The 72,089-nt window shown below is 41.2% G+C and overlaps 2 protein-coding genes and 1 long non-coding RNA gene across 3 annotated transcripts; all 3 read right to left on the bottom strand.

Moving 5' to 3' along the window:
- Positions 1-37,357: 37,357 nt before the first annotated feature.
- LOC145655670 (uncharacterized) lies at positions 37,358-38,341 on the bottom strand. The gene is made up of 3 exons (XR_014121672.1): positions 38,283-38,341; positions 37,632-37,735; positions 37,358-37,526 (listed from the first exon to the last, which is right to left on the bottom strand). It is a non-coding gene; the product is annotated as an uncharacterized LOC145655670 (long non-coding RNA).
- An 89-nt stretch (positions 38,342-38,430) lies between these two features.
- LOC145655662 (protein NDRG1-like) lies at positions 38,431-40,419 on the bottom strand. Its single transcript, XM_081709157.1, has 6 exons — positions 40,194-40,419; positions 39,962-40,082; positions 39,462-39,524; positions 39,288-39,348; positions 38,848-38,934; positions 38,431-38,439 (listed from the first exon to the last, which is right to left on the bottom strand). Exons 1-6 carry the CDS (start codon positions 40,255-40,257, stop codon positions 38,431-38,433), a joined length of 405 nt encoding a protein of 134 aa, XP_081565283.1. The 5' UTR covers positions 40,258-40,419.
- A 24,103-nt stretch (positions 40,420-64,522) lies between these two features.
- On the bottom strand, positions 64,523-71,596 carry LOC145655661 (homeodomain-interacting protein kinase 2-like). The gene is made up of 10 exons (XM_081709156.1): positions 71,479-71,596; positions 68,227-68,699; positions 67,523-67,896; positions 66,741-66,864; positions 66,194-66,313; positions 65,988-66,074; positions 65,506-65,687; positions 65,132-65,362; positions 64,749-64,875; positions 64,523-64,621 (listed from the first exon to the last, which is right to left on the bottom strand). Exons 1-10 carry the CDS (start codon positions 71,594-71,596, stop codon positions 64,523-64,525), a joined length of 1,935 nt encoding a protein of 644 aa, XP_081565282.1.
- Between the last annotated feature and the right edge of the window lie 493 nt (positions 71,597-72,089).

Genomic DNA, 72,089 nt, shown 5'->3' with positions numbered 1-72,089 from the left:
TTCCCATGTGTCAGTATGCCGGTAGTCGTTGCCAATTTTATTTTGGTGTTTACATCTTGCAGTGTATTTCGAAACATACGGCTGTCAGATGAACGTCAACGACACTGAAATTGCGTGGTCCATTCTTCAGAAGGGTGGATATGTTCGGACCCACGAACTATCAGAGGTAAGTGTCAATGCCTTGACCTTTGACCCTTGATAAACACAGCGCTTCCTTTATTTGAAAGCTTTCATTCTCATCTTTCCTAATTTTTTTTTTTTTTATACAGGCAGATGTGGTGCTTCTTGTCACATGCTCCATAAGGTAGGAAAAGCCTATTTCTGTTTGTATTTTACACAGTGAATCTATACGTTGCCAATCTTGTGCAACTTGACAGCAGTCCTTGACTTCAGTGACATTTTTTGCTTGGATGTAATGCTATTTTCTGTTGGAAAAAATAAAAATCATTGTGACAGGGAAAAGGCAGAGCAGACCATCTGCAACAGACTCAAACATCCAGCAGTTCTGAAAAAGAAGCATCTAAAGAGCAGCACTCCATTAAAGATAGGAGTCCTGGGTAACTTCTCACTTCACCATAGTTCTTCATTCACGTTCAAATGTATCTCTCAGTCTGAAATGTTCGTGTATGCGCATGTATGTTTGTGTGTGGGTTCACGCGCCCGTATACGCATATGTGTGCTTGCTCTCTTGTAGGTTGCATGGCAGAGAGACTGAAGACTGAGTTGCTGGAGAAGGAGAGGGTGGTGGATGTTGTAGCAGGGCCAGATGCCTACAGAGATCTTCTCCGACTCCTTGCACTGGCCCATGGGGGTCAGAGGACCAGCAATGTCCTGCTCTCCCTGGAAGAGGCATATGCTGATGTCATGCCCATTCACCATTCAGGACACAGTGCCTTTGTGTGAGTGCCATAATAATATCTGGCTGATTTATAAGGGAGGAGTTCCTACTAAACACTAACTTTTAAATTAACTTTGCACTGTGTGATTTTGTAAAGATGGTACAGTTCAATTTTTAAGTTAACATGTATAGACAGTTTTTGGTGTTTTCATATTCAACTCTAATACACTGAATTTAATCTGAACAGCAACTGTTAGATTAAAATACAGAAATGTCAGCTATAATTTAAGGGCATTTGCTACCATATTGCATGAAACATGGGACTTGCATCCACAATAAAGCCAAAAACAGCAAATTCTCATAGTTCAGTTGTTTATTATTATCATTTTACTGAACACTTGTCAATCTGCATTTTTTGGTTAAATATTTATACATGACTGACCCTCCTACACTTATGAAGGGATATAAAACTTCAAACACCGTGGTGGCTCATCTTCAGCTCCTTCATGCTTTTAGATGTAGCACTTCAAACAATGGTTTGATATCAGGGGTGTCGATACTTTTAAAGTCCTTTCACGCTGTTGACAGTACAGACCTTGTGTACTGCAAGCCTTGTTGGTGGCACCTTGTTTTACAGTGGGATTATCCAGTATATTTTGTCCCTCTTTGACTGCTGTAGGTCTATCACGCGGGGCTGTGACAACATGTGCAGCTACTGCATTGTGCCGTTTACCTGGGGGAGGGAAAGGAGCAGACCTGTGTCCTCCATACTTGAAGAAGTGCGCATGCTGTCTGACAAGGTCTCTTCCCTTCAGCGACTATGTGTGCAGTCTGGCTTTACTAGTTTCTGTGTGTGAAACTTGGCCAGATGTGAACACTAAGTATATGAAATGATCATGGCCATAGGGGGTGAAGGAAGTGACCCTGCTGGGTCAAAACGTGAACAGCTACAGAGACGTGTCTGGGGACGGGGCCAGCAACTCGGAGCTTGGTTCGCACCTCAGCCGTGGTTTCAGCACCGTGTTCCCGTGATGAGCAAGGAGGCCTACGATTCGCTGACCTGCTACACCACGTCTCCCTCGTAAACCCTGACAAGGATTCGCTTCACCTGGCCACATCCTAAAGACTTTCCTGATGAGGTAGAAACCCCAGAGTCATGGATGTGAGCATGTGGTTTTTGGTTGGGATACCCATGACTAGTGTGGGGAAGGTACTTTTAAAATGTATTTCATTGCAGGTGACAAAATACAGAACACAGAATACATGCTGTTAAATGTAATTTAAATGTAATTAAAGTGAGTTATATTTGAAATAGTCTTGGACAATGTTGACGTATTCCAAAGTTTTTAAAGTATGTTCCTCGTTTGAGTAATGTAATGGAATATGTTACCAATTACATTTAGGGGCATGTACATGTACACTGCCTACAGTGGCAGATTAAACCCTGTGGAGGCCCCTAGGCAGTCATAATCTTGGGGCCTCCCTTGCAAATGATCTCCTAATATGTTTTTTTTTTTTTAATTCCTTGTTGCATGGCCCCTAAAAGGTGTGGGGCCTACAGGTCACTGCCTGCTCTGGTAATCTATTGGTAATCCGGCCCTGACTGTTTATGGCTTGTGTGGTGTAGTGGATGTTCAAAGAGTTTAAGTATTTAGTTGAACAGTTTCTTATAGTCTGAATTCATGTGCAGATATTGCTCATAGGCCATTTTAAGCAGCAGATTGGATAATAATTTAGGATTCGCAAATTTGGATGTGAGCAGTAGAAAAGATCATTAATAGATTATCAGATTGAAAAAGCCTTATGCTTATCAGATATGTGAAATAAGGTTTGACTGCCATAGTCAATTTGTGCTGTTTTCGTTTGACCTGTGCTGGGGTGGGTGAGTATGTTTCCTGAAGGTGTTATAGCTAATCCAAGAGCGGAGGAACATCTGTAAGCAGATCCGCTTGCCAGCTCAGAGCGGCAGCAGCAGAGTCTTACAGACCATGAGGCGTGGGTGAGAAACGCTCCTAGAACGACAGCACTCACCACAAGCACAGTAGAGATTAGCCTGCTTATCTCAAATCTCTTGATGTCTCATGTGTTAAAACTTAGTTCTCACTTTAAGTCATCATGCTCGGGGATGTTTTCATAGGTATACTAGGGAAGCCTACCTTGAGCTTGTGGAAAACATTTGAAAGATAATACCAGGTGTCCTATCATTACCAAACATTCAATATGTAATTATAAAATTATTGTAGCTATAATAGGTCTTGTGTGAATATATATCTATGTATAATTTCTTTTTACAGGGGTCAGTCTGAGCAGTGACTTCATCACAGGCTTCTGTGGGGAAACCGAGGAGGACCACCAGCAGTCGGTCTCTTTGATCAGGGAAGTGGGCTATAATGTAGCCTTCCTGTTTGCCTACAGCATGAGGAAGGTGAGATCCTATTTTGTCATTGTGTTTAACACTATCAAAAAACAGACATTCTCCCTGGTTCATGTGATGGTTCTATCAAGAAATTCACCATTGTCTATTATCATTTGGAGAATTGAAAGGGTCTTGTGGCTGCCAGTTGGGCTTTACCTTCTGACATGAACATGTGTGTACCACACCCACAGAAAACTCAGGCATATCACCGTCTCGGGGACGATATCCCAGCTGAGGTGAAGAAGCTGTCGCCTGGAGGAGCGTATTACCTGCCATCAATAACTGTTTGAAGATTGGGGTCTTAGTTAATTTTGATTATTGTTAGTGTCCTTCTTTTGAGGACATGCCTGGCGAATGCACAGAAAACTACCACAAGGTGTTTGCCACTTGTGTGTTAATATGCGCTACCAGTCATGCTGAGATTGGATCTACCGATATACACACTGATAACAGAATTTTATGACCATCTACATAACAGTGGGAATAACCACCCTTGGTTTGGATAACACTAGTGAGACGTTGTGGCATGGTATCTGGAGGCAATGTAAGAGCAGGAGAGAATTTCTGTCTGCTACAGTGCTTAGTCAAGCCTTTTATATTGTACAAATGTTATCTGCTGTTTTTGCTTGACTGAGTCTGTTTTCTGCAGGAAAGTAAGAAGTCATCTCAAGATCTTTGTGGTCGGAATGATGGGAATGTGAAGGTTATTTTTCCAAGAAAGGATTTGCTTTCTTATCCCACGGATACCAACCCTGTCACTGTTAAAGCTGGAGACTATGTACTGGTGAAGGTGAGCTCTTACTTCAGTTTGCTACTCCTACATGTATATCTGTCTGTGTTGAGACTAAAACAGGAGCATGTTTTTACACACACACACACAGATATATATGAGCTGTATGTGTGGAATATTTATTCTGGTAAGCCTGGTCTGTGATATGTAATATACATGGCTGTGAAATATACTGTACAGTTATGGCTACATTTCCATGATTATTGGTGACTACTCTCTCCTTTAGAGATTACCTCAGCCAGCTCTCAGAGTCTGCAAGGCCACGCCTTCAGCCACGCCTCCCTGAGTGATGGACACCCCAGACGCCTATTGATGCACAGGCAGCTGCATATTAGCCTGTAGGTTCCACCTTCTTAGTATCAGGACTGGGTGGGAGTGTGTGTCACAGACCTATAGGTCTTCCCAGCTCCAGCTCTTGGAAGCCAGTATGCTCAGTGAGGAGTGTTCACTGCCTCAGTCACCCTGTCTCCTCATTATCAAGCTCCTTATGATGTGATTCAGGCATGGTGAGGCAGAAAACCCCTGAAAATATGCAGGGAAGTTTCCTCAGAACTTGAGCTCAGTGTTCCTGAAGTGCAGTTTGAAATGAAATAAGGCTTTTCATTTTTTCATTCATTAATTTATTCAGAATCATGTCTGACTCATGTATGACTCTGTGTTAAAGGAAAGTTTTAACACAGATTTTGTCTGGGTACACACTTTGCAAACTTCAAACTGCATGATTAGCAGACAGTATTGTAGCTATTCAAGTTTATGATCAATAATGTAAGGTAAGTGTGTGTTAACTCTGGGTGGGTCAGGGTGTATTCTCCCCTAAACATACTTCTGACATAATGATTTGTTTAAACACTACAATTCTCTATATCCTAATAATTACTGCCACATTTTAATAACCTGCAATACACTGTAAATACAGCATTTGTAAGCTTTAAATTTACAAACTTGAACAATCATACTATATCAAATACATGATACTCATACCTGTGACATAGTGTTTTGAACAGACATTTGCTGCCACACCTGCTATTTTAGCAGGCTAAATAATCTGCCTTCTGAAATGCTAATATGCTTAATTTCATGCAAGTGCTAGTGTTCCTATTTGCTTGCTGATGTGCATGGAAGCGCCATATTATTATCATTATTATTATTACTATTATTATTATTATTATTATTATTATTGAGTCACACTGCTATCAAGTTAGCTGGTTGCTCTTAGCTAGTAGTGTGAACAGGACAGGGGACTTGGGGAAGACCCAAAGGGTGAGGTTTGTGTGTGTACATTCACAAGTATTGGTGCACAGCCACTGACATACATAAACACTGCTATCTGGATCTGGAATTTTTAACATTAATGTACAGACTATTCTTTCTCCTTAAAAAAATCATTATGGTAATAATTATGGCAGTGTATGTTCCCCTGCAAACAAATGCTAGGCTGCAGGCTGCATGATGCTGCAATCAACCAGCTGATGGCAAATCCAGACAGTGTTGTTATTGTGGCAAGAGACTTATTGTAAATGCATTGCCATTAATTGAGAGTCATTTTAAAAGATATTTACTCTCCCACTGCGCATACTCCCGTTTTCATAAATTGGCAAATATACATGTTGCTGCTTGTCACACAAACTTTTGTTGTACACAAGTAATAATGAGAAAAGGACTCATCATATGTTTTATGATATAGCTAAAGCTATGCATTTATCGAGAGGATTTAACACATTACAGAACACATCTAGTTAATCCTTTCCATGATTGACCCAAGGGCAGATAGCAATTATTTAAGTATTACTATGTTTTAATTTAATAATAAAAATGACCATATGAACCTTTTTGCTTTATATTTGTTTATATTCAGCTGCCTTTATAATGACAATTATTTATGACAATGACAATTTACAATACATTATCAGTGAGTGGTATAATTAAAGTAAAATCATTGTTAAATAAGTCTCATTCTTGTCTCAGATTCAAACACTACAAAATCTTGGTCTTTGCTTGAATGATTTTTTAATGGTCCTGACTACAACACTATCCTTTGATAAGCTTGGAAGTTGTACACTACTGTGAGAGGAAGTTACATTCAGCTAGGAAAGAACCAACAATCAAATAATATACACAGATTAAGATGGTCATTAAAGATCCCAAACTAAGATTAATGCACTAATTAATAAACTACAACTTGTTTGCAGGAGTTCATCAGTGTTTTATCATTGGCATAGGTAAAGGGGTTTTCAGGCACAAGTTAAAAAAGGCACAAGTTGTCAAAGCATAAGAATAATGACCATAATGATCATAAGAAAGCCTTTCTGAGCCAAAGATCTGAATTAACAGGGAATAACAGGAGCACTTGCAAAACTGTGCCTAAGTGTATCCAGAAAGCACTGTTGGGCTTTTGTAGGAAAAAAAGGTTACACAAAGGTTACACTGATAAAACAGTTTAATCTGAACGAAGAATCAAGACCCAGGAGCTGTAAAAGAATAAGTTAATCTCTGCATTGCTCTCTATATAGGGGGAGTTTTACAACATTGGAGTGCACAAGAAACCCGCTTTTGCCCCGACACCATTTTCACTGCCACCTGATGAAAGCAACATGCTGTATATGGGCATCTCTGCCTTCACTGCCAACTCAGCAGGCTTTGTGTAGAAAAATGCAGGAGCACTCACACTCAGAATCACAGATGACATGGTGAGTTTAAACCACTCCTTGCCATCACTGAGGGAAAGGTGTGCATGTGGTTACCTTACAAGACCAGGCTATTTAGTTAGAAGACTGATAAAGAAGACTGATAACTTTATACTGTTCTCCCAGTGCACATTAATAATCCCTTAATAGTGTAATAAATGAATGGACAAATAAATGATCAACAGTCCCTGAAAATGAAACAAACGTTTATCCTTCCAGATTCCCAGAGCCTCTCCATATCGTCTGAACACCAAGACATTTGAAGCCTTAATTCCGCAGGTATAAGAGATCACTTTCTGTATTCATCACACAAGCATGCAGAAACTGCTGATTTTATATTCTCACATAGGTTTCCTAACACAGTAGACTTTGAATCTTAAAGGAATAATAAGGTTTAAAGAGTAACAAATAATATGATCTCATTAGCAACACAACCATATTTAGATGAAGAATTTCCGAAAAGAACAACATTTCACATGATGATGCTTGGATGAAATGTGTTGAAAACACTGAGTTCTTTTGCTTTTGGTGCTAAAGGCACTTGCAAGTACACCTTACACAGATTGATGGTGGTAGTATAGTTGGCATTCAGTTAAATCAATTAAACTTTGGACAGGGGTAGATTTGTCCTTCATACTGTTATTCAGCACAGGTAATAGCCATTTTGGGACTTTGTATCACTTTTGGGAGGCTGCCGTGTTCTCCTTAAAGTACCCAGGTTGAAGAGTGCTGGGCCCAGGAGTATTATCACCTGCTCCTGCATTTCTGCCGATGAAATAGTGAGACGGATCCACATCCTGCCTGCTTATTGGGGACGTACTGTTCTAGCAGCTCTTCCTCATCTGTCCATGCTCATACCATGGGTTGCTGTACTGTTTCCATGCTTATGTGGTACTCTTTCCGCAGGATGCTATGGAACTTTTGGTGCTCCCTGCTCCTCTCTGGCATTTGTAGCTTGACCTTCCTGGTGATTTTTTTGCAGTCCACGTCACTTTGCCAGGAGCTTCCTTTTGCTGATTAGCAGAAGCAGGAATACCTCCTGTCCTGCCAGGCTTTTGCAGTCATATTAGGCACATTGACTGCTCCGCTCTTACCTGCTTTCTATATCTTATGTTTGGGCTACTTGTGGAAGTGACATGAAAGCAGTGTTATGTTTATGTGAGTCTGGAGTTTGATATCTTGTGAAATTTCCACCAGGCTGTTAGTATCATGGCCACCCACAAATTGTTGATCATGAATGTTCTTTAATTGATTTGACTGATAAATGGTAAGTCTGACTTTTAGATCATATAGAACACCACAGACAACTGTTTGGCACATCACTGTTAAACCTCCTGATTGCAACCCGGGGCATCGTGAACTGTACAACATGACCCTCAGACAATGATCTCTGAGTGAAAGCGATAAACATAATCATCTTCATATCATCACTTTCTCTACAAGTTCAGTGGAAGAGATGTCAGTGAAAGGGAGTTTTAATACCCTTTCCATTTTTAACTTTAATAAAAACACAGACAGAAAAATTCCAGAAAGTGAGACAGAGAAAGGAAACTAGACTTTAAAATGGTGCTGCCCTCTTGACTTACAACTGTAGATTATTGAAATTATTACAAATGTCTGACGCCAAAAGGGATTGTGTCAGTGTTTCACTACTCAGTATTGCATTTGGTAGACAGTATAAACAAGCAGACTATGGTTAAAAAAATCACAGAAATAAAGCAAACACCAATATAATCTTGAACCACCTAGTGCCAGGAAACATTAGATTACTGGAACAAAATCAGACAACTAGCAGAACAACTTTTTAACCAATGATGCAGATGCACTTTTAGTGGATTTATTTATCTGTATTTCAATCCACTAAAGTTTTTCATTTGATCTAACATTACATTTAAGACCGACGTCCTGTTACGTCTCACAGAAGATTCCACTGATCAAGCTGCTACTTACCCATCCTGGTCCTGGAGTACCTTTGCTCTGTACCCTTTAGTGATGTCTTTGCTACCAACAAGCCTATTTTAATCCATCAGATAGTAACCAAACGCTCCTTTGCTGCAGAGCACAGAAATCATTCAAATTTGCAGTCAACAGATACATCTGGGCCAGATTTTGGATCAGTGGACTAGGCTGGAACTGCACATATACTGTATATGCAAAATTCAAAATACGGGGAGTGGTTGGTCTCTTTTGCAATCAAATCTGAATACTATGGAATTCGTTTCACATTTGTTTAATTTGACAGATTTTAAATGGATAATGGACATCACTAGACAAAAAAGAATAAACAACTATATGAAAAGGAACAAAACCAAAAACAAAGGAAGACTTTAACACACTTGCCCAAACAAGCACTAAATCTGACAAAAATAGATCAACCAATGACATAGCTGTGAAGGAACATATTAGCCATTGTTTTCTTGTCATCAACAGTAATTTTAACTGATTGTTAACATACTGTTCAAGTCTTCAACTGATTTGCTCCCAACATACGAATGGGTACAAATATGGTTCATTACCCAGCTGCACAAATTGCTTCTGACATACTGGGCAGCTACAGGGTTCTTCTCCCGTGTGGATTCTGACATACTGGGCAGCTATGGGCTTCTTCAGTTGTGTGGATTGTCCTCTGCTCCTCCATGCGGCCTGTTTCACCAAAGCCCTTCCTGCAGTATTTGCAGCACTATGGCAAGCGGACACCCTTGTGTGAGCGTTTAGGTGCTTCTCAAGAGTCTGGGCAAGTTTGAAACACCTGCCCCAAACATCACTGACATTATTTCTTGTAGGTGATTAGCCACGTGTTTCTCTAGCCACAAGTACTTTTTGATTTATTTGTTTTTTTAAATAGGTAATTTTATATATAATGGCAACAAATGACATTTTAAGTTTTATGACAAAACGTGCAAACAAGCTGGCCTGAGAGGTGTGTAGCGGGATATGACTCAGTGCGTCTCTGGTGCTGCTTTTGATGAGTACAGTGTCATGAGTGTGTCTGTCCAGCGGTGCAAAGAGGGGATACAGCAAGGCATGGCATGGTGTTTATTCATTCGTTTGCATAGAAAATGACGCCTTTTCACATTGTGGAACTACAAATATGGCGGTCTTTTTTGTGCGGCGTAGTAATGACATATGTTGTGGAATTTTGAACAAACAGCAAGTCAGACGTGATTAAGAGAGTAATTTAATAAGAAAAAGAATAAAATAAATGTTTGGCTCTCCTCAGGTAGGGAGCCCCGAGTATACAAAACCGTGGCTAGTTATACTACTCCTGTGCTGTCTTTAACCAATCATCTTTTCTTAAGCAGCTCTTCTTTCCTTTGTTGCTGTGGCTATAAGCCAATCAGCTCTCAGCTTGTTTTTTTCCACAAACCAACCCAAACTGACTCCAGTGTGGGTTGTGTGTCAAGTTGACCTTGATGTTAACAGTTCCTGATACATGTTCAACTTAATCAGCAACAGGCGGATACAAATGTGCAAACAGCATTATTAATTTAAGAACAAAAGGATCAGTGTGATTTTATATGAATCACATAATACATAGTTTCGTATCATTTTCCATCACACGTAAAAACAGAGTCTCACCGTATTGTCGGGCAGGGGGATCTGGACTCATTTATTACTTAATATCTTCCCCCATCTAGCGGTCATTAGAGGTTAGTCTTGAATTGATTTCTGTCGTGCAATATTTTAGATATAAATGTTTACATTTTCTATTACAGAACACGGCAAAGTATAGTCAACCAGTTCTAACCTTTTGAGAAAAACTTTAACTTCAAAGTAGGTGAATCTATTTACTTAGATTGAACCAATCGGATCACAGTTTATTTACATAACATCAATGCTTTGAGTGCTTTAGATATAAGGACATCATGGCGATCTTTCTGCTCACACCTCAGTCAGTCTATAATTCTGTACTATGTGTTTCTATAGCTTCCAACTTTCACGAGTTTCTTGAATCTGTGGAGAAAAGTGCAGACTCAGGTACTTTCTTATTTGTGAACTTTTATACATTTTATGTAATTTATTTATCATCTATAATGTTTTATTACTTTTCATTTATAGATATAAGGACACAAAAACAGTTCATATACTCAATGAATTGTTACAAGATAATCTTTTCTAGAGAATGTTTACCATTTGTTAAAAGACTGATTTATTTCTAAAAGTTTATGCAGTGTGTTAATTTGTCACATGGAGGCAGAAGGGGTGAATCTGATATACCCCTCTTCCATCATCAACTATTCATCGAGTCCTCCAGTAGAGCTTGTACAACCAAAGAAACGCATACAGCGGTCACCGGCGGTTCTAAGTTACATCTAAAGAGGTCTAGGCCTATACACACTGTTCCACCTGAGGTAATAAAATGTTTTGGGGTAAAGGTATTTTCATGAGGCGATCTGTGATCTAATTATAATAGGCTTTGAAGCTCTCTGCAACAGGTGCAGAGTGGTGCAAGACTGTGTTTGAAAGCATAAAGAGGAATAATGTTTCTGGGGTATCTTAAGGCCTTTTTGGGTCTGTAAGTGCAGAGCAGAGGCTCTGATGCAGGTGGTTTCAAGGCCTCTGTGGAAGTCTACGGCAGATGACTCTGGACTGTTCCCGTGAGAAATAGCTTCCTAAGTATTGGGAAAGATCCCGGCTTTTAAAAGACGTGAAAGCCTCTTCGAGAGTTCTGTGGCTAAGCAAGGTTCATTATCTTACCATAAGAGCAGGGTGATACTGACCTGCAACATCATCTTGCAGGTGTTTGATGGTATGAGTTGAGATCATCTTTGTTAAAAACAAAAAAAACAACAACAAAAAAAAAAAACAGGAAAATCTTCCAATAGGATATACTGGGGTCAAGCTTCAATTTGTACAATGATAGATCTCAATTTGCATATATTGAATAATGTATGGTTGAACACAGTGGTGGAGATTTCAAACACCAGTATGTAGAGAAGGTGTGGCAATCACATAATCAGTTGTGAAAACTGGATAAAAATGTGTGTTCCTTGTGTGATTATTAGACATATTCTGGACTATGCCTTGTTTGTATGTAACGCTGAGCTCAAAATAAATAATGGACCTACTACTCTCTTCAATTAATTCTGCATCTTTATTTTCTGTTTAAAGAGGACTTAATAAAATTACTGGAAGGTGGGGAATATCTAGTAACACAGTGCCGAGTCCGCTAAACGTAGATCCCAGCCTTTTATATGGCCTCTTCCCTTTAATTCTACTGACTATAATTAATGTAAACCTTGTCGATTCTGGTGTTTGCTGTATAGAGGTAGCGAAAACTTTGCTAAAACAATGAAAAATTTGCATCCTGTGAAAAGTTTATTGAACAATATAACATTGTTCCTTACCCAGAGCCATAACACATCATTGATGGATATCACACTGATGTGAGGGCGGTATGAGCCAACTCAACTGTATTTCCTGATTGTTTTATTCTGCAGGAGGATGTGGTCCAAATATTAAAAAAATCACAGGTTTGTTTAAGAGGACATAGTCGAACGATTTGGGCTTACTGTTATTTTAATACTAGTGGTAACTATTAGTAAATACAACAATCTGACCATCCTCATACTGCATTGAGGGGTGATGGGGAGATGGTACCAGATGATGTTTAGGTATGTGGTTATGTTCATTTATTTTTGTTCCTTTATATTCACGTATTTTGCAAGTGCGTATGTTATTGAGTTTAAAACCATCCATATATTATGCAATTATAGAAAATACAGAAACTGCATGAGACTTCTCTTGACTTGCTAGAAGTTCAGACTGTAGCAAGCTTAGCATTAGTAAATGGAATAGGTGTCATTTTAAGGATTCATTTAAAGTATTCATGAGGTATTTCTCCTAACATCGATGTATCGACAGTGGCAATACAATAGATAGCATAACAAGAATTACAGGTGTATAATAGTGTAGTTACCCACAATGGTTAAAGTGTTTGAAAAGAGTTGTATAAAAAAATAGTTGGTTGGTTCGTGGCATAAAGTCATGAAACGGTGAAATGAGGTCATAAAAAGAGTGTTTACAGGGGAAAGTGCTTTAACATTGAATTAGACAAACTAATAACATAAAACATAAGGTAGTTTAGAGATTCTGTGTCCTTTCATAATGATTTCTGCATATGGCAGGCTGCTGCAAAGGATCCTGGGTAGGCTTCAGCAGACCTCAGTGTAAGATATATTAATAATATTAATCATAATAATACTAGTCAGAGGTTACTTGACTTGTAATCAGAATGTTGCTAGTTCAAGCCCTACCACTGCCAAGTTACCACTGCTGGGTCCCTGAACAGCAATGAATCCTCAATTGTATTATTAATACAATCCAATACACATGCCTAATGCTCAGCTGTCAACTGCAAAAACATTCTGAGCATTTGAACAGTAAGAGGAATAAAAAGAAAGGAGTGACGGACTGTACACGTCTCAATCATTTAGCCTTTTTACATGTTGTTTTAGTTTACTGCAATCAAGGCCTGAAACTGGAGTCTACAGACCAGGCAAAAATATTTAAAATATTTAATGCGTTTTTATTTTTTCAGTTTCAGTGTTTCAATGAGACTCAGGAGACTCCAGCATATGCAGAAGCTCCGAGTTGTCGATCTCCAGGCGCAAACCCGTCCCTGCAAGTTTGGGGTGCATGTTCTGGATCACGGGAAACAGACCATCCATCACCCAACATCTGCTTCTGCTCCTGCGGAGGTTCCAAATCCAGCACGGAGGCAGTGAGAGGTTCCTGGCCCAGAGATTGGTCTGCAGCCGGCCTGATGGTACTCGGCATGTATTGGAAATGCTGTGGTTGTATGCTGTGCGTAGCCCAGCGGGTGCTGGGGTGGAGCTGTGCCAGTTGCCTGCTCGGGTAGCAGGCAGGCCAGTTCTGATCTTGTGGAATGGCTTCCATGTTGTAGCCGGAGGGCGGGGCAGGCTGGTAGGGGTTGAGCACGAGGTTGGGCAAGGCACTCACGCTGGCCGTGCGCTTCATGTACTTGTTGGAGAGATGGGCCTGCCGCTCCTCCTTGCGCTGCGCCAGAGCCACGTACAGCGGCTTGGTGCCTACAACGCGCCCATTCATCTCCGTCATGGCCGTGGCGGCCTCCTCCGGCGAGGAGAAACACACGAAGCCAAACCCTTTGGAGCGGCCGCCCTCCATCATCGCCTTGGCACTTGTGATGGTCCCAAACGGAGAGAACTCCTTACGTAGACGCGCGTCGTCCAGACCGTCGTCTAGGTTCTTAACGTACAGGTTGTCTCCCTGGTAGCGAGTCATACCGTCCTGCTTCATCTGCTCAAACTTTCGTTTCAGCCCTGTCTGCCTCTCGCCTTTCTTCTGGGCATAACCCACATACACCTTCTTCCCATTCAGCTCCTTCCCATTTATCTCATCCACAGCCCTCTGGGCATCCTCGTGCCTCTCGAAGTTCACAAAGCCAAAGCCCTTGGACTTGCCGCTCTCGTCGGTCATGACGCAAGTGCTCAGCGTTTGGCCGAACTTGCTGAAATCATCATGTCTCCACCCCAAGGGAATGTTAGGTCTCTTCTAGAATATCCTTCATCATCTCTGGAAGGTCAGGCAAGACCTCACTGATGGCGGTGTGTAACCATGTTTGCCCCAAGTCAGTCATTTCTGGAATCATGGATGATTGCTTACTGTACAAATAAAAGGAAAAACTGTCATTACACTGATCTCAAGTATGTGTATATATAAAAAAAACCTTTTCATTTTGTGATACGTTTCTTACATAGTATGTGTGAATTTTTAGTATGGTTTCCATCACAGATCATATTTACCTCGACAATACACTGTGTTTCAGTGGAAGGACTTGGTGCCCATTAACAATGTACAATGGTAAAAATCTACCAAGTTGTTAATGTTAAGACATTCCAGCCTTGAACTGTATTTTGTCACAAAGTACAGATGGTATTCAAAATGAACGTCAGCATTATGTATATCCATTACAAAATACACAGATGTATCATTTTGAATTAAAATAATGAGAAGTTCTCCAAACTTCATGTGCTCATCATTTTTTGACACAAGAAAATGTCCTTTTTTATATGATGCACCCTTACACTGCACCTCTGTGGAAACACTAGTATTGTGTTCTGAAAAGCCAAACTCTCTAACTGCATGTTTAATTGCATCACTGTAAAGGTTGGGGTAGAAGGTACAACTGTCTTTGACTTGCAGAAGCTGACAACGTCCAGGTCCAGCTGAAAGACATGCCTGAAACATCTTCTGTCTTTTGGATAAATTTAGGCAGATATTTTTTAAAGTTTTTCAAATGCCTGGCACACCTTTTGAAGTAGCTGCGTTTACTTTCAAAACGCATTGTCCACAACCTAATCAAGGGGCCAAATTTAAAAATTAGTGCTGGATAGTGTCGCAAGAAATTATGTTTTGGTCTTAGTGGACTCTCACTGTCACGGAACGCTCGCCTCCCCCGAGTCACGTGGTTTGGCCCGCCACGTGCAGTGGGAGGGTGGTTTTGTTTGTAACTACACCTGCACACACCTGCACCTTGTTCGTCCTGCCTCTCGTCCTGCGGCACCCGGGCCACCGCACGCTACACTCAGGAAATAAATGCAGATTCCAGATATTCTTGGATTATAATGTCAAGATAGGCCACCTGTGACAAAGAAATCGTCTGTGTGCAAATCATATCAACAATATCTTTAAGCTGGAGAGTTAATTTACACACATCATCATCTGGATTTTGCACTTTGTCACCAATTAATAAAGGCAACAACATTAGGAAATTCCAATTCTGGATAGCTTGACCTGAAAGCTTGGACACCCCAGAGTTAACAGAACATAGCTTTGTAAAAGCATCAGATCCTTTGCACTTGAACTGCTTGATGTGCCAGTTCAATAATGAATATGTAAGGCATTTTTTTTTCTTAATGAAATGCTTCAAGTACAGTGCAACGTCATAGAACAACACACACTCAAATATGTCAAGGCCTAAACAAGGTGGGAGACCAGGCTGACAAACATGAAAAGATATCAGAGTATTGAAAACAGTTTACCTTTATGCCTTTGATATCTCGACTGTCCACAGCTTCAATGTCTAGATCACCAACAGCATAATTAGAACTTTCAGGGGTGCCCTGGGGACCACGTACATTTGGATCATCACTCTGAAACTCACTTCGTATGATTTCACAGTACCTGCAAAATTAAAGTAAGTTTTCAGTAAACCCACCAATGCTGTGTAAACCCAAATTATAACCAGCAATACAACAAAGAGCCCCGTGGATCGTTTCACCACCTACAATAATTCCATTTACATCCAAATCTTTTAAATCCACTAACATCTCTGAGAAAACCTTAGCACTTCCAATTTTCCAATTAAGTCATTTAATTTTCCAATTAAGTCATTTTCTCCACACAGTAAGACAAGGGACGTGATCGATATCGGACCGTACACGAACAGGTAAATTTGCCAAAAAAAGACAGACTGCGACAACGTTGTCTTTTTTCTTAGCAGAGCTGAAGGGATTTACAATTTCAAAAGCATTCTGGTACAGAATTAGCATCAGGCATCATGGATTTTCAATGAAGAACTGGTTGGACTTCACAAGACTGAAGACACAAGACACTGAATTCGTCCATAATTCTGATTCTAATAAACTACTTCATGTTTGTAACACAGGTATGTATTTGAACATCTTTTTGAATACTTGAGCTCTTGAATATGTTGTCCTTAGTGGTCCCGGATGACAGACAGAACAGATCTGAATCCTTAACACAATCACAGATTTTAGCAATAGCATTATCTGTTAGACACATGTCAAAACATGTTTTTTAAAAGTGAATGTAGTTTACCCAAAGTATATTCCTGTCTCTACTTATGCACATTTTACATCTCTTCAACAACAGTCTGTATTGTTGAAGCTGGAAGAAGGTGATGCCCTTCTAACTGTAGGTAGAATAGACATACATTCCCAAGAAAGGTCTCCTTCAAATTCGGTGGCAACTGAATGCTTTCATTTGTTGTTGCATCATTTGAGCTCTGGGAAGCATCCTCAAGTACAAATGAGAGAAATTGTTTTCTTGTACATGTCACATAGGTTATGCTAGCAGTCGAACATTCTTGATGTTTCCTAGACATATGAGCAGTAAATGATGATTTCACGGTGAACGTATTTTTACAACCAGTTACTGGACATGCCACAGGTCGTCCCTCCACTATATGTTCTTTTAAGTCACAAGTTCTTCGCTGTGTGAATTTGACGCTCACAGCGAAATTGCACATTTCAAATCTGTAACAACGGCTCTAGCAGTAACAGAGGGTGCAGGCACACTGTGAACACAATAGAAATGAGCTTTAAAAGCTGCATAAGTACAAAACGTCTGCTTGCAGTCAATGCTAACACATTTGAAAAAACAAGTGGCTTCGTTTCTATGAACTTTACAGTGCAGCACACAACCCTTCAAAGCATCAAGTTCTTTGCTACAAAAACGGCAGGTAATCATTGTTTGGCAAACAAACTAACAAAACAACCCGTTAGGGTTTTAGCCTCCTCGACTGATACTACAAAACTACCGCAGCACAACAGTATGAAAAAAAAACGAACTGAAAAGCTTTAACACGAAACCCACCTTTCGGCGTTATAACTATGACTGAAAAATATACCCTCGATCGAAAGGAGAAGCTAGTATATTTCTGACAACAAACGTTAGCATTATCGTATTTCCAGTCTGAAGAAATTAAATTGCTAGCGTACAAGTGCTGCATGCGGTGAGTCTACCGTATCTTCAAGCGCGAGCAGCTCGGCCGCGCACTCACCGACTTCGCCTAAACGGTCGCTCTCGCGACAATGAACCAGTCCAACAAAAGAACGGAAACAAACTCTACTGCTCCGTAATTTGACCATTCGGAGCTCATATGTTTAAACATTGAAAATACAGACCTTTATTTTTGCAGGAATGCAAATTTACGCTGAAAATCCATTACTGTTAAATTTGAAATGGCCTTAAGGCACTATAAATATGACCAAATGACATTATTTCGTAATGAAAACGCAGAAACTTTTTTTATCATTAGCAAATTATTAACAATTAATATGATGCAAAAATAAAGAACATGCTGTCATCTATCTAAATATTGACAACATATTCCTTGTTCACTGCAGTCACATGCACTTATTTTATTTTATACAGCGAACATAAATAGGAAAGTGTTAACATTTCAGCTTAACCCTCAAATGTTTTTTCAGAGGCTGTAAAAATAGTGCATATAATACATTTTTAGAAACCTATTACTACAGTATTACTACTATCCTACTGATATGCTGTTAAATATAGGTCCGGTTGCAGAGGTCTTTTTTTAGCAGCCGTACTAATACGTGTAGTAAGACAGGTAAGCGTGGTCGGGTCGGTCCGGGGTCGTACACGGGGTGGCGTTCAGGAGGTGACGGAGGGTCAGGCAGGAGACGAGGTCTAGAAAGCAGGCAGGAGTCAATAACCGGGAAACCACACAGGATGAGGAAACGCTCGTACGCCGTATAGGAAAGCAATACTTCGCGACTAGTATGCGATGAGGAGAAGCTTATTAAAGGGGTTGGTAATGAGGGGAATAGGACTCAGGTGTGGGCAATATTTGAGACAGGGATAGGTGCGGTGATCAGGATAGGTATGTGATCAGGACTACATAAAGAATTACTAAACAGTCCAGGGAAGTTATCATCAGGAGCTCCAGCCAGTCTTCCTATAAGGAATTACTAAACAGTCCAGGGAAGTTATCATCAGGAGCTCCAGCCAGTCTTCCTATCTTCGGCTGGGTTGGACCGGCTGGGCGGGATCTTCCCTCGATGACTTGGGTGGAGGCGGCTGCTCACGATTTGTCGCCCGCAGGTCCGGAAGCGCACCAGCTGATTTGTCCGTTTCAGGGGTGGGCACTGGTGACGTTGCCTCCTTGTCTTTACGAGGCTTAGGCGTAGGCGCTTTAAGTTCTGGGGCTGCGAGACTTCACGGAGGGAGTGTCCTCATAGGACAACGACGCTTCTCTGAAAGCCCCCCCAAGGGAGAATCCCCATGGAGGACCAGCTCCACCTGCCTCTCAAAGGCATTCAGGTCCAGGACACTGCAGTCGCTTACTCACCTAACTGACACACACACATACAAGCAAGGAGACGTTTGGAAGCAGGGGCCGTATCGTGACAGTATGTAAGTAGGATTGCTGAGCTTGTGAAACAATTACATTTACATTTACGGCATTTAGCAGACGCTCTTATCCAGAGCGACTTACAAAAGTGCTTTGTCATTTACTCATAGAATATGTCCAAGTACAGTATAGTAGGTTAGAATTAAACATACCAATGAACAAGAATACTGTAGAATACAGGGATAAATGCTAATACTTAGAAGTGCAAAATACATAAGGTCTGTCTTAAACAATGATAAATGCTATAAACAATAAGTGCTAGAGTTTGTTAAAAAGCATAAATGCCCTACAATAAGTATTAAATTGGTCAGTCAATAAGGGAGCAGTGTCAGTTGTCCTTTAAATATTCTGCAAATAAATGGGTCTTCAGTCTGGGTTTGAAGACTGCAAAGGACTCTGCTGTCCGGACAGCAAGCGGGAGTTCATTCCATAATCTTGGAGCCAGGACAGAAAATAGTCTCGATGCTTGTCGTCCATGAGACCCGAAGCAAGGTATTTCAAGCCGAGCCGTACTTGAGGTTCGAAGTACTCGAGGTACAGATCGGGCTTTGACCATTGACCTCATGTATGAAGGGGCTGGTCCATGAAACCAATTTTAAACATCTTATGTGTAGTATAATGTACTCCATGCATTATTTTGTAGTGAATGCATTGTAGATTAGTGTTGCTGGTCATTTGGGTGCTTACTATATCATACTTTTGGGATACTTGTGGAAGTGACATGAAAGTAGTGTTATGAGGAATATGTTTGCCTTTTTCTATCCAAGGTGTAAAGTTTAATAATTTTTGTTGTTGTTGAAGGTAAAGTCTTGATTGTTCCAAATACGAGAATGAATAGTTCTTTGTTATCTTGTGGAATTTCCACCAGGCTGTTAGAGTTATGGCCTCTGTCAAACAGTTGAAACATGGATGTTTTTAATTGATTTGCTTGATGGTAAGTCTGCCTTTTATATCTCTGCATAATGTTTGTTCTATGTCTATCCATATTCTGTCTGATATACTGGGTTTAATCCATTGTATTACATATTGTAGTTTATTTGCAATAATCAACTACAGTTCTGTATCATTGTGAGTTTGATTCTTTGTGATTTATTTTTCCAGTTATGATGGTGTCCAAAGGTTTAAACCAGGTTGCTGGAGCTGGATAGCAATAATTGAAAACAAATCGTTTATCTTAGGCATTATCCCTTTAATTGTTGCAATTCTTCCAAAGAGTATAAGGGGCAAATTTGTCCATCAATGAAGTTTGTCACTTATTGTTTTAAAAACTGGAATGATATTAAATTTGAATAACTGACAACTGCAGAGAGAATCTAATACCCAGATATGTAATGTGATTGGCATTCAGAGGGATGGGGAATGTTTTTTAATTGCATCATAAAGTTATGCTGCTGCAATAGTATAATATACAAATATACTAATTGAGATACAATTTTACCAGTTATGTGTGATGCTCTGTGATGGTCATAGAGAACACCACAGACAACTGTGTGGCACATCACTGTTAAACATGCTGATTGCAACCCTGGGCATCATGAACTGTACAATATTAACCTCAGACAACGTTCTCGGAGTGAAATCTATAAACATATTCATCTAACTATCATTACTTTCTCTAACAGCTCATTGGATGAGAGGCCATTAAGTGAAAGGGAGTTTTAATATCCTTTCTATTTTTAAGTTTAAAAAAACACAGACATAAAAATTTCAGAAAGTGAGACAGAGAAAGGAAACCAGACTTTAAAATGGTGCTTCGCTCTTGAGTTGCAACAGTAGCGTAACGAGGGGTGGCCCGAGTGCCGCAGGGTGAGGGGCAGGACGCACAGACTCCAACGTCTGGGACGTACATTTATTAACATTTAACACAGAACACTAACGGCACTCACAAGAATCACACGGGATTAATACAAACAAGAAACGGTTAACTGCAAATGCACTGTATATGCAAAATGAAAGATGCAGGGAGTGGTTGGTCTCTTTTTCAATCAAATCTGAACAGAGTGAAATCTTCACATTTGATTAATTTGACAGACTTTAAAGGGATAATAGACAACATATAAAATGGAACAGAACACGATATAAAAAGGAACTAAATGAAAAACAAACGAAAAAATACTTTTTATCACACTTGCCCAGACAAGCACCAAATCAGACCAAAATCGATCAAGCAAAGGCATAACTGGGAAGAAGCATATTAGCCATTTATTACTCTATTGTTAACAACCTAACAACAGTAATCTGATTGTTAACTGATTGTTAACATACTTTTCAAGTCTTTAACCGTTTTGCTCCCAACATCCTATATGAATGGGTACGAATGCGGCTCATTACCCGCCTGCACAAACTGCTTCTGAAATACTGGGCAGCTAAAGGGTTCTTCACCTGTGTGGATTCTCATATGCTGCTTTCTGTGGCCTGTTTCGCCAAAGCCCTTCCTTACAGTACTATGACAAGCAGACACCCCTGTGTGAGGGTTTAGGTGCTCCTCAAGAGCCTGTGCATGTTAGAAACACATGTTGCAAATATCAGTGACGTTATTTCTCATTTTTGTGATTAGCCATGTTTTTCTGTAGCTACAAATACTTTGATTTTGAAAAAAAGTTTTTGGTAATTTATTAAAACAGACATCTTAAGTTTTACGACAAAATGTGCAAATAAGCTGGCCTGAGAGGTGCGTTCGGGAATATGACTCAGTGCGTCTCTGGTGCTGCTTTTGATGAGTGCAGTGTCATGAGAGTGCGGCCATCTAGCAGTACAAAGAGGGGTTACAGCTTCTCCCGGACGTTTCCAATAAATGTCTAGATTTGTGAGTTATAGAAAGACAGCTGGAAGAGAAGTCCTCCCAGCCCAGCACACAGGGCCAAGTGTCAAAGCGCTGGGAGGTGAACTGAACTTTCATCTTAGTCAGGTACTCCTGAACCCTCTTACAGTCATCAGACAGCAGCAGCCACGCATGTTTGGTCATGGGGTCCAATGTGACCTCATCCACAGCACTGCAGATCCAGTTCCACAATGAATTTGGAATGGATTTTGAAGTTCTCCAGGATCGCTGTTTACTGAGGACCCAAAGCTGTGAAACTACATCCTGGTTATGTTTGAGTAGAGACCATGCGATGAAGTCCAGGACAGGCAGCATGGGTTCCAGCTTCTTCTTAAGCTCCAGCTGCCTGAAATTCTGTGCCAACTCTGCCCTCATCATGCCGCACCGCTCTGAGACTGTCTGGAGTTCTTTAGCCCATTCAGTGTTTCTCTGCTTGGTCTCCTTCACTGTCTAGGTCCTTCACTTCCTCTCTCCTGCTGCCCTTCACGTGGACTGAACAATGTATCAACAGCTTTGAGACGGCTGGCCCACTGAAAAATGTGCTGGCAACAGTGTGGGGGTGTACGGTTCCACCGCAGCCATTACTGCTACTGGATGCAGCTGCAGCGCCCTCGTCAGGCTTACAGACACGCTCCACCTCTTGTTTCCACTGAGCGATAAACTTCACGCACTCCTTGAGACCGTGCAAATTCCTCAGGTCTGGTGCTTGAGGTAATAAAAAGAGAACAGAGGTTTAACATTGAATTAGACATATTAATAACATAATCACAGAATGGTATGTGTCCTTTCAGAATGATTTGTGTACAGGGCAGAGGCCTCTGTAAAGGCCTCTGCAGGCTTCTGCAAAGGATGGTGGATAGGCTCCAGCACACTTACAAGTATGAGATATTATTTCCATCAGGCTCAGGACCATCTCTTTAGGATAAGGTCAAGAGAAATCTCTTGGAATGTGGTGTTAACAGGTTCCAACTGGTGTGGGTGTTTTATATTACTTTGCATATATTGACAAATGTATGGTTTGGATGCAATGGACGTGAAGACAAACGCAAATATGTAAAGGAATGTGGGGTGAATACATAACCACTACTGAAAAATGTATGAAAATGTGGGTTCTCTGATTTTTAGACATTCTCCAGAGGGTGCCTCAATAATGCGTGTTAATGTTAACCTACAATAAAGTACGTGCACAGTTATGCTATTTAACCAATTCTGAAGTCTGCATTTTTATTTAATATTTGAATTGAACTTTAAAACTAGCCGACTGGGCACCTAGGAACCACATACTGTTGCTATGTGCAGAGATGTGGGCTTGCAGCCCATTGTTGGGCAGAGTCCATCGCACTGCTCCAATAGACCTGCTCTGACTGCTACTTTCCCACGTCGGCAGTCGAAGTCGTTTCTCCTTCACAATGCTTTTCACCTGGTTGGCCAGTTTCACCGTCTCAGTAGACAAGCTAAAAGAAACTGTTGGCAGCCTCTCGTTGCTCCTGTAATATGACCGTCGCCAGACCAGAGAGCTGGATGGCAGTGTGGCACTTGCAGCTGCAGTTTGTTTGCTTCAAGATTTAATACGTGTAAGTGACCTTTGCTTCTCGTCCTGTCTTTACTGGTTTGTTAATAAGGTCATTTGAAATTGTGTTGTACATAAAGGAATATTACAGAATTATTCTCTATTTTAAGCTACACTGTGGGGTTTTGTTTTTTTGATCTTTACATTTATATTAATGCAACCCAATACACTTATCTAATGATCAGCTATGACCTGTAAGAACTGACAATCTGAACATTCAAACTTTAAGAGGAATAAAAACAAAAAAATGATCAGCTGTTCATGTCAAAATCTGTAATATGTAATAGAAATAACTGTAATATGTTCAATATAACTGTAATATGTTCAATTACCACCATGTAACATATAACTGTAAATATGCCAATTGCAAGATGGGACTGTACATTCTGTACAAACATATATAAATATCCATATATACATTGTACATATAAACATAATATATATATATATATATATATATATATATATATATATATATATATATATATATATATTGTACATGCACTATTAATATATTTTTGTATATATATAGAATATATTTCTCTATGCACCCCTGTTTTTCTTTTTCCTCAGATTGGACAGAGCACTCAACCATTTCACTGTGAGTTATACTGTGTATGACTATGTATGCGACAAATAAACCAAACTTGAAATGATTTTACCTTTTTCTGTCGTTTTCATTTTAAGCTTAGAATAACCAAGGCCTGGACTTTGTAAGGTGGTTTTGAATCCAGGTCAGCTAGGTGAGGACACCAATAGCTTACTGGGTAAGCAGCCACACTCTAACAATGGTGGGCTCGTGTGCAGAACAGTTAGAGCTTGGATCAAGCAAAACAAGAGGAAAAAACGAAACACCTCGGTGAGCGTGGAAAAGGGGAGAACAAAGAACGCCACGGAAAGAAATGGCAACCCCGATGCACTGGGGAAAACTCGAACTAAAAGTTCCCAAACAAAACCAGAAAACGGGGAGAAACTTGAATGGCTAAGGGAAGCCTCAGGAGAGAGACAGACTCGAGAGGGGAAAACTGGAGAAGGGAGGGGACGTGTAAAAACACTGACACCCTCGCAGAACAGAAAAGAGGCATAGCACAAGGGCTCACAGACCTCAATACCCAGAGTTACCGGCTAGGAGCTTGGCTCAAAACTTTAACAAAAACCCAGCACTGAATGACTGGGTCACTGGGCTTATATAAGGTCTAGCCCAGCTGTTGGGTGTTGATCCTGATCAGTGGCGTGGTTGACTCGACGCCTCCCTCTGGTCGAGGGGGCCTCGGCCTGGTGCCAACCCTTACAGGCTTGATGTCTACAGACATGGCAAAAATATTTCAATGTTCAATGCATTTCAGTTTCAATGTTTATTTTTTTCAGTTAAAATGTTAATTTTTTTTACTGCTTATTCTTCCATTAGACAGCCAGAAGCGCAGCACTGGTTAAAGTTTTTGAGCGGCTTCCTGCGCGCACTGGTCCTGGAGCACAGCGACTGCCTCATCCACCTTAGGGTGCAGAGACTCAGGAGACTCCAGCATATGCAGTAGCTCCGAGTTGTCCAGTTCCAGGAACAGACCCGTGATCTTCCCTGCAAGGGTGGGCTGCATGTTCTGGATCAGGGGAAACAGACGCTCACCCAGTATCTGCTTCTGCTCCTGTGGAGGTGCAGCAGCCAGCATGGAGGCACTGAGAGGTTCCTGACCCTGCACATGGACCGCAGCCAGCTGCACGGGCACCTGGAGCTCTGCCCCCAGGTGCTGCTGTGGGTTGAGAAACATAAATGTTTTATAATTGATTTGACTGATAAATGGTAAGTTCGACATTTATATCTAAGGGCTGTGTGCCCAGGTGTTGCTGTGGGCTGTGAACGCCTGAGGTGGTTTTGTACTGTGGTACTGCTCTCACCAGCGACGCCTTGTTGGCAGCTTCCGCGCTGGCCATCCCTGTCCCCGGAGCCTCAGATGCCATGGTCTGATAGGCCATCGTGCGTGGGACCTGGCAGGCGGTGGTTGGTCGGATGGCGCTGAAGGCCTGCGGGCAGGATGCGGCTGGACCGATGGCACTCGGCATATCCTGGACTTGCTGTGGGTGGACGCACTGCATGGCCCAGCAAGGGCTGGGGAGGAGTTGTGCCAGCTGGCTGCTTGCGCAGTAGGCAGGCCAGTTCTGAGCTTGTGGAATGGCTTCCATGTTGTAGCCGGAGGGCGGGGCAGGCTGGTAGGGGTTGAGCACGAGGTTGGGCAAGGCACTCACGCTGGCCGTGCGCTTCATGTACTTGTTGGAGAGGTGGGCCTGCCGCTCCTCCTTGCGCTGCGCCAGAGCCACGTACAGCGGCTTGGTGCCTACAACGCGCCCATTCATCTCCGTCATGGCCGTGGCTGCCTCCTCCGGCGAGGAGAAACACACGAAGCCGAACCCTTTGGAGCGGCCGCCCTCCATCATCACCTTGGCACTTGTGATGGTCCCGAACGGAGAGAACTCCTTACGTAGACGCGCGTCGTCCAGACCGTCGTCTAGGTTCTTGACGTACAGGTTGTCTCCCTGGTAGCGAGTCATACCGTCCTGCTTCGTCTGCTCAAACTTTCGTTTCAGCCCTGTCTGCCTCTCGCCTTTCTTCTGGGCATAACCCACATACACCTTCTTCCCATTCAGCTCCTTCCCATTTATCTCATCCACAGCCCTCTGGGCATCCTCGTGCCTCTCGAAGTTCACAAAGCCAAAGCCCTTGGACTTGCCGCTCTCGTCGGTCATGACGCGAGTGCTCAGCGTTTGGCCAAACTTGCTGAAGATCTCCTTCAGCTTGTCGTCGTCCATGTCCTCTCCAAAGTTCTTGACGTACACATTGGTGAACTTTTTGGCCCTGGCCCCCATCTCAGCCTCTCGCTCCTTGCGAGACTTGAAGTGGCCAATGAACACTTTGCGGTCATTGAGCAACATGCCATTAAGTCTCTCAATTGCTCTCTCCGCAGCCTCACGGGTCTCAAAGTGCACAAAGCCGTAGCCCTTAGAGCCATTCTCGTCACACACCACCTTGCTGGAAAGGATGTTCCCAAAGGCAGAGAATGTGTCGTAAAGAGCTTCGCTGTCAATAGACTTGTCAAGGTTCTTGATGAAGATGTTGCCAACTCCACTCTTCCTCAGAGAGGGGTCTCTCTGGGACCACATAATTCGCACAGGTCTGCCTTTGATGATGTTAAAGTTCATAGTGTCCAAAGCACGCTCAGCATCTGCCTGCTGCTGAAAGTTCACGTATGCGTATCCAAGTGAGCGGAGGGTCATCGCGTCCCTGCAAATCCGTACGGAGACTATTGCGCCAGCAGGACTGAATTTCTCGTATAGCATGGCCTCGGTAACGTCTGGATGAAGGTCACCCACGTACAACGAAGTCATCTGCGAACTTGGAGCACTTGGATTCATTTTCGTGAGGATCGTCGGTCAACCTTTCTGGAAATCCTAGTCGAAAGTAGTAAATGAATAAAATAAAATCGTAAATGATTTAACCAAATGATCTAACTGCACGAATTATAAAACAGTTTGAAACAGCAATTCAACAGAGCCAGGCAAGTGTCGACCGACCAAAGCGATCAAAGCAACACTTTAGCTTTAGATTCAAATACATGACAACTTGGTTGTTACGTAAGAGTGCTTTTACGTAAATGTTTATTTTTAAATATTATACAAACGCTATTTATTTATTCATGAATTATTCAATTATTTTAACTTATAACGTTAATAGCGTGAATGAGAGGCTTTAACAACGCCTTATATTTCAAAATATTACCTAGTCACAGCATTTTCCAAAAATCGTCCATATGCTGCTCACACTGAATCATTTAACGCATGGCTCAGAATAAATACTTTTAGTTTGATAAACGCAGCAACATTCATTTTCTTTAGCCTAATGCTCGGCAAAAAACATCGCATTAAAGTTAATTAATGGGATGAAATCAGTTTGCCTTGGAGCAGGCCTATGTTCTTTGAGGTTAAAAATAATCGCCTGGATTGTAAACCTTAGTAGAGTTCCACAACGAGGTGCGATTTGTAAAAGGACGTCTTTTTCTCTCCGAGTTAGAAATCTGGAGAAATAAATATATCAATTGATTTCCGCCCATCGGAGGACCTTTAGAACTTTATTATTTATTCATTATTTATTTCTAACTTCTCACTGTGTCCAACTATATCGGGTGTATAAAACGTATGAACAGACATAAATAACGTGGGGGAAACGGGAATAGGGGAGAGAGGAAAAATAAGACGAACAGAGACGAAACAGACAAACGGGAAATGCAGATAGAGTATTTTAAGTATTAGCCACCTGCACCATTACGGGAATGTGTGTGTGTGTGTGTGTGTGTGTGTGTGTGTGTGTGTGTGTGTGTGTGTGTGTGTTGTGTGTGTGTGTGTGTGTGTGTGTGTGTGTGTGTGTGTGTTCGTGTGTGACTGCTTGTGTGCGTCTGCGTGTGTGTGTGTGTGTGTGTGTGTGTGTGTGTGTGTGTGAGAGAGAGAGAGAGAGGCTATGTGCGAGTGCACTGTATATGTACACGTACTAGATTGGGATATTTATCATTTATGGATTAGCTCTGTAAACTTTTTATCAAAGGAGTCCAGTCTAGGTTATTGGTTCTTATTGATTCATTCTGAGATTTTTTTTCCATTGATATGTAGTCTATCAATAGATTTTTCCATTCGGTGACACTAATATTATTTTTTGTTTTCCAATTCATGAGTATGTTTGTATTTGCAATTAATAATGTTATATATATATTATCCTGTTTTTTTTCTATTGTCACATTGGTTGATGACATGTCTCCTAGGAGACATAAAGATGGTGTTGGATGGATAGGGTTATTTAAATCATGGGACATGTGTGTGATTACTTATTGCCAAAATTGCTTGATAGGTGTGCTCTGCCACACGATGTGAATGTAATCGTCAGCTGTCTTTGGAGTAAAGTATGTACAGATTGCTGAGCTTGTGAAACCAATTTTAAACATCCAATGTGTAGTATAATGTAATCTATGTATTATTTTGTACTGAATGCATTGTAGGTTAGTGTTGCTGTCATGTGGTAATTATTATTACACATTTTAATCCAAACTGTGGCGTCGGGAGCTAGTAATAAATCTTCCTCCCATTGTCTCGATGGGAGAGTAATTATGCGATTTGATTTCATTATTAGTTTGTATATCTTATGTGATAGTTTTTTTGTATTAGGAATGTTTATAATACTGATATGGATGCAGGTGAGTTTAATGTCTCTGAACTGATAGTTGCTCTTACCTGCTTTCTATATCTTATGTTTGGGCTACTTGTGGAAGTGACATGAAAGCAGTGTTATGTTTATGTGAGTCTGGAGTTTGATATCTTGTGAAATTTCCACCAGGCTGTTAGTATCATGGCCACCCACAAATTGTTGATCATGAATGTTCTTTAATTGATTTGACTGATAAATGGTAAGTCTGACTTTTAGATCTTTGCATAATGTTTGCTATATGTCTATCCATATTCTGTCTGATATACTAAGTTTTATCCATTTTATACCATATTATAGTTGATTTGCAATAATCAACTACAGTTCTGTAATGTTGTGAGTTTGAGTCTATGTGATTTATTTTTCCAGTAGAATCAAGTTATGATGTTGTCCAAAGATTTTAGACAGGTTGGTGGCGCTGGAATAATTGAAAACAAATAATTTCGTTTAGGTAATATTCTCATTTTAATTATTGCAGTTTGTCCAAAGAGCATAAGGGGTAAATTTGTCCATCAATGAAGTTCGTCGCTTATTGTTTTAATAATTGGATGACTATTTATTTTTGAATAACAGACAACTGGGAAGAGAATTTAATACCCAGATATGTAATATGATTGGTATTCAGGGGGATGGGGAATGTTTTTAATTGCATCATAAAGTTATGCTGCTAATATATAGTATAATATACAAATATCCTACTGGCGATACAATTTGACCAGTTATGTGTGATGTTCTGTGATGATCATATAGAACACCACAGACAACTGTTTGGCACATCACTGTTAAACCTCCTGATTGCAACCCGGGGCATCGTGAACTGTACAACATGACCCTCAGACAATGATCTCTGAGTGAAAGCGATAAACATAATCATCTTCATATCATCACTTTCTGTACAAGTTCAGTGGAAGAGATGTCAGTTAAAGGGAGTTTTAATACCCTTTCCATCTTTAAATTTAATAAAAACACAGATGGAAAAATTCCAGAAAGTGAGACAGAGAAAGGAAACTAGACTTTAAAATGGTGCTGCCCTCTTGACTTACAACTGTAGATTATTGAAATTATTACAAATGTCCGATGCCAAAAGGGATTGTGTCAGTGTTTCACTACTCATTATTGCATTTGGTAGACAGTATAAACAATTAGACTATGGTTAAAAAAATCACAGAAATAAAGCAAACACCAATATAATCTTGAACCACCTAGTCCCAGGAAACATTAGATTACTGGAACAAAATCAGACAACTAGCAGAACAACTTTTTAACCAATGATGCAGATGCACTTTTCGTGGATTTATTTATCTGTATTTCAATCCACTAAAGTTTTTCACTTGATCTAACATTACATTTAAGACCGAAATCCTGTTACATCTCACAGAAGATTCCACTGATCAAGCTGCTACTTACCCATCCTGGTCCTGGAGTACCTTTGCTCTGTACACTTTAGTGATGTCTTTGCTACCAACAAGCCTATTTTAATCCATCAGATAGTAACCAAACGCTCCTTTGCTGCAGAGCACAGAAATCATTCAAATTTGCAGTCAACAGATACATCTGGGCCAGATTTTGGATCAATGGACTAGGCTGGAACTGCACATATACTGTATATGCAAAATTCAAAATACGGGGAGTGGTTGGTCTCTTTTGCAATCAAATCTGAATACTATGGAATTCGTTTCACATTTGTTTAATTTGACAGATTTTAAATGGATAATGGACATCACTAGACAAAAAGGAATAAACAACTATATGAAAAGGAACAAAACCAAAAACAAAGGAAGACTTTAACACACTTGCCCAAACAAGCACTAAATCTGACAAAAATAGATCAACCAATGACATAGCTGTGAAGGAACATATTAGCCATTGTTTTCTTGTCATCAACAGTAATTTTAACTGATTGTTAACATACTGTTCAAGTCTTCAACTGATTTGCTCCCAACATACGAATGGGTACAAATATGGTTCATTACCCAGCTGCACAAATTGCTTCTGACATACTGGGCAGCTACAGGGTTCTTCTCCCGTGTGGATTCTGACATACTGGGCAGCTATGGGCTTCTTCAGTTGTGTGGATTGTCTTCTGCTCCTCCATGTGGCCTGTTTCACCAAAGCCCTTCCTGCAGTATTTGCAGCACTATGGCAAGCGGACACCCTTGTGTGAGCGTTTAGGTGCTTCTCAAGAGTCTGGGCAAGTTTGAAACACCTGCCCTAAACATCACTGACATTATTTCTTGTAGGTGATTAGCCACGTGTTTCTCTAGTCACAAGTACTTTTTGATTTATTTGGTTTTTTAAATAGGTAATTTTATATATAATGGCAACAAATGACATTTTAAGTTTTATGACAAAACGTGCAAACAAGCTGGCCTGAGAGGTGTGTAGCGGGATATGACTCAGTGCATCTCTGGTGCTGCTTTTGATGAGTACAGTGTCATGAGTGTGTCTGTCCAGCGGTGCAAAGAGGGGATACAGCAAGGCATGGCATGGTGTTTATTCATTCGTTTGCATAGAAAATGACGCCTTTTCACATTGTGGAACTACAAATATGGCGGTCTTTTTTGTGCGGCGTAGTAAAGACATATGTTGTGGAATTTTGAACAAACAGCAAGTCAGACGTGATTAAGAGAGTAATTTAATAAGAAAAAGAATAAAATAAATGTTTGGCTCTCCTCAGGTAGGGAGCCCCGAGTATACAAAACCGTGGCTAGTTATACTACTCCTGTGCTGTCTTTAACCAATCATCTTTTCTTAAGCAGCTCTTCTTTCCTTTGTTGCTGTGGCTATAAGCCAATCAGCTCTCAGCTTGTTTTTTTCCACAAACCAACCCAAACTGTCTCCAAACAGTGTGGGTTGTGTGTCAAGTTGACCTTGATGTTAACAGTTCCTGATACATGTTCAACTTAATCAGCAACAGGCGGATATAAATGTGCAAACAGCATTATTAATTTAAGAACACAAGGATCAGTGTGATTTTATATGAATCACATAATACATAGTTTCGTATCATTTTCCATCACACGTAAAAACAGAGTCTCACCGTATTGTCGGGCAGGAGGATCTGGACTCATTTATTACTTAATATCTTACCCCATCTAGCGGTCATTAGAGGTTAGTCTTGAATTGATTTCTGTCGTGCAATATTTTAGATATAAATGTTTACATTTTCTATTACAGAACACGGCAAAGTATAGTCAACCAGTTCTAACCTTTTGAGAAAAACTTTAACTTCAAAGTAGGTGAATCTATTTACTTAGATTGAACCAATTGGATCACAGTTTATTTACATAGCATCAATGCTTTGAGTGCTTTAGATATAAGGACATCATGGCGATCTTTCTGCTCACACCTCAGTCAGTCTAGAATTCTGTACTATGTGTTTCTATAGCTTCCAACTTTCACGAGTTTCTTGAATCTGTGGAGAAAAGTGCAGACTCAGGTACTTTCTTATTTGTGAACATTTATACATTTTATGTAATTTTTTTATCATCTATAATGTTTCATTACTTTTCATTTATAGATATAAGGACACAAAAACAGTTCATATACTCAATGAATTGTTACAAGATAATCTTTTCTAGAGAATGTTTACCATTTGTTAAAAGACTGATTTATTTCTAAAGGTTTATGCAGTTTGTTAATTTGTCACATGGAGGCAGAAGGGGTGAATCTGATATACCCCTCTTCCATCATCAACTATTCATCGAGTCCTCCAGTGGAGCTTGTACAACCAAAGAAACGCATACAGCGGTCACCGGCGGTTCTAAGTTACATCTAAAGAGGTCTAGGCCTATACACACTGTTCCACCTGAGGTAATAAAATGTTTTGGGGTAAAGGTATTTTCATGAGGCGATCTGTGATCTAATTATAATAGGCTTTGAAGCTCTCTGCAACAGGTGCAGAGTGGTGCAAGACTGTGTTTGAAAGCATAAAGAGGAATAATGTTTCTGGGGTATCTCAAGGCCTTTTTGGGTCTGTAAGTGCAGAGCAGAGGCTCTGATGCAGGTGGTTTCAAGGCCTCTGTGGAAGTATACGGCAGATGACTCTGGACTGTTCCCGTGAGAAATAGCTTCCTAAGTATTGGGAAAGATCCCGGCTTTTAAAAGACGTGAAAGCCTCTTCGAGAGTTCTGTGGCTAAGCAAGGTTCATTATCTTACCATAAGAGCAGGGTGATACTGACCTGCAACATCATCTTGCAGGTGTTTGATGGTATGAGTTGAGATCATCTTTGTTAAAAACAAAAAAAACAACAACAAAAAAAAAAAAACAGGAAAATCTTCCAATAGGATATACTGGGGTCAAGCTTCAATTTGTACAATGATAGATCTCAATTTGCATATATTGAATAATGTATGGTTGAACACAGTGGTGGAGATTTCAAACACCAGTATGTAGAGAAGGTGTGGCAATCACATAATCAGTTGTGAAAACTGGATAAAAATGTGTGTTCCTTGTGTGATTATTAGACATATTCTGGACTATGCCTCGTTTGTATGTAACGCTGAGCTCAAAATAAATAATGGACCTACTACTCTCTTCAATTAATTCTTGAGTCTGCATCTTTATTTTCTGTTTAAAGAGGACTTAATAAAATTACTGGAATGTGGGCAATATCTAGTAACACAGTGCCGAGTCTGCTAAACGTAGATCCCAGCCTTTTATATGGCCTCTTCCCTTTAATTCTACTGACTATAATTAATGTAAACCTTGTCGATTCTGGTGTTTGCTGTATAGAGGTAGCGAAAACTTTGCTAAAACAATGAAAAATATGCATCCTGTGAAAAGTTTATTGAACAATATAACATTGTTCCTTACCCAGAGCCATAACACGTCATTGATGGAAATCACACTGATGTGAGGGCGGTATGGGCCAACTCAACTGTATTTCCTGATTGTTTTATTCTGCAGGAGGATGTGGTCCAAATATTTAAAAAATCACAGGTTTGTTTAAGAGGACATAGTCGAACAGTTTGGGCTTACTGTTATTTTAATACTAGTGGTAACTATTAGTAAATACAACAATCTGACCATCCTCATACTGCATTGAGTGCTGTGCAGCTAACAAAGATGATAAAGGGTAGAAACCGAAAGGTATGAGAAGGGATGAAAAGTAGTAATGAAGTTTGGAAAGTAATGTCGTTCCTAAATACCCAGTCAGTTAGTTTTAAAGTTAAACATTCAAACATAACATGAAGAGTCAGCCTTCAGAATTAGTTAAAGAGAATAGCTGGTCCCATCCTTTATTGCCGGTTAACCTTAACAAACATTATTGAGGCACCCTTCGTGAAGGTCTAACTGTCAAACAGAGAACCCATATTTTTATACACTTTTCAGAAGTGGTTATGTATTCACCCCACCTTCCTTTACATATTAGTGTTTGCATTCACCACCATTACATCTGAACCACACAGTAGTCAATATATGCAAACTGCTATTCAATACCCACACCAGTTGGAAGCCATTACCACTACATTCCAAGAGAAGATTTGTATTAGCCTTGTCCTAAAGAAGATTGTTTTTCTATATGGTCCTGAGCCTGGTGGAGAGTTCATATATCTTACCCTGAGGTCCACCAAAAGCCTACGCAGGATCCTTTACTGAAGCCTGAAGCCCTGTATGAAAGTCATTCTGAAAGGACACAGAATCTCTAAACTCCCTTATGTTTTATGTTATTAATCTGTCCAATGCACTGTTAGGCCTCTTTTCCCTGTAAACACGCATGTTATTACCTCAGTAATAACAGGGACCACCTCTTGTAAAGAATTTATTGCATTTGAAAGTATGGAAATGTGGTCAAAGGTGATGCTAGAAACATCTCCCTTTAAAGGTTAGAAAAGGATATGGAAAGGTGGCTACATGCTTAAAAGCTAAAATGTTACATGTAACTAAACTGTGAGAGATGCCTTTATAAAGAACAGTGTGTGAATCTACAGGGGATGCAGTGGCTGATGTGATCGTGCGTCTGCTATGATAGCGAGGCGAGGTTATTATATTGTGGCTTGTATGTAGTTCAAATGAAATTAAGGAATGGTCTGAGATGGCATCCGACTGGGGTAGTCTGACTATGTTCTCCGTGTCCACCGTATGTCAATAGTAAGTCAAGCGCATGTCCATCAGAGTGTGTGGGTTCTCTTATACATTGGATGAAACCAATTGATTCTGATATACAGCTAAAGGCCAATCTCAAAGGGTCTTGGGCATTATCAAGGTGAATATTGAAATCACAAAAAATAATGGCTCTTTCTACAAAAGTGACTAGATTAGAAAGGAAATCTGAAAATTCCTTAATAAATTCTGAGTAGGGCCGTGGTGGCCTATAGATACCAAATAGTGAAACAGGCTGGGTGGGCTTCATATCGCTGGCTACATCATTCATTTTAGAAAAAAAAACAAAATTTCCCCTTTTTTCCTCAATTATCCTGTTATCTTCAATTCCCTGCTCTAGAGCGATTACTCACGTAATACTAGTCAGAGTTTTAGGGTGCCCCAAAAGGGTGCATTAGGTGCATTAAAGTTACTAATAAAGACATCAGAATATTCCCTGTCTTTCAAGTAGAAAATAAATCAGAATACCACAGAAATGTATTTGCTATTAAGTAACCTAGAGCCTTAAAGATTATTTTGGACTTCAGTGGACGTAAGAACAATAGCAGGTAAATAAACTTTATTTATTTATTTATTCCTTAATATGGCATTCTCTAAAATGATGTAAATACATTGAAAATATGCAGTACAAGTGCAGTAAAATAATTCAATGTTGTACTTCTTCTTCTTCAAAGCAGAGCATTGGGTACTTAATACCATTGAACTGTGTCAAATCAATGTGCCCTATTACCATTGAATTTTTACTATTACTATTACAACAGTAATGTAAATAATGTGATACAAATAGTTAATGAAGTACAAATTCATGAAACTCACATGCTGCTAGTATGTTAAAAGTTATAAATGTAAATGACAATTAATTATTCATACTGTTGTTGGTGGGGAATTCAGTAGATTGACTGATTTAAACAACTCCCAAAGTATTTGCATAACCTGAAACACACATTATGAAGACTTCCATTAAAATTACATTTATTTCAAGATTAGACTAGGAATGGAAAGAAGTACAATGTAAGAAAAAATCAAATAGGTCCTCTGAAAAAGCTGAAATTGTCAGTCATGTAAAGCTTTTACAAGATGAAGCATAATGTCATGGAATGTTAGCCTCCCTCGAGTCATGTGGTTTGGCCTGCCACGTTCAGTGGGAGGGCTGTGTTTGCAACCACACCTGCACCTTGTTCGTCTCAATGTATATAAACCCATGTTAAAGTGTACAGGGTGTTGGTCATTGTCGGTGTAATGTCTGAATGTAACATGTTTATGTTAGATGTATTCTTGTGTATCATGTTTGTTTAACTTCATTTGTTTCAGGTCCATGTTTATTGTTTCTAATACGTGAGTGCCACTGTCATTTATGTTAATAAATGTTCGTCCCAGTCGGTGGAGTCTGTGCGTCCTGCCCCTCGCCCTATGGCACTCGGGCCGCCACACGTAATCACAGTGCATTATTTCTTTATTATATTAAACTTTTGTACTGGTGTTAAAGCAGGCCAAATATTATACATTGATTCATATACTAAGTACTAAAAGTGTTATACATTGATTGATGCGGAGAAAACTATACATCAACTTTTTTATGGCTACTAAATAAAGGTACAATACTGAGCCTGATAAGTATAAACATTTTAAACAGCTTTTTATCGTTTAGGGTTTTTTTTTCCTTTTGTGCAAGTCTAAATTAGTCCACTGGGACAATGACACACAAACACTAACACCAACACATCAATGGTCCCTCAATTTAGAGTATTTTTTATTTGAAATGGAGCCGAACTGAGCATGACAACACTGGGATGGAGCAGCGGGTAGGAGAGCCTCATCTTCAGCGTTGCTTGGAGGTGCTCTCCATGGAAGTGATGGCCCAGGGGTGGAAGAATGCCATTCTGGTGGAGAAGGTGGGGTGCCAATGAGACAGGTGTGTCATGCCTGCAGAAGACACTGTCAGAGGCAGATAAGCAGAAGGACAAGGTGAAGTAACATAGCTCAAGGTCCCTACTTAACTGCACCATTTAGAAAGCATGCATAACTTAAAGATAGTTGTGAAAGCCTGAAGGTCTACAACAGGCAGTAATGAACTTTTCTAAACTGGATTTATGGGTTTTACATTGCGCAGAGGCTGAACGATTTTTAATTTCGACCTTTTGTCAGTGTGTTTACAGTATTTACTTACTGTAGCCCAGTCCTTGAATGAAGTATTTCAAGGCTTCTGCCAGCTTGCCAGGCTATAAGGTAAGAACAGGACACAATAGATTACACAGTGCATCACTCAGTTTGAATGCAAGAGCATTATTTTAATGGGTAACGACAGACCTGATCAAGCTGTGGTAGACCTCCACAGTCAGCCATCTTCATGAGGGACAACATGAAGGACAATGTTATTCACCACAAGTTCATCACAAAGTTCTAGATTTATAAGCCCCCAGTGACATATAATGACTTCTGCATTTATAATGAGAGTCAAATAAAAAAAGCAAAACATAACATTTTAAGTATCGCTTTGCTGAGGTTTGAAGGTCACTAACTTTGAGGAGGGTTGTCTTTGAGGGATTCATTTTGGAATTGCAGTCAACCTACGACGGAAAACACAAACATTTGCACGCAGGCTCCCAGGTACATATAGAAGTTTGATTTGAATGCTGGGTTGGATTTTGAATGTTGTTTTTAAACTTCTGCATGTAAAACAAGCTGTACATACCACAGCATCCACCACAGGAGAGTCATCTCCTACCACCAGAAGAGTGTGACACCTACAGCAACAAAACCTTTCAGGCATGTGGTGGCACAGGGGCATTTTACATCAAAAAATAACATGGAATAAGGATAAAAGAGAAACAGTTTCTCACTTACTTTAGAGTCTTTCTACCCAGAGAAGTTCTCTTAATGTTCAGTTTACTTCGGCTGAAAATTGATCAGATCTAATAAGACTGGGAGCTGTTCATATGACAAACAAGTCTAGAAGCAGAGAGCTCAGAAGATTCCATAGAATGCAGATGTCAGTCATACCTGTTGTAGGACTTCATAAAATGCAGAAGGTTGGTCTGGTTAATCCTTTTGCTGATGTTGTGACGGAAGGTCTTTACAAATTCTGCCTTCTTCTTAATCTCCTCCTGCCACGGTGCCATAAAGGAGTCAGTCCAAGACACAATCAGTCACAAAACATTAAAACTTGATGTGAATATGAATTTAAATGTCTCTTCCTCTATATGCACAGTCTGCACAGGCACTCGAGACAGAAATGTATAATAAAAGGAATATGTAAAAAAAAAAAAAAACATTGTTGACCTTTTGATGGACAATAATGTAGGCATCTGGTTCTTTAGTTACGAAAAGGACACAGTCTAAATTCAGGACAGCTCATTTGGAACACTCATCTTTAGTAATAAGGCATTTAACTTTTAAATATTCTAGTTCAGTGTTTAGTGACCCAGTCCACAGTACACATGAAATGGCCCACATGTTTATTCTAACCCAGCCCAGTACAACTGTACCAGGTGTTCATTTTCCTAATGGCTTGGTTTAGGAGCTAGGATGATGTTGTCAGGAGCTGGGATAGAGGGAAAATGTGGGATGTCAGATGTATCACAAGGACTGGGTTGACAAGTACTGCTCAATAATACATACAATATACATTTCATTTTAGGCGTTATTTCGTACCTGACCGAACAGGTGGGAGATGACAACACTGGGGGGACCAAGGGCCCAGCTGGAAATCTGTGGAAAGTGTGGGTTGATCTTTAGTGGCTGGAGTACACATAAGCTTTGATCAAATACATTACTTTATTAAAAGAGGCTTGACACTGTTCTAAGGATCCTAAAAGAATAAAAATATAGGGTCGATTGTCACCATATGATTGGCATGAAAGGTTAACTGGAAACTGCAGAAAACTAAGAGTAATATGCTGAGAACTATTTGTTATCACATTGAAAGTTATATGGATTCAGTGAACAGCCAAGACACAGGGAACAAGACAGTTTAAATACATGAAGTAATAAGAGTTAAACAAGACAGGTGCAAATAATAAGGAGCGGAGAAAATGAAGCTAAGGAACGGAACCACAACAAGGAAGTAAAGCAAAACAAAAGACATGAGACAGGGAAACCATAGACATGGACGCTAGGTGGGACCAGCTAAACGACATAATTGTAGAGATACAGGGATCGTGATGATTAAGCAGGGTGTTAACAGAATGATAATTACTATTGCATTAGACTGTGATACCTTGGATGCTGCCCGGTCTGCCCAGCCCTCTGCCTGAGCATTAATGTTCATCAGGACAAGGCCCTCAACCAAGTCTGGGTACTTCAACTGCAAGACATTTATGCATGAGCAGTCAAAGGGAGATGAACCTTCAGGGCAAAATTACTTACTATATGTCAAACTGTTGTAGTTAAATGAGCAATTAAGAGTCTCCATATTTGGCATTCTTGCACTTTACATTGCACTTAGAAAAAGGTTTGTTTACATGTGCAAGCAGAGGAACAATAGTGAAGTGTCAGTATTCTGGAGAGTTGATGTCTAGCTAGCTTGACAGTGTAATGATTAGGATTATGCTGCAAGTATCAACACTTTGTTACAAAGCAAGAATTTCACCAAGGAGTAATCCTTGTTTGATCATTGTGTTAAAATCTATTGGGAAAAAAGACAGTGCTACAACTCACAGCGAACCGTGTGAGGATGTTTGCTCCTGCTCCAACACCCATTCCAATAACACTCTTAATTCTGTGGAGAGAAAAAAATGTACATAACTTTAAACCATTAAAGCGCAAGGTTTCAGATTAGAACAAGGATTGACAGTTTAATCTCAGAGTAAATGGCTAATCTGGTTCACTCACTTAAAATGCTTGAGCACAATTGGGAGGGTCTCGGAGAGCTTGTCCATTGAGGGATATGTGAATCTACAGGAAAAAATTGCCCTGAGTGAGTTATAATTCTAAGGGACGCCACTGATTCTTCAGGATTTGAACCTGCTAAACCTAGCTATGATGTACTGGGAGCCACAGCCATCAATGTAGCATATGAACGCTAAGAAAAAAGTTCATGAAAGAAACCCTGGTGCATGACAAGCCGGTGCCAGCTAGACATGCTGACAGTCAGGGCCTCCAGATGTTAGTTTAGGTGGGCACCAACACCATGGCATAGAGTCGTCCTGTCTGACTGCCAGGAAGGAGTGGTCTGAGGGCAGACGGAGGGCTATGGAGTAGGTTCTGATAAATATACATTCTGGAAAAAATTGTATGGGGTAGCTGAAGGTCACATTTTAGATTAGATTTAACCTTGGAATGTCTTTCAGCCCCTGAAAGAACATTGTGGCATATGGTGCACTCACGCTCACCCTGCAGGGAAGGTGCTGGCACCCTCATGTTGCCCAGGAGCGTTGACCTGACACACGGCAAAGTGTCGCATGATTTCCTGCATGTCCTCATCATAGAAAAGAACGTCGAAGCAAGTTTTGTCTGCAGACATGCATTCCAGGGTCATTACAACACAATAAATGATGCTTATGCTAAGTTTTAGACTTTAGAGCAATCAGCTACGTGCCACAAGCAACAGTATCAGAGTCTTACGGTTCATTCCGATGTCATGGTAGGTGAGGATGACCGGTCGGTTATCCCTGGGGATACCTGCCATGGTGCAGCATACAGTGCCAAAGGGGGTCTCCACATTGTCCTCCTATAAGACCCAGGTGGAGTATAAAGGTCTAGGTCTAGATGTATAAGAAAAACCTCTAAAAAGAGGTCTGATTCCACTGCAGTGGTTTTGTGTGTCAGGACATTACTCTGTCACACTTAGAACTACTTCTGTGGAATGAGCCTCTTATCACGAGGAATGTCAATCATTTATTTATTATTTATCATTAACCAAGTTAATTTGTTTACAAAAGATCATGTTTGACTCAGAAGACACATGACAGTGCTTGAAAACATGCTTTATGGGTAAAAGCTTTAGCCTATTGAAACATCTGTGAAAAGGTAGTGCTACTTACCACAACTTGACCCCAAAATGCCCCCTTAAAATCCTTCAGACAAAACACAGAGAAAAATAGATTTTGGAGTGGTAACATTTCATTCTGGATGTGAAAAGATCCATCCCATAGACTTTATTCTATTAACAGTACTCAATGTCTGAAAATACAGCCTTATTTTACCGGACACAACGGGTCCATACAAAAGGCATCATCAGATGTTTCTTCATCATCCTCCAATAGAGGGTTATAGAGGGCCTGGGGGTTAAGAAGCAAAAATTCTCAGTACAAAGTTAGATAAAACTTGGTTGTAAGGTAGTATTAAACAAGTATTCTCTTTTTAAAACATTTGCCCAACCTACCCTTTTTGCCATTATCCCAAAAGTTGACGAGCAAATATTCCTCGCTAAATCGATTCCCTGTCTGAATACCGTCTGCATTGCTGGTGCCACTGTAAGGGTCGTTTCCTTTTGGTCACAGAGATTCAGTACAGACTTATTTGGATATTAGGCTGTGCAGTTCCAATTTAGAATATTTGCAGCTCTCCTGTAATAGTAATATTATGACATCACTAAAATACTTTTGAGCAGTTTAATGACAGATTCCCTAAAATCTATATGACAAGAACACCATGCCACTTTTTAATGCTTGATGAAGTATGTTTTGGATGTTACAGCTGTTTTTCTGACAGACCTTCTCTGTTTGAAATGCATCAAAATGATCCCTAAGAGACTAAAGATTCCACTGTACCTTGTTCTGTAAAATTCAGTAGTAATCCACCACCTATGGTTAGGTTTAATTCACCCTATTGTCTCCCAACCTTTGAACTGCTGAAGTGTGTCAAGTGAAATAACATATAGATGCTTGCGCTCACCTTTAAAATAGATGTAGTGATGTCATAGCCATTGTGACGTCATAGACATTGTGATGTTACTACAGGGTTGCGCTGACATTTTGGTCATTGGGAAAATAAGTCAAAAGTTTAAAAAATATGTGAAATCCCTATTTTTAGCGGCAGCTGAGTACGTAGCTGAAAGATGGGTACAGTTATATAGACATTTATTACAGTTTTCCAATACAACACGAAGTCCCTCCATGCAGGCACTACATGGGTTTTTGATAAAGATCAAGACATTAACTGTAATACAGAGAGAGGTCGGTAGAGTAGGCAAAACTGTCATCAAGTAAAATTACTGTTACTTTAAAATAATAACTACTGAAGTAGAAGTAAAAGTAGTCATTTAAATTATTACTTAAGTAAAAGTAAGAAAGTATCTGTTACAAGAATACTCAAGTAGCAAGTTACTTCACTGGAACTCATTTAATAGCAGTTTAATGCCATTGAACTGTGTCAAATCAATGTGCCCTATTACCATTGAATTTTTACTATTACTATTACAACAGTAATGTAAATAATGTGATACAAATAGTTAATGAAGTACAAATTCATGAAACTCACATGCTACTAGTATGTTAAAAGTTATAAATGTAAATGACAATTAATTATTCATACTGTTGTTGGTGGGGAATTCAGTGGATTGACTGATTTAAACAACTCCCAAAGTATTTGCATAACCTGAAACACACATTATGAAGACTTCCATTAAAATTAAATTTATTTCAAGATTAGACTAGGAATGGAAAGAAGTACAATGTAAGAAAGAATTAAATAGGTCCTCTGAAAAAGCTGAAATTGTCAGTCATGTAAAGCTTTTACAAGATGAAGCATAATGTCATGGAATGTTAGCCTCCCCCGAGTCATGTGGTTTGGCCTGCCACGTTCAGTGGGAGGGCTGTGTTTGTAACCACACCTGCACCTTGTTCGTCTCAATGTATATAAACCCGTGTTAAAGTGTACAGGGTGTTGGTCATTGTCGGTGTAATGTCTGAATGTAACGTGTTTATGTTAGATGTATTCTTGTGTATTATGTTTGTTTAACTTCATTTGTTTCAGGTCCATGTTTATTGTTTCTAATACATGAGTGCCGCTGTCATTTATGTTAATAAATGTTCGTCCCAGTCAGTGGAGTCTGTGCGTCCTGCCCCTCGCCCTACGGCACTCGTGCCGCCACACGTAATCACAGTGCATTATTTCTTTATTATATTAAACTTTTGTACTGGTGTTAAAGCAGTCCAAATATTATACATTGATTCATATACTAAGTACTAAAAGTGTTATACATTGATTGATGTACTATACATATATGAACTGTTTTCTGTATCCTTATGTCTATAAATTAAAAGAATTAAAACATTTAAATGATAAATAAATTACAATAAATGTATAAATGTTCACAAATAAGAAACTACATTGGTCTGCACTTTTCTCCACAGATTCAAGGAACTCATGAAAGTTGGAAGCTATAGAAACACATAATACAGAATTATAGACTGACTGATGTGTGAGCAGAAAGATCACTGTGATGTTCTCATATCTAAAGCACTCAAAGCATTGATGTTATGTAAATGAACTGTGATCTCATTGGTTTAAGGAAATAGATTCACCTACTTTGAAGTTCAAGTTTTTATCAAAAGGTTAGAACTGGTTGACTATACTTTGTCTGTTCTGCAACAGGAAATTTAAACATTTATATCCGAAGTATTACGCGATAGAAATCAGTTCAAGACTACCCGTTATTGACCGCTAGATGGGGGAAGATACGAAGAAATAAATGAGTCCAGATCCTCCTGCCCGACTTTACGGTGAGACTCTGCTTTTACGTCATTAAAACGCTAAAGAAAAAAGGCCGCCATATTTGTAGTTCCAAAACGTGAAAAGGTGTCATTTTGTATGCCAAAGAATGAATAAACACCATGCCATGCCTTGAAGACGACGAAATTGCAATCAATTTAGCTAGCCATAAGAATAAGAATAGCTGTTTGATTTACATAATCACAAATATATTGCATGTACATACATCTACATTTCAGTCGATCAAAATGTTTCACGTACTTATAACCGCAACTTTATGTTACAGCGGTCATATCAGATATTTACCAATATAAAACGCAACAGGTGTCGTGTTCTGTAATAGAACATTTTAACATTTATATCCATATTACACTGCATAAATCAATTCAAGACTGTAGAGTCGTCGTACCAAATGACGTAAACTCAATATAAACCGCTGACTTAATTTAATGAACAGTATTAAGATAATGAGTGAGTACAGCGAGTCTTGTCTTACTGATGCCTGTTCTAACTGAACATAGGCAGACTCCTGCATGCTGACTGGTCTAGTCACCAAACACCTGCAGCTATGGCAGCTCGTAGCAGGCAAACAGAACAGTCATTTATTCAAATGATCTACACTGACAACAGTTCTGGAATGTTACCCCTGCCATAGAATTAAAAAGATTCAAGTTCAGCAAATGTTAGCGCATTTGACAATGGGACAGAGACAGAGCAGGACGAAAATCCACCCTCTGCCGACTGAACAAGAGCGGCGGAGGATGAGCAATGACTGGCCCATTAGACCAATCTTGAAGCGGATAGATTTCTGGGCAGAACGTGACCAAAGCTGGAGGTTCCCTGCTCGAAGATCAGGCACTAGCAGGCAAACCGAGCATTGCACAGGCCATATTTGAAATTCCCACAATGCTTTTCTCACCGGGCGTATGTCGGGGCAATAACGTTGTCAGTTGGTCCTACCAGACAATTATCAGCATGACGAGAGCCTTTCATATCAATAAATTCTGACAACACTTTGAAAGTGATAAGCAGTGGTTAGCTCGAAAGTTATTCATAAACAAGCACGTTGAAAATTACGAAGCAAGAGACTTAGATCAGCTGTTGTCTCTATCGATGGTCTGAGTGAACCATGTGTTCTTAGCATGCAGGTATGGTCTAACGCCTTATGTGCTGAGTTGCTGTTTCCATATTTTAAAAATAGAACATTGTTAAACGGCATCTGTAATAGTTAAGGAAAGTGTGTTATAAGTATAAAGTGTTACAGTAAGTGTTTTGGCCCCTGACTGCCATTAGGACAAGCCAAGACAACCGCTCACTACGTTAGCTTATCTACTTGTTAAATCAGCCTGAAATTAAGATACAGATAAAAGTGTTGATTTTTATACTAAGATTTTAACAACTTGAGCCAAAGTATTCAGAATGTAAATGTTTGGTCTAGCAGGTATGGCCCACAACTGATGCAGAGAGTGCATGACATGGCAGAGGGGATTCATGTTGGCAAAATGTCCTCCTACGAATTAGTCCCAAATACTGAAGCAAAAAAGAGGCCGAATTCATCTGATGGAAGTAAGTCTAAAAGGGCTTCTTGATGATGTTACCCTGGTGACTTGCATTCTTTCCAGATGCTCAACAACCACTAAAAGTAGTGCATTGCTAAAAACTACTACTTGTGCTGGAGGTGTTGAAAATATGGTTTCCTTGTCATTGTCAGTTTGATTTTATAAGGTTCTACGTGGGCATCGATAGGAGCTGAAACTGTGCATGTGTTGCCCCTCTGAGGAGATGAGCCAATGAGGAAGATGCCCGTGTTGAAATTTGGCTCTAGACCACGCTTTGAGCTGGTGCACTTTGTCAGCGGTTGAAGTTGCAGCAGCATTGGCGGAGTGGGACGCAATGGGGAGAAGGAGAACGAGAAGGATCTCAGGAGTGAGAAGCTGAACAGCGGCAAGCAGCGGGAGGCTGGAGACAAAGCCTCTCCTCTCCCTTCTCTGACACAAACACAGTCACGCGTTATATACTCACATAATCCAAAATCCAGCATCTTTTATTTGCTGTTAGCTGGCAAAGAGTAATCAGTATAGTCAGATTCCTTTAATGTAAACACTTGGGAAAATTCCTGCCATGATATCACTTTGGACACAGGGAAAATCTGATAGTAAATATTCTGGCAGGGACAGGCCATGACGACTAAGGAAAGTTTATAATGAAGGTTAATTACACCATTCCATAAAATATAGATTCAGTTAAAATGATCAAACTTTTAAGTCATTCACTTTTATTTTTATGTAGTTAACCCTTTCTTACCGACTTAGTACAATGACAGGAGTTCATCAGAAACACTCTCAGTGGCATTTCTGCTTGAATTGGCTTGACTTAGAAATGGTTGGCTAGAAAATTCCTGCCATGAGATCACTTTGGACACAGGGAAGATATGATAGTAAATATTATGACAGGGTGAGGTCATGACTGCTTAGAAAAGTTTATAATGAAGGTCATGAAAGGTCAGTTTTGACTAATTGCAAAAAACGCCATGTAAACATTAGAATGGGAAAGTCAAGTGGTCTGAGCGAAGCGAACTGCGAACGAGGCATGGACCAGACTAACCAGGACCAATATTTTGAAAGGGATCAAAGGAGGATGACATCAAGAATAATTCTGATGATCAAGTGGTGCACGGTCAAGCAAATTGCAGCCAGATACAATGCTGTTGCTCCAACTAACATGTCTGAATGCACAGGTCATCACCTTAGCACATTTGGATGACCTGTTCAGATGATCTGTTCGAGTGTCATTGCTGTCTGAGGCAAACAGAACGGCAAGACTCCAGTGGGCAGAAGAGCAGAAAACTAAACAGTGGAACATCATCTTGTCAGATGTATCCAAAATTCTGTTGCACTATGATGATGGGAGGGTAAGAATTTGGCATAAGCAGCATGAATTAAAGAGTCCTTCCTGTCAGGTGTCAACAGTTCAAGCTGGTAGAGGTGGCATAAAGGTGTGAGGAATGTTTTCTTGGCACACCATGGGTCCTCTGAAATCAGTAGATGTTTGAACAGAAGGGCTTACCTATGTATTGCGACCGAGTGCATCCCTTCATGCAGCTGCTTAAACTATGGCAGAAGGACACTTTCAACAAGACAAGAAACCCTGCCGCAAGGGTTGTATAATCACGGATTTGTTCCAGTATCAAGACAGCAAATTTTCAATGTTTTCCTGGCCTTCACAGTCCCCAGATCTTAATCCTATAGAACATCCCTGGGTAAAGGTATAACAGGCAGTTTAGAACATGTCAGTCCCTCTATGTAATTTGAGAGAAAATATCCTATGAAGATTGGACCAAGATTCCTGCAGAGTATTTTCAGCATATAGTGGAAACTATGCCAGAAAGAATTGCTGCAGTTCTGGAGGCCAAAGAAGGTCCAACATGCTATTAAATGGGTGTACTTAAGCCAGATACACTGTGTCCTATAATAGGATGTTGCTGGAATGTATGTGGATGTTGTTGGAATGGCCGCAGAGTTGCAGCAGCAGTACAGGTAGTCTGTGATCCTTTCCCCGATCCGAGTGAGTTTGCCCTATTACACGGTGTCGAGTTATGATGTGAATGTTTAATTACACAGGATGGATTGTGGGCGACGGAACCGAACAGCCTTCAGGATTCAAATAGAGAAAGGTGAAACTTCTCCAGCCTTTGAGTTAATCACAGGACTATTGCATAGCAATTAGGGATAACAGAACAGCTTTCGGGGGTTTGGGTGGGGTGCCTTATCCGCCCCTTTAACAGAGTAGTCACAGTTCAAATTTCCCTTCTTCCATTGTTTACAAGGCATTATACATGTGGTTTATTTATAGTGCACAGAGTAATATGCAGCGAGTCTGGTCTGTCTGCTTTGGAAGAGAAACATTTGGCCAAAAGAGCAAGACACAGCCAGGAGGATGATTGGTAAGAGCACATCATAATATGCACCTTAAAGCTGTGCTCTACAGCTAGGTCCTGTTCCATGACTGCATATATAAATTTACTACTGACATTGCCATTTATATCTGGCCATTTACAGTGCACTCTTGCTCAATGCAGCACTTGAAGCTGATTTTCCATTGTGTAGTTATTATGTTCAAGAGATGTTTGACCCGGTCAGGTTGACACACTTTAGTGAGGGCAGAAGTATCCTAGAGGACACTACAGACAGTGACGAAGACATCTCAGAGCGCGAGGTGAGAGTTTTTTGTTACTCTTTCTACGACATACTTTTCATGCCAGCTACTATTGTCCAGTTCAGCCAAATTTAATTTACTGCCTTGTATTATCATATATAAATTGCTGAACATCTTATCACTCAGTTTCAAACATCCCCTCAGCTGTTTTAAGCCATTTCGTTTATTCAGAAGTACTGCTAAATGGATGTGGTGGGAAAATGAGAGCACATCAAACACAGACAGCTTTATGCATTGAGTAGTAAAGAGTAAAAGTTTATTGAGTTCTGTCCCCTGTATAACAGAGTAAGAGGACTGACCCGCAGTACGGTCCCCCTCCCCTTATACACAGAACAGAAGAAAGAGAAAAAAAGAAAAACGACTCCTACAGAGTATCTGCTAATTCATGTTTTGGTTAGCCTGAGCGCTGAAGGCTTCTTCTATCTCTATGGTTAGAACGGTATGTGAGCAGCTGGAGTCCCTGACTCACACGCTTATCTGCAGACTGTTATGCTGTGACTATAGAAACATAAAGCAAAGTAAAATAAAGCAAAGTAAATTTCCACAAAATGAAGCAAAGTAAATTTCCACAACATTTCCCCCTTTTATTCTATATCACACATTATCACACATTTATTCAGCAAATAGCACTACGATGTCTTCATGTGGATCACCGGCACCGCCCATCTTGGGGAGCGGAATGTCTTCACAGAGCTGGGGTTGGTCATTGGCATGACTGCTGAGCGCTGGCATGGTGAACACACTAGAAAGACGTCTGACACGCAATGACAAAAAAGGAGGTAAACACAGAAGAAGAAGAAGAATGGGTAGCAGAATGGGCAACGCTACAGCTGCTAGGTTCGCTGCCCAACTGCCCAACCAGGCCGTCAGCCAGTCCCAGAATCCACCTGGAACTGTAGGCTGCGGAGTGAAGGCAGATAACACATGATTCATATAATCAGCAATATTAGCGCTGAGATCTGGAATGTAAAAACAGCAGGAAGTGTTAATCATTTTGCACACTCCTCCTTCCTTCATGGTTAGGAGATCTAATACCAATCTATGTTGAAGCACTGCTGCCCTTATCACTTGTTGTTCTATCTTTAAGGCACCTATTGCTGCTAAGGTGTCATTAACTACTTGCAGTAACTGATAAGCTAAGCCATTGATCTTTTGCAGGGCTGCTACTGTGCCACCGCCCAGGAAAAGGGACCAACCAATGGTTTCACCCGGAGTGGTCCATGGGTCCCTCAGAATTCTACCACAATAGTCTGTGCTGGTTATGTCTCTCCTCACCCTGTGCTGCTTGGCATGGGGAAGTGTATACACCTGTGTCCTTGGGCGCACTACAGCTGGATAACAACAACCAATCCGGTTCTGTGGCAATTCACCATAGGCCACCGAACCACAGACCCACATTACATTCCAATACCCCTGCAGGGTTGTCATGGAACAATTCCAGAGGGAACTGCTATTGGAGTCACTGCAAGTGCCGTTGCTGTGCACCTGCACATAGTCGACGCATCTGGACCAGGCTTCCGGCACCTGCTGCTTCATCTGCTATACAAATATCTCACCCTTACTAGCTGCCACATGCAGCATCATTTTCGGTGGTGCAGGGTTAGTGGGACTGGGACAGTTTGAGGTCTGGTTAATAACCTGGCACATAGAGATTGTCATATTCACTTCTCCTACGTCTGCGTTTTTCAGAGGGATTACAGTCCATGGAACACTGGTATGCTGGCACACCAGGCACTCTTGCTCGATATGTTGGGCATGCACAATGACTGACATACACGCTGTATTTTGCTGGCATTTAGCTGCTAATCGTTCTGCCTCAGTGGCGTTGGGACCCTGAAATGGTAACAAGTCTTCTGATAAGTGGTGGGATTCTTCATCCATGTTAATATGCAGTCTATGTTCTGACTGTGTTAGCTGTGTATGATTTTCTCTATGTGGCAGTGCTACATGTGTCAGTGGCACACAAATGTCAGCCCCCACCCTTTCTATACAGCACAGATAGCTACCATTGGGATTGTTCCAGTTTCCTCGTAACTTTACCTGAATGGCATTTCCATCCCCGGGCGCACTGGCAATAGTAAGATTGACTGTTTAACTTCACTATCAGTTCTGATGTCCCATACATATTTTCTGTTTGCAGAATAATCATAAGAACCAGACGGAACCCTAATGATTTGACTCTGCTTTGTGGTGTTTTCTCTTAGGTGACCTGTAATTGTCTGCTGCACTGGCTTATTGAAGGCTTGATACCATGGGATTTGTTCCTTGTTAGAGGTGCTAAAATAGCCGTTGTTTAACCTGGTCCAATAAGCGGAGGAGGAGGTATCCCAGGTTATACGTTCGGATGTACTCAAGTGGACACTATGCCAGACCCCAAGTATCACAAGCACCAACACACCCATCTTATGGGTTTCTTGACGGTTCCGAGTGTCGAAAGGGTAGGCCTTGCCTTTAACACCCTACTCAACACAGTTCCAACTCAACCAGTACTTTAATATGCTGTCCACGATTCCCCCTTTGCTCACATGGCTACGCCCATGAGCAATTCTGATTAGGCCCTGCACGTATGATTTGGGTAGGCAAGGTTTGCCCGTAGGTGTGTGTGTCCAAGCACCATTGTACACTGTGCAGTCTAGTTATCTCCACCTGGTGCGCTCGGTGGCGGTAGCCCCTGACTGAATCTCCCGTAATGTGGCCTGCGGGGTAGCAGCGGTTTCCTGTATTGCTTGCACAGCGGTTTTAGTTGCAGCTGCCTTTGCTACTCTATCTGCAAAATTATTCCCCTTGCTGATTTGGTCTTCTGTAGTCTTGTGAGCTGCACACTTAACAACTGCAATTGTCTTTGGCAGCAAAATGGCTTCTAGCAAGATGGCGATGTCTAATATATTTCCCCGAGCTTGTCAGGAATTGCCTATGTTTCCATATGGCTCCAAAATCATTAACAGTTTTGTCTGCAGCTAGTTTGCATGCTTCTGTCAGTGCTATTAGTTCAGCAGCCTGCGCTGAATAGGAGGATGGTAATACTTCTGTTTTAAGTATTTCATGATCTGTTACTACCGCGTATGCTTCCCTATTGACCCCTGTGTCGTCCCTGCTGGCTGACCCATCCACATAGAGGCATAGGTCTGGGTTACTTATGGCTTCTTCAAAGAGATCAACCCACGGTATATATACTTCAGCTAAGATTGCTGTGCAGTCTTGTGGATCTCCATCCTCCTCCGTAGGAAGGAGTGTAGCTGGGTTCAGTGTTATACACCTTTTGACAGTTATATTAGGCATATCTAAGAGGGTGGTGTGGTATCTCAGCTACCACTGGGCTGAGAAGTGTGACACTCTTTGGTCCTGCAGTATTCGGTGTACTGCGTGTGGGACTAAAAGAGTAAGATGGGAGTATGCCACTATGGTTTAGGTAGCGAAATTATGGCTTGTGGTCGGTTTTGAGACAGCTTGTGTGTATTTCCCTTAATGATATGCCCCAAGAACGTCACTTCCTCCTTAAAATTCTGTAATTTTGCTCTACTAGGTCAGTTACATGTATGTTACATCTGAAATATTTCCATGAGCTTTTACGCAACATACTAAACAAAGGTTAGGAACAGGCTAAATCAAATCAGGCTAACTCTCAGCAGGTCAAAAGTACTTCAGACTGCAAACTATGATCTTGTATTTGATCAAATTTTATCATAATTGTAACGCAGGGAGGATTGGCAGGATACAAAAGAGGAGCCATGATGCATACAACGATGTTTATTTAGAGACATGGAAGACAACGTAGCAATAAGGCTATCGTGGGATCAAACACTGACAACGTTAACGTTTACACAAAGGACTTATATACGCAAACAATAACAACATAACGAAGGGCAGGCGTGAAACACAAGGGAGCGTGGCCACACGGATGAACACACACACACACACACACACAAGCAAACGCACACGGGGAGACGTTTGGGGGGAGGGGCCGTACCGTGACAAGAATATGTTCACACATGCTCTCTCTCTCTCTCTCTCTCTCTCTCTCTCTCTCTCTCTCTCTCTCTCTCTCTCTCTCTCTCTCATCCTTTCAGCCTTTGGGTTTCAATAATACCCCCAGGGCAGACAGAGCCACTATTCAAGCAATGTAATATTCTGTAATATTCTGCTCTGGCTCCTCCTACCTCTGCAATGACATCCTCAGCTTTTATTTCAGTGGGTGTTGCATAGCCACTCATAAATATAAGTATGCCCCTGCCTGAGCTCCTGAAATTACTACAGCCTATTAAAAAAAAAACCTAATGAGTGAGCTTTTACGTAACATACTAAACAAAGGTTAAGAACAAGCTAAATCAAATCAGGCTAACTCTCAGCAGGTCAGAAGTACTTCAGACTGCAAACCATGACCTAGTATTTTGTCAAACATGTTTGTTATTACATTATCAGTGACTTAGCCTTGTTAAAGTAGATGAGGGCTTGTGGTCGTGAGAGAGTGACAATAAGCAGCAGCATAACCTTGTAGAGCAGCACCTGCTCCGAGTTACGCATACGCACCAACGGGTCCGTGCATCTCTGACTACAGGTGAACAAACTGGTACAGTGCGCTGGCGTAAGTGCCATTAACCACTCTAAACTGGAGTTTTCAGTGTATATACGTGGAGGAAGGACAAGTAGTTAAAGAGCATTTCGTCTCCACATGTGTTGTGGTTGCTGGCGGTACTGGTCAGCGCAGGGCACGTGTGTCAAAGCTGGACATACTCCTGTCCATTGATCTGGCAATGCAAAACAGAGAGACTGAGCTGCAACAGAGTTCCAGAGTTTTAACAAGAATTTTGACTTATTGACAACTCGCATATAAGAACAAAGTGAAAGATTTAAGATCATGCTTTTATGTTTCCAGAAGATTAACTCACCTGCCTTTCAGAGACGTGCAGAGCGGAACTTTCAAAAAGCTTATCAACGTGACGAGAATGCGAGGTTTAGGTTCATCTATAGTGTTACAGTAACAATGTGAAATATGGATATTGAGGTCAGCATCACTTAAGAGTGTATGTGTGAAACATCCTTGTCACCATAAATGTTGTGTTGTTACAAAATTAAGCAGTCCATCCAGTTTCATTTACCTGATTTATTAGCAGCCTGTGCCCACGGTCTGACTCAAGTATTTTTATTTTAATTTCCTCCATGTTGTTTATAATAGGCCTACAGTAAGAAATCCTTTTAAAGGTGATCGCCATTTCTCCCATTGTATACTGTTGAAGCATACGAGTTTTTATTCACTGAGAGATATGTCATTTATGGGGATTAGGTACAGCGTGTTTTATTCAGGACATTCACGACGATATATGGGCTAAATGGGATTGTAAAATAACTAGCTAGCTAGCCATGTATTTAGACAGAACCTGAATTGTGTTACATGGGGATTTTTATCCCATGTTTTTAAGGCTGCGTTATGTACAGCCTAGCATAAATAAATATGCAAGAATGCAGAGCACAAATAGTCCATAGTTTATTTTCCCTTCTATATAAGCCCGCAGGTTCATAGGTGACTAGCTTTTATAATTTCATTTGTAATTTGTGCATAATGGTGGAAACTTCAAAGAACAATATGGAAAAAAAGGAGGGTTGTTTACATAATTGCCCTTGAAAAAGTTTATAAGAATTAAACTCTTGTGTACCCCTCCGACATTCTCCGGAGGGTCCCTCAAAAGCATGTTTATATTTAAGTTGCAATAAAGGACGGGACCAGAAATTCTCTTCAACTAATTCTGATATCAAGTGGAAACAAGTTGTCAGGTTCTGGTCCGCACCGAACCAGGAACGCAGACACAGACACGTACACACATATCCGCACAAATCACCCACGACGACCACTGCTCGGTTCACAATCACACACTTATCAACCATCACGATCACCTGCTTCTAATTAACTCTCTCCCTATTTAAACCCCTCATGTACCATCCTCCAGTGTTTCCCATTTAACATACTGTGGACTAAAGCTGAGCCTGTCTTCATGAGCTTCCACACAGCTGTTTTTAAAACTTTTTGGCAGTGCTTTGTGTGACTAATATCCTGCCTTTTTATCCCTCACTCATGTCTTGCTCAGGTGTCAATATGTCACATAACTAAATTAGTGTTCTATTATTTTCTTAGTTTGTACAAGAAGTACAAATATGTAGCTATCTAACATTTATAATGTGTATTGTTTCTTATTTTGTTAACATTAAAATGTAAAACCAAGTGAAAACATTTAAATGTAAAAACAGGTTTGACACTGCTTTGGATCTAGTGAAAATACTAGAAGCTGTCAACACCATGACCTGAGCAGTCTGCATTTAACACAGAGAGAGCCAGAGACGATGTACGACAACAATCAAAGGTATTCAGATCTTAAGGGAATCCTTTTACTTAGTCTTCAGTTATGCACTCCATAGATGTCATGAGGGACAGCCTCACAAGAAAGGAGGCCTGGTGCATGGCATGCAGTGGTGCCTATCATGCGAACACAGAGAGAGACAGAGACAAGGTAGCAGACAACAACCAATGGTGTTCAACTGCTGTCAGGTCTTTCTCAGTAAACTTCAGAGAATGAAGTACAGGGCAAGCACTTGAACATGCACATGTTCTTCCCTGGATACAGACACTTTGCTTCAAAGACAGTTGCCTCACAGGTTTGTTCCAAAATGACTTCCCTTGTCACTTATTCCCTTATGCAACAGGAATCGAAAAGAAAGGTGTGAGCAAGTACACCCTCCACTGACAAGCTCCTGTTGTTTAAGTGTAAATGGATTTTGTGACTTGAACAAGTCTGCTCCTTCTCTCATCCAATATAGAAATTGCTCACCGAACTACAATGAGTGAACAAGGTCTAATGAACTTGCTGTGAGAATGATCTCAGTAATTAACTGAAAAAGGATAGGCTCAGAAGTGATGATTTTTTTTTAAAGTAGGAAGGATTTTGATATTTCAAGCTTGCCAGCAGAACTAGCTAGCCTAACCTGGGGTGACAGCCAATGCACAGCATCACAGCTGGGGGAAACGGATGTGAAATGTCAATTTAATCGGCAAGGCTCAAGGCAACAGGGTCCTGTCCCTTGACTTAGGTTGATCTAGAGGTATTTCAAGAAACTTCTCAAGCGCACTTTAGTGGCAAAGAACAATATTTTCACTTGAACAGGGACCACAGATTAAAAGTCTGATGCTCTACTGACTGAGCTATTCAGGAGAGAAGCAATATCAGAAACATTACAAGTGCAATGTACATGTATGCAAAGAAAATTGAGTTCATGTGTATCACATTAAGATGTCAATCTGCCTATGGAACATAACACCTCTTACGAGGCTCGATTTTTGCTCTCAAGCTGCTATGGTTTTGTCATGTTGTCTAAGAGAAGAGGCTTTGGTCGGTGGAGTGAGTCTTTGATAACTAAGATTGTAACTAAGATTGAAACTGCTCACCGCACTACATCGAGTACACAAGGTGTAATGAACTTGCTATGAGAATGATCTCAGTAAGTAACTCAAAAAGGATAGGCTCATCATGATGCATTAGCTAACAGTCGGCACTCATACACAAGTGTGAATGTTCAACATTCATTCAAGCATCTCGAGGTCACAGTCTGTAGTGTGTACAAAAGGAATCTAAAGAAAAGGTTTGAGCAAGTGCATCCTCCACTGATAAGAGATATAACTTTAGACTCCAATTGTAACATTAGAAAAAAGATGTACATACAGTCCATTTGTTTAAAATGTTCTTTGATGTGAAGCTCATATTATTTTGCCCCCACTTACGCAGAACTTGATTGTTGGAAGAATACAACAGGGGAACTTTCAGTTGTACTTCACATGACTGACACTGTGTAGACTTTAACTAATGTACAGTTGTGTAGCTTTAGAGTTGTGTACAATTAGAGCAAGTGACCTAAGCAACATGTATTGCATACACAGTTTGCCTTAACAAATCCATCACTTCATCATGGTCAGAATATTTGTTATAGATACATATAATGCTTCAGCATTGCTACTAGTTCTAATACACTCAAACTAGTGCACCAGAGTGGGTGATGGTAATGGTACTGTTAGAAGCAAACCTATATGACTGCGGTTGGGCTTCCACACACTGTCCCTTTCTCCCAATTCACAGAGCGGAAACGACTCGTTTTCAGACTGTCATTTTTTTTTTTTTACAGAACCAATTTCCAACCTCTATATATATATATCGCTTGGAATTCAACAGGCACCTGTTGCTACTGCACCTTTAAGACGGATGTAAGATAAATGAGCTCCTTTATGATTGGCTGCCCTGTATTGTGCTTCATTCAAAAGGTACTCAGAGCTGAAATGCCTGAGAAAGGCAATTTAAGTGGGTGTGCTAAACCTCTATAGGCTGAATAGGCAGAGATAGGTAAATAAAGTGTTCTTGTGACATTAGAAATACAAATTTCAAAAGGGGCATTTTTGGCATCTTAACTGACATAGTTAAGAATTTTAACATTTAAAATATATATATTAAAAGGAGAATGTTACTTATTTCACTCTGACTGTAAAACAGTGCATATTGTGTTAAATGGGATTTCCATCCCATGTTTTTAAGGCTGCCTTATGTATAAATAAATATGCAAGAATGCAGAGCATGAATAGGTCGGTCTTCCATTCTGTATCACATACCTACCCTTGATAACACCGTGGTAACAACCCTTTTTACTCAGTTGTCACTACTTCCAATAGACTTCACGCTAATCTCATAGAAGTCCACCCCTTTCCGTGTCCTCCGGAAACAGCACTTCCGTTGTGTTGTGACAGGATTTGTTCCTGAAGTTGTATGCGTTTTCTAAATTTGCACCGCATTTCTAAAGTGTGTTACCACTTTGATGAATATGCTTTGTGTATTTGCAGCACGATGGGTTTTCCAGGACACCGTAATTTATGCATGTTTAATTCCATCTTTTATTCATGTACTAAGCCCAACTCTATAGGCTAATATTTATAAAACCGAGATAACCATAGAAACGTCTTCATCTGTGCTTGATACTTTCACGGAAAAACGGAACTGCTGCTTGTCAAGCTTGTTTCATCAGGTTTTATATCATCGTCATGACGTGTTTGAATTGATCCCAGGCATATGCAGTCCTCATCAAAATCCATTCATGTCCTAGGCTGTGAGTAAGCTATGTTCTCTCTCTGGTCACAGTTGGCAAATAAATTGTGCATATAGATTGTGGGGAAAACACTTTAGCACGTGTTCTCCAAAGAAGTGTCTTAATATGAGCTATCTAGCTAGTTCCAATGTCAACTGTAATCATAACACTGGGTTTCTCTCTGTGCTCAGGTGTCTTATTCGCATGCCAGTAACATGTTAGCGATATTGCAGTAGTGTGAATTTTTATGTTGCCCGTGATGAAAGGTGACAGCGAATAAAAATCCAAACATTTTTTTTGTTCAGATCTTTTTAACGGTCATAACCCACACATATTTATCTAACAAAAAAATCAGGTTCCCTAAACTATCCCACATGTCATACTGAAGAAAAAAAAATCACTTGTTGCTAAGAGATAGTAGAAGCACAGTAATCCGCTACCTGTAAAAATAACTGAACGTTACAACTCTGGCTTTGAATACATTCTTATGGATTCTATTTACAGTGTGGTTATACAATAAAATAAGTTGTACATTAAAATAATTGTAATTATTTACAGGTGCACACGTTTGCCAGAGCGCAAGACTAATTGCGTCTTAAAGTAACAATGCTTATAGATGTATGTCTAGAGAAATTAGGGCGCAAATGTAAATTTGTAGCCAGTTATCTATGATAAAACGTAACCTGTCATATTTGGAACATTTCTCCTTACCACAGGGCGAGACAGTGAGGATTTTAGGAAAAAACATTACGCTACCTGAATTTACCAAACTATACTGCGGAAGTTAAAGAATCTTAACGTTTGAAACGCTTACACACACACACACACGTAAATAATATTTATTTTCAAGAGGGTGACAACGTATGAGAACTGAGAACTTGCATCAGTAATGACGAAATAATACATATTCAGAACATCTAAGAGTCAAAACTCCGTTTTAAAACAAAACAATGAGGTGCGCTGTATCGCGAATATCAGTTAAAGGACCTGTAAAAACCATATTTGATATTTTACTTAATTCTCTAATCGAGTAGATCACAGATTCGAACAGGATGGGCTGTGTTTGCTCGTGTATGAAGGTATGTATGTTTTTTCCTACACTTTGGGAACGATTTTAAATACGATAATCTGAAAAGGATTAAGATTTATTGTGCATGTCACGGAACGCTTCCACTGGTCACGTGGTATGGCCCGCCGCGTGCACTGGGAGTTCTTCGTTGACTGTCTCGTGTGTAACCTTGGCTATGTTGTTCAGCACACACCTGCATCGGTTTACTCGTCATGTTTGTATGTATTTAAACCCTTGTTAGTGTGTGCCTTATTGTCAGTCGTTGATCATGTTCACGGTCACAGTTTGTGTTATACGTGAGTGCCGGTGTCTGTATCGTATGTTAATAATCGTTAATAAACGTCTCCGTGGAGCGAGTCTGTACGTCCTGTTCCTTGAGCAGCGGCACTCGGGCCGTTACAGTGCGTAACTAATTAGCATTTTCCTGTAAAAAAAATAGCGCAAATGCAGATGATTAAAAAGTTTTGTTTTGTTTTTTTTTAAATCAAAATGAGATTATTGTAAGAATACCGAGATATCGCTAAGTCGCGATAATACTGCATATACAAATCAATACGTTTCTACAATGCTTTTCTACAGAAAAAGAAGAAGGAGAAAACGAATAGAAGTTGGTGGAGACACATAATCTCATCCTCCAAAGTGTCTGACTCCTGCGTGGCATTAGACGGTCACGCCGCGAATGTGACCACCTCCACTTCTTGCCCCTCTTCCTCTGAGGGGTCCCTGATCTTCAGTACTGCTTCTTCCTTTTCACCTGTGGACATATCCCACAATGCCTCTTCTACCCAGTCGTGCCTTCCTGGTCAAGCCTCCTCCTCCTCCTCATATGAGTCGCTCAGGACTACAGCAGTGATTGTTCCTGGTTAGAGCTCAGCAGATTTGATCATGTTGTTCAAATGCATAGTCTGTTTTTGGTTAAGGACATTTACTCCAAGTTTCTGTTCTCTATACAGAGGCTGCAGATAAAGATGTGGACTCCGTGCGCATTGAGAGGTGGGTACATTATCAAAATTCATCTTCGTGGCAGAGAAAAGTGTGGCATGGTGGTTACCCAATGGCACTGCCATTGTAACTTCCTTAGGGCATAAAACGAGAAAAAACATCATTGTATTTTTCATTCTTCACACCTTTATCTGTCTAAGGGTTGTTATGTGAACATTTTGTGCATAACTGGCCACTCTGTATTCATCTCTCCCTTCTTTTCTGTCTCTCAGGTTTCCGGCTGTTCTGATGCAGGCAGACACTCGTGTTCAGCCGCGGAATTTATTTCGACAGCTGCTGCACGTCCTCAGGAGTAAAAGGATGCGTCAGATTGGTCAGGGTGAGGGCCAAGGCCACACCCCCATCCATTCCGCTGTCGAACACCTCAACATTCGGCAGCTCGGGTAAAGACGAGAATACACACCGCGTTTTACTACACAGCCTATTAAGAGTAGATGATTTTACAGTTTACACAGGTGAAGCTCAGTCTTTTTCTCCTATACAAATACAAACATATTGTAATTAAATGAACAGTAAGTCATTTAGCAGTTCTTCTTCACATTATGAAACAGCCATTATACTGACATGTAGTGGCCTGGATGTTTCAGAGCTTCTGCACTAAATCTATTTTTAACATGGATGACCTGTTAGGTTTCCCAACATTGGGAACAGCTGCTATATGAACGCCACTCTGCAGTGCCTACTGAGTATCTCCTGCTTCTGGAGACCCATCAGAGCTCAGTCATCCTGCTTGACGGATCCTTCTAGTTGCCAGATGCTCAGGTACCCGTTCAGAACCAGAGGCTTCACATGGGTCTAAATGAACTGTTTAATCATGAGTGCTTAAGGAGGTGCTGTGATGCTCAGAGATATAAACCACTTGGTCTCCCTGTTGCTGTGTGTAGATGTTTTTCAGATCTGCAGCAGGCCCAACTCACCACTCGCAGCACAAAGCAGAAGGTGCAGCTCCTGGGAGCCCTGCTTGAGTGTGTTTCAGCCCGCTGCCCTGCATTCGAAGAGGACTATGAACAGGTCCAGCTAAATGGCCCCCTCAGCCATTCAGAACACATCAGAACCTCACGCAGTACCCTGCAGGAACTGCACACGGCCACCTTTGTTTTCTCACCGTGCTGCTGTTGAAGTCCAGGAGCAAATCCTCCTCTGATGTTCTCCTGTGCTGTCCTCCACAGGATGCTCATGAGTTCCTGATGCTCTGCTTACTGCAGCTGAAAGAGGAGGGAGAGAGACTCAGGGCCTCTTTCTTCTCTTACATCTGCCCTGTGGCAAACTTTGAGTTTCATATCAAGTCTGTGCTCACATGTACCAGGTAATTAGGTATCACTGTTGCATATCTCCTTTGTGTTAATGGACTGGTCTTAACCAGTCTTAACATGTTTGTTTAAAGTACATTTTCTCACCGAGAGTAGGCGCTTTCTCCGGACATCTCTGTTTAAAGTATTCATGAAAGTTTCATAACATACATAACTTAAATATGAACATTTAAAATGCTCACAAGTTCAGCTTGTATTCATCACATAGCTTTCAAATCTCAGAGTGTGTGTGAGTTTGGGAAAACATAACAGACATGGACTGAGCATTCGAAATGTTTTCTGCTCTGATGCTTCACATTAGATAAGATGTTATCTACTTGTAAAACTGAGCAAATTAGCATGTGATAACTCACACACTGTATAAGGGATGCAGGAGATTATTTCTGTGCAAATGTTGTAACATTTCTGTTCTCCATTTTGTGAAAGCTGTGGAAAGCAGAGCTGCAGAGTGGATGTCTACAACCACCTCTCTGTAAATCTGAGCCCTGCTACGACCGACAGCCTACACACTTACTTTAAGGTTGGTCACCTCACACACCCTCTTTGGATAAGGCTTCATTACTGTGTTGTAAAGGAGAGAATACAGTTATGACATGCTACCATTTTGATTTTATCACTCTCAATGAAAGGGTCTCTTTCTTTTTTCAGCCAACACTACTGGAGCGTTTTTGTGAGTGTGAAGCAGGCTGCGAGGCAACTGAAGAGGTGGAGTTTTTCACACTGCCACGGTGAGTCTCGTCTGACGTAGATGACCTTAAAGAATGAGTTTTAAACCAGTCCAACACACACACCCTCCTCCACTCACACACACTTCCAGTCCTTAAGTCACTTTTCCTCTTGGAACAGTATTTTCGTCCTCCACCTTAAGCGGTTTGACATGCTGGGCCAAAAGCTCTCAGACGTGATGGACGTCCCGTCCGAGCTGGATCTCTCTGCCCTTCCTGGGGTGGCTTCTCTCAGGCAGCAGTCGAGGTGAGCTCGTACCATCAACCCGTGCCCACATACTTCTCTGTCCACCCATTCCCATTTAGCTACAAAACGCCGACTGAATGGCTTTGTGGTTTGTCCTCAGTGGAGCAGCGGGAACCCAGGACAAACCGCAAGAAATGCAAAATGATAAACTGGGGGAAAACTCCAGTCCCCAGCCAGGTAGAGTTGTGCCATTTTCTTACAGTGGAGTGATAATACGGCTGTGTATAAGTATCTGCCATAATGACTAAGTTCTTTTAACCCATCAGTAGTAAATGAGAGAGGAGAAGGACAGGGAGCTAGAGGACAGCAAGTAAGCCTACCGGTGAGGAGAGAGAGAGACCAAAAAGAAGAGAGATACAGGCTGAGAGAGACACAGAGACAGAATGAGAGAGAATGAAAGAGGCCTGTTAATACAGAGATGGCGTTCGATCCGTGATGCGTTTTCAGTTAATCGTATGAAAAAAAAGATGTATTTGTTTGTTGCAGGAATGTGCACCCACTGGCACCTACAGACTCCAGGCGGTGGTTTCTCATTTAGGTGACAGCATGGACCATGGTGAGTAATCTGACATTATTTATACACGTGCAGTAGAAACTATTAAATGACTAAGGACCACCGACTACTCCGACAGGCCACTATATCAGTGACACAGCTGAGGGAGAAGGACAGAGCTGGTTGTCATTCAATGACTTAAAAGTATCAAGAAGCACTGAGCCAGCCATCCTGAAGAGCAGGACAAAAACAGCCTACCTGATTTTCTACGTGCACAGGTAGAATCTCACCTTTCAGACTTGGGAATGTAGGTACCTCAGTCTAGGAGCACTCTAACAGAAACAAGTTTTACAAGCTTATATATGTAGGGAGTAAATTAGCCTTTACTGTGCCCTGGGACTGCAGGTCTCTTGTGCATGACAGGTGAGTGAGGCCTACTCCCAGCACCGGTTGGCAGGTGCTAACCTTCTTTCTCAGTCCTTTCACCCTTCCCTCTCTGTAAAAGAATTAAAAAAAAAAAAAACCCATTAAAATGAGCCATTTTTTATTCTCCACAAAATAGTAAATGCCCCCTCTGGCGTTCTTGTTAAAACACTTTTTCCATATTTTTAACCCATAGATGTATAACATGAATAATACTATACTTGTCAAGTCAACATATTTAGATGAGGTGTCCTAGTGTCAGCTATTGTCTTCTAATCGCTATTGGAGATGTACAAGTCCCCATTCTTTATCCCCAACATTGTTCATACTAAAAGATTAATTTCTTTTCCAAGTAGCACATGGCAGTGATTAAACACCTATTTACATGGACGTCACTTCCATCGCCACATATGAGAACACTACCAGGGTGCTTCACTGACAGAGGAAGAGCTTCAGTCCTTTTTGAGAAATAACCAACTTGTATTTTAATTTGCAGATGTTAGGAGTGAACCAGCATCTGTCTATAGTTCTTTTAATTGTGAGCACACATATTTAAACCCTTATTTTGTTGTTGTTTGTCAGTGTTTGACCCCATGTATGCTGCTTTGTTGTGTTTTAAGACTGCCTGTTATGTTCTAAGTAGTGTTAATGCTTAATGTTCTTCGTGTTTGGTTTTGTCTTGTTCTGTATGATAATAAACGTCTGTGGCATCTGAACCGCAGCTCATCTTTGCATCCGGCTTCACGTCACAGGAACACCGACCGTTGAAGGTTGCCTCGAGCCAAGGGAAAGAAGAAAAAGGGGAAGAAGCAGTGTAGCTGCTTCTACCCAACCCATGCAGGAGAATCCTCCATACTTGTGGGAACACTTCCTGTCATCACATCAGGGGAGAGTATCTCTGGAGGATTTTGGGGGGGCCCTGGTGGTGGTCCAGGATCAGATGCTGCAGAGTCCTGCCTACCTTCACTGGATTACCGGGACCCGTACGATTACGACTACCAATATCCAGGGACAGACTCTGCAGGGTCCTACTATCCCCCCACGGACTACCAGGAGGATTACAGCAGGAGTGAGGAGTATGTTGACGTCGGCCTCAGGTCAGACACCGAATCCGACCGCTCTGAGGATCCATCAGTGGAGGTGGAGGAGGCCCGCCATGAGGATCCTTCCTGTGGTTTATAGACCGGGTCAGAGGACTCTGAAAGCGACGAGCCTCCGATGTTAGTGCTTAATGTTCTTCGTGTTTGGTTTCATTTTGTTTTGTGTGTTAATAAACATCTGTCCCATGTGAACCACGGCTCGTCTTTGCATCCTGCCTTGTCTCCCACGTCACAGAACAGCAATTCATCTACACTTCTCACAGATAAAACTATCGCTAACGGCGAAGAATAAACATGTTGCAAAAAAGCAGTAAGAGCTAGTATGCAGAAACAGTGGTGTTAGCGCGAAACAGTTTCAAAAACAGGAGTCTCCTTATGAAGGAAGGAGGTTCTTATGAACCTCTGTATTTTGACAGCAAGTATTGACCATGTGCCATTAAAACCATGCCAGGTATGGTATTAATCCACAAAATAGCACATCAAATCTAATTATTTGGCTAGTACAGGGTTATGCAATATTCCCTCAACTCAGCAAAATGCAACAGCTTGAATTACTTAACTGATTAATAATAATAAAAAATCTTTCCGGACTATAAAAACATAGCTGACCCATTCGAAAGATTAAACATCCAGTGAGTGTGTATCCTGGCATGTTAAGGTAAAAGGCATCTCCGACTGGAATACATTTAAGCGGTTTCGGGCGCCATCTGGTGGCGACTTGGAGTCCTTATCACGCTCTCATTTCTTTTGTATGGCGGGACAAATGTTTTGTTATCCTACCTATCGAGCAGTCCTACCTAGATTTAATGCACTTATGTACATTAGCATTAGTCCAGGCTTCTGGTGTTTATTTTGGATGCATATATTATAATTAGGCTACTGTGGACATTTGTATTTTGTATAGCTACAGCACCTGTACTTCACACACGTGTAGTAATCGGATCTAGAAAGTTGCCAGCCCTATTAAAATATTAGGTTTATAGTATAATAGTTTCATTAAACAGACAAAGCGTTAATCACAATAATTTGCATGATGATTAATCTTGAACCAAAAATCTCGCCGGGAGCTGTAGTTCTCTTTCCAGACACACACCCAATAAAACTGTGCTTGATCATTTCTTATTGATAGCCACTGACTATAGGATCAATAGAATAGTACAACCAAATAACCTTTAATGTTTTGCTTTACTGTAATACAATTTAGAATTGCGATGTTACCCTTTTAAGAAGAACTGAACACATTGTGACAAGAGCAACTGGATGAAGCTTTATTGACATGCTGGTCAAGGACTCACATCCAATATGTTTAAAATACATTAATTGAGGCCAAGTGCAGCATAAAAAAATATTTTAACTTCACACAGAACCAAAACCATCAACATCAAAATATAAATGTATAAAAATATGGGTATTGTTAAAAAAAATGTTAAAAATGGGGCCTCCCACAGAAAGGCATGGCACAGTCAGCGACTTCAATTCAAAGTTTTTTATTCAAAGTAAAAAAAAACAAAAACAAAAAAACACTTGGGCAGGTTGGTGGCGCTCTACACGAACTTGGGCAGACACTTGGGGCTGAGTGGGATGTATGTGGACATGTCGGAGTGCTGCGCCGTCACGCAGCTCATGACGTTCGCCCGCCGCAGCTGGGAGTTGGGGCCAAGGAAGGGAAGGAAGGGTTAAACAACAAGATGAGTGACAGCAAGGAAAGTGTTAGGAAGGATTTCATAATGGCTTTAAAAAGACGAGGCGAGGGCACCTGGTGGGCTGGACTTTGGTGTCATCTTCGTCCTCCGAGTCGCTGGAGATGATGACGACGCTCATAGCTGGGCTGGGCGTGTCAGAGATGATAATGGGCTCCGATGCGTCGCCCATGCCATGCACGGGGGAGGACACAGGTCTGGCACAGGGTCAGAGGAGCACGTCAACACTCTCAACACACACTGCACACTCGAGTGAACACACACAACCTATCACCAAAGTGTGATGGCACAGAGCCATCCAGCACTTGTTACAACAGTTGTACCCACTATGCAGACCCACACACTAGACCAGTAGGTCTCGAGTCCTGTTCTAGGGTTCCCTTGCACTGAATTAGTGTGGAGTTTTAGCGCTAATGCCAACCATTAAAAAGTGCAATAAGAAGCAGGGAGTACCTAGCCCGGCTCTCTGCTTGGCGATCTTTTGACCTCTTGAACCCGCCCTGCTGTGCCGGTTGTCCCACCTGGCTGTGCTGGGCGAGCCAGCTGCTGAAGGTGTCATTGAGGTTGGCAGCTGTGCTGGCCCCGCCCCCCGCCCCACCCCCACTGCCAAACAGGCTCTTGCTGCCATCACACCCTGTGCACTGCCGATTGCAGATCTCCATTTTCTGGAAGCAAGATTTCACACTGCAGCGAGAGAGAGAGAGAAAGAGAGACACGGGCGGGGGGCAAGTTACAGTACTACCATTTGGATTTGTAAATTAAGATGGTGTTCCTTAATTTTTTTAAAAAACTGTGACATGTAGATTGGAAGGCCTGGAACAACTCACTGGGCACTTTGAGGGAACTGGAGGAGGTGGCTCATGGTGACAAACGGGTGCTTCAGGGCCTTCATCGGCGTGATCCGTTTGTCAGCGTCCAGCGTGAGCATCTTGTTCAGCAGGTCGATGAACTCCCGCCGGTCTGCCTTCTCCGCCGAGACGTCTGCGCCTTCCAGACTGGTCGTATTGACCTGCGCGAGAGACCCAGGGGTGAGTCATATTAAACACCAGCAGAGGGCACCGATCCACCTAAGACGCAGCAAGTTCTGCAGCAAGTTACTATGCATTGCTCTGCCTTTCATAGACGCCGTTCTCCAGAGCGATTCATGTGCGTTCCTCATTATAACGGCACGAACGCTCGACCTTTGAGCTAGCACCTTGCTCGACCTGCTCTACAACGTGAGCCGTGGAAGCTGTTTCTCACGTTCTTCAAATTCACATCACAACAGTAAAGCAATACGTACAGTTATGCGCACAAAAGCCAAAATAACCTGCATCATGTCGTCAAGACAGGTGAAAATGTACTTCCGTGTCTCTTTGGACTTGATGCCATGCTCTGCCTCATGCTCTGAAGGCGTCTAGAAAAAGGAAAGAAAAAAATCAACCATTCAGCTCCACCATAAAGTTACATGACATCATTAAGTTACATCCCTTATGAAACAAACACATGGTATTTGGCATTTAAAGACTGGCAAACCTTGAGTCTCCACAGGGGGCAGCTGGAGTCAGGGCTCCTGTGGAAATAATAGTTGCTCTTGGTCCCTGCGCTCAGCAGGTACTCTGCTGGTAGGCCCTGCGTCTGGGAGATGTAACGGATCTGCAGAGACACCACACGGCAAGAGGATTACGACTTTATTTTGTGTTCATCCTTCCATTTTCAAAATGCATGTATAAAAAAAAAAAGAAAAGAAAAACAGGCCATAGAAACTCTTATTTATATTATTCCTAAAAATAAGCTAGCCAAAGCAGTAGCTAAAAGCTCAAACCATACATTCACTCTCTTCCTTGCTAGCCATTATGGACTCCCTAACAAACTGCATAGTTAGAAGAACGGCCATTTCCATTAGCAACACTACGCCACTCTTTTCACAAACAAGATTTACGTCTTCATCACACAGTGAGAAAAGTGTGAAAAGAAAGTGAAAGAACCGACCCCAAATCAGCGAAATTCTACAGAGCTCCGTGAATCCAAGCCCAAGATGCGTGAAAAAGACTAGGCACAGCTCAAAGGCCCGTGTGCTTACCTGATCATATTCAGAGGCTCCCGGATACAGGGGGGAGCCCAGAAACAGCTCGGCGATGACACAGCCCAGCGACCACATATCCACGGCCTCGCAGAAAGGGAGACCCAGGATGATCTCAGGTGACCTAGACCAAAAACACAGATATCGCCATCATGAAATCAGTCTCGGCTGATTCCGTAGTGTGTGGTGATTCGGCGGCAATTGCTTTAACACAAACGGTGCTGAATTCATTCATGAAAATGTAAAAGGTTTAAATAGTATTTTGTTGATGAGTCCAGGTTTTATTTCCCCCCTACACACCACTTTACATTACACACCCACTATTCTAACATGGAACTATATGCAAAAATGCACTGACACTACAATGATGTTCTGTTTTCCATTAAGTAAATACAGAGTATCAATGCAGTTAAACACTGTTACTCGGTAAACAACACGGTTAATTAACGGTATAGCTACAATGCAACAGCAGTTTTGTACAGACATGACCAATACTAATATTACCAAAGCCTGCAACTCGGAGCATCTTAACTAATCTCAGACATTGAAGAGGGTTCATCAGGTATTTTGCTAAATAACAGCACTCACATGAATCACTAAAATTAAACCACTTATAAATCAAATATGAATCAGTCGTGCTCCAGTTAACTGTAATGCTTATCACGATTTTAATGTGTAGCAGGGTCATCGCAACTGCCAAAATGTGCAGCTCTACTCTAAAGCACACTCGAGTGCAACAAGTGCACACTTATTTCTAACACGCCTCAGCACGTGTCCCTCACCGGTAGTATCTGGTCTGCAGGTAGCTGGAGCACACGGCCTCGGAGACGTGGCTAGCCGAGCCGAAGTCGATGACTTTGACCCTGTACGGCTGCCTGACGGGGTCCACCAGCATGATGTTTTCGGGCTTGAGGTCGGTGTGGATCAGGCCCAGGCTCTTCAGCTTCATGAGCGCTTTGGCGACCTGCTGCAGCACGGGCCGGACGCACTTCAACAGAAGCGGGCTGAACATGCTGTCCTTCAGGAAGTCGTAGAGGCTCTGCCCCAGCATCTCGAACACCAGGCACATGTGCTTCTTGTGCTGGAAGCACTCATACGCACGCACGAAGTTGAACTCGTCTGCGTTCTCCCTGCTCAGCCATCTCAGGATGCTCACCTGAGGAGGAGCAAATGAGGAAAGACAGATTTAATTTTTCTGCACTTTTTTTTTTAATACACATCCAAACAGGTATGGCTTATGCAATTGTAGCTAAGCCTTCTTTTTATAGTAAGCTTCAAGCTGTCGATGTGTTATCTGAACTAGTTCCTACTGATGCTTTGAAAATTAGAACTAGTGTGCTGATACCAAACACAAGTGTTTTTGTGCTACCCTGGCTGTATACAGATTCCACAGTGTGAGTTAGCACATCTGATACCAACAAACAGAATCGGGGCTACAGCTGATTCCATATCAAAAGCTCCAAAAAAGCAGGCAAAACTTTCCCACCTCGATCTGACCCTGTCGAGCAAAGAATGGATGGTTTTTCAGGATCTTGATGGCAACCATTTCATTGGTGTCCTTCTTGGAGCATTTGGCCACCTGGCCAAAACTTCCACAACCAAGGTAGTGCAGAACCTCGTAGCTGTTGGAGGCAGAGCAGAGGATTTCATTCTGCACCAGCTGGTATTCGCAATCACTTATCGATTTGCTGCTATCTGCGGTACAACCGGAGTACGCAATGGACTGGGTGGAAGAGGTGGTTGTTCCGCTCCTGGCCACGCGCTTGGACAATGAAGGGGTGTAGAGATCGTCCAGGATCTGTACGCTGTCGCTGCTGTGTTCCCCTTCTCTCTTCCTCTTCAGGCTGCACCGCTTCTGACGGGCGTCTTCTCCCCGCTGGCTGGACGACGACGCAGCCTTGTCTGAGGCTTCAGAGGGGGAAAAGACCAGGGCAGGTAAGCCATCGGTTGAACTGAACCCTGGATCCGAGGGCCAGGGCGTCCCCGGCCGAATCCGAGGACCAGGACTCCGCAGGTAGTAATTGCTCTCGAATTTTACTTTCTTGGCGATCCCACTGGAGGAATCTGAAGGGGAAGAGAATATTCCTTTAGGGAAAGATGAAAACAGGGCCACTAACCAAAGGAATGCTATGCAGATCTAGTTAGGGGCTATATTCAAAATTAAAACTAAAACAGCAGATTTAAAAAAAAACAACAACAACAACAAAACACGATCTATGATTTAGCTAACGCTAGCTAGCTAACGCTAACGCTAACCGCTAGTTAACTTCATAACTTACCCTCAGTGTTGATTATTTTCCCACCTTTAACCTTACGGAAAGAAGGCTCAAGAAAACCGAACGGATATAATTCATGATCATCCATGTTGTTCTGTGGTTCTTAATTTAAAGAATTGAAATTATTAGCACTATATCGACCGGAGTGAGAAGATTTCCACCAAATATCAATTCGCTACTCTACGGACTCTTCGTTCCATGGCAACAAGGTGACATGGACAGGTGTAACGTCATAAACTGCTGCACCTACGGGCCCAAACTGGCAGACTCATATAAATCACTTGATAGCATCGAATATTAAATACTACATTTATCAACATAACATTTCTTAGGACTAATACATGTACCTGCTTACCGATTTCAGCCGTCTACATGCATCCGTTCTCCAGAATCCCACGCTAAATATTTTGTGCTTTTCTGGTAAATTTCCACAACAATCGTGGCTGTCATTTTAAATGGCATTTTAAAACATGCTTCCAGTATAAGATAACTTCAGTTTTTTTCAAAGAAAATTCAATTACATAAAAAGTGGGGTGGGTGACTTCATATGTTTCCTGGGCAAGTGGCGTGATTGGCAGGTGTTTCAACAAATGGAGGAGGTGTAGATGAAAACGTAGACCCTTCACTTGTCTTATTTAGTTCTCCTTTTAACCGTTTAAAGGTCCGCGTGCTGTCAATCAGCTTCCCATTTATTATAAGAATGATTTGAACGCCAATACTTTTGGACATCATGGAAAGGAAGAGGCTTATTTGAGCTGAAGTTTATGTGGAGTTGTTTGGGAGCTTCTAGCATGGACTAGCTACAATGTATAAAGTATACTATTTCTTTACAGTATTATGGTATAGATTCTGTGGATTCCATATATACATTAAATGTAAAATGTTGCCCAGTTATGTCAGAAATAGCAAACAAAAACCACAGGCTCCAAGTTACTGAAAGAGAAGTATTAAATGAGGTCCTGGTAGAGCATACGTGCAGGTTTGTCAGACATGTTCATGAGGAGTTTAACTGAAGCAAAATCCTCATCACACACCCAAGGAGTCAAAGCCTGCAAAATCCCCAAGTAGCAAGACTGCATCCAGGTAGCACTTGCTGATGGAAAGCAAAAAATAGTGCTGTATCCTGCTCTGTGCCTCATCCACTGTACCAGTCTCTTAGTATTGGACTTAGTGTGGTTAATCAATCTTTGACTGTGCTGATTACATTTATGTCATTTAGCTGACACTTTTATTCAAAGCGACAATTATGACTGAGTACGATTTGAGCAATTGAGGGTTAAGGGTTTTGCGCGGGGGCCCAACAGTGGCAACGTGGCAGTGAACCAGCAATCTTCCGAGAACAAGTCAAGTACCTTAACCGTTGAACTACCACTGCCTGTGTTTATATATTGTACTATTTAAAGATTTTGCAGTTACTTGGATTTTGTCAATATAGCAACATGCCCTCAGTCCAGCAGAACAGGAAATCTGAAACCTGATAAATTACCTGTTTCAATTTTTGTTTTCTATTTTAAACACACACAATCCCAAAAAGATTTCTCTGTAGTAATACAGTTCACTACTATAGTTATAGAATTAGCTCCAATTACCCCACAATATCCCTTTAAATTAAGCCAAAATTCAAAGTCTGAGGTGAAGATCCTATAAAGGTTACATAAGAGCTTGATGTTACATGTGTTTTGAACAAATACTGCCACTAAGTGCCAAAGAACTATTTTTTATAGTTACACCTCCCATGGAATTCAAAATACAACAATCAACTTGTTAAACACATTAATCACACATTGCATTTGAGATACATTTAATACAGTTTGTTAGTCTGTTTGTAAAAAACACTATTTTTTTTAAAAAATGAAGGCATTAAAACAAACAATAAGCCCAGAAACTACAATAATCAAGTTCAATAATCGAGCTGATGTTCAATGTCCGAATCCCTCATGTCTCTCCGTGTTCCTCTTCCTCTCACAGGTAAGGATACAGGCTTTCCTCTGGCCGAGCGAGTAGGCCACGGGCCAATGGTAGGGCTGGTCAGGGAGCTGGTGACGAAGGGAGCTGCTTCCTGATCTATCGTGGGATGACATCACAGACTGCTGGACCTGTAGGAGGAGCCAAAAAAAAAAAAGGGCACCAAGATATCGATAGGTATGTCAATATTCCCAGGCCCCAGCTAAACTACTGCCCAACATTGGAAACCTATTATAGCGTGTAATTATTATGAACCTATTATAGCGTCTAGATTCCACTATTACTGCCTCGTAGTAGCAGGGCTCTGCTGTACTATAAATGTGTTTCTGTCTTCTACTAAAAGTCTCTTTTGGCAGTGTAATTTATTTTGGTCAAATGGCTGCATGACCGTTTTCAAAACAAATTTATAGAGGTGTTGGTGAGGTGATCCTTCCTGAGTTCCCCGGCCAGCAGAGCATGAATGACCTGAGTGGGCGAGCAGCTCTGCACCATGGCACCGAGCGCAAGGTCCTTGTCCTCCCTGATGAAGAGGTTGCTTTCGCCCGCCTTGTGCGGCAGCATGCAGGCAACCAACTCCGCCTTGGCGTCCATGGCCCTCCACAGGTCGGTGGACATGTGTGCCAGTGTTGTCATGGAAGCACGCGACACCATGGAGCTCAGATTCTTCAACTGAGACAGTGGACATGGGGCTCAGGTGTTCAGGCACTCCATGGGGATGTGCCTGTTTAAACACGCCGATCGGACTCATCCGATATGTGGCAGATTTACTTGGTGTGTCAGAGAAGGAAAAGCATCAGTTTGTACTACCTACCATGTTTAAGGACAAGATATTCCTCGCTAGAACATTCCAAATTGACTCTTCATCAGGTTAGAACCATTTTGGTCACAAAACAGAGCAATTCCAGCTCGGACAGCAAAATGCGAAGATCCTTTTTGGGCCATTGTTTATATGATTTGATTAGAGAATCTTTTGTCCCTGAGAGGGCCCCTCTGGACCACAGTCAGGCACACATCGTGGAGCTTGGGAAGCAGGATGTCGGTGTGGTTCTGGGCCAGAGACTGCACCAGAGTCAAGCTCCCCTTCTTCTTCTCCCTAAAACAGCGTTAG

Source organism: Electrophorus electricus, unplaced genomic scaffold (genome assembly GCF_041902795.1).
Source record: "Electrophorus electricus isolate QZ-2024a unplaced genomic scaffold, ASM4190279v1 Scaffold31, whole genome shotgun sequence".
Lineage (NCBI taxonomy): Eukaryota > Metazoa > Chordata > Actinopteri > Gymnotiformes > Gymnotidae > Electrophorus > Electrophorus electricus.
The sequence above is the reverse complement of the archived record's forward strand: the minus strand, read 5'-3'. Positions and strand labels throughout refer to the sequence as shown.

Coding starts and splice junctions, on each gene's coding strand:
- LOC145655662 (XM_081709157.1), bottom strand. CDS start 40,257: ATGGCAGGTATCCCCAGGGATAACCGACCGGTCATCCTCACCTACCAT. Junction 39,349..39,461: donor ATTGTGCTCAAGCATTTTAA/GTGAGTGAACCA, acceptor TTCTCTCCACAG/AATTAAGAGTGTTATTGGAA. Junction 38,935..39,287: donor ACATCCTCACACGGTTCGCT/GTGAGTTGTAGC, acceptor AATGTCTTGCAG/TTGAAGTACCCAGACTTGGT.
- LOC145655661 (XM_081709156.1), bottom strand. CDS start 71,596: ATGTCCACCGACCTGTGGAGGGCCATGGACGCCAAGGCGGAGTTGGTT. Junction 66,314..66,740: donor GAGCCTCTGAATATGATCAG/GTAAGCACACGG, acceptor GTGTCTCTGCAG/ATCCGTTACATCTCCCAGAC. Junction 65,688..65,987: donor GTCTTGACGACATGATGCAG/GTTATTTTGGCT, acceptor TCTCTCGCGCAG/GTCAATACGACCAGTCTGGA.